This window comes from Bufo gargarizans, chromosome 1 (genome assembly GCF_014858855.1).
Source record: "Bufo gargarizans isolate SCDJY-AF-19 chromosome 1, ASM1485885v1, whole genome shotgun sequence".
In the NCBI taxonomy this organism is placed as follows: Eukaryota; Metazoa; Chordata; class Amphibia; order Anura; family Bufonidae; genus Bufo; species Bufo gargarizans.
In genome coordinates, this window is record NC_058080.1 from 722,669,240 (window position 1) to 722,741,328 (window position 72,089).

At 41.8% G+C, this 72,089-nt stretch overlaps 1 protein-coding gene across 1 annotated transcript; it reads right to left on the reverse strand.

Moving 5' to 3' along the window:
- Positions 1-2,780: 2,780 nt before the first annotated feature.
- Positions 2,781-38,181, reverse strand: ONECUT2 (one cut homeobox 2). Its single transcript, XM_044292660.1, has 2 exons — positions 37,065-38,181; positions 2,781-3,067 (listed from the first exon to the last, which is right to left on the reverse strand). The coding sequence occupies exons 1-2, from the start codon at positions 38,179-38,181 to the stop codon at positions 2,781-2,783; spliced, it is 1,404 nt and encodes a 467-aa protein (XP_044148595.1).
- Positions 38,182-72,089: the final 33,908 nt, after the last annotated feature.

The window sequence follows — 72,089 nt, forward strand, 5'->3', positions numbered from 1 at the left end:
AAGTTGAACTCATCTTGGCTGTGCCCATGATATTAACTGCCAGGCTTTGCATAAGATGCTGGGATACGTGCATGTCTAGAGGGTTCTCAGCTCATGGTTAAAGGAACGTTCCAGGAAAAATCAATATACTCTAATGCAGGGCCTAAAGGGGTGGAGCAAGGTTCTGTCTTTGGTGTTTTCTGATGGTCAGAGTAGTGCCCCGCCTCCTCAGGCCATGCACTAGGCATAACACAGCTTTTCCTGGAGTGTTCCTTAAAGCATTGGCAACTTATCTGGCAACTAAGCTGTGTTTTGTAAAACTGTGACATCTTGTTTTTTTCCAGCTGTGACATCCAATAGAAATATATTTGGTATGGGAAATAAATTTAAAAAAAAAAAAATCTATTATATTAATATAGAATATGGAAGAAATTTCAACCAACAAAAATATTTCTCTAGCTAAAAAATATGACCTATTCAGGTTAACATGTCAACGAGTCATAGTTTCCACCGGAGCTTTTGTAAATGATAAAACATGTTTGATTGATAAGACCCTTGCAAAATAATTTTGAAAGATAATTTTTGAAAATTTAGGATTAAAAAGCCTATCTGGTGTATGTCATTTTCTGTGCTGAAATCACAATATTGGGAATTGGTAAATCATGGGTCAGCCATTTTGTAGGCTAAACAGTCCTTGGCCAATAAAATGGTTAGAAAGTGGTGACCAGGTGGGCTTTACCCCAAGGATTGGTAAATGCATCATCAGTCTAGTCACAAAATGGCTGCCATCATTGTGGTTATAAAAGTTTTTTTGTTTTCCAGTCTTTAACAATTATCCCAACATCTTAGGCCCCAAAATGTGTGGTCATGAGTTATTCCAAGTTGAAACATACAGTGTATAGTGAGGAACAAACCATTTTCATTTCTTTGTTCAAGAAGACAAAATAACCACTAACAAAGCTTACTAGTGGCACCTGAAGCCATTTAGCCATGCAAGAAGGCAATTATGAACTGAAAACAAAAAGTTGTGAGAACTCATCTTTGGTATTGCAGCTGTTGAGGTTCATGTCGGTCAATTCCTTGTTCTTTGAGAAAACTGCATAGGCACAAAATAAAGACAATCTTCAACTTTAAGAGGACTAAGTTGTTAAATGAAGCAGCGAGCACATATTGTAGATTTTTTATCCGGTCGCATTTTTCCTTTCAACCCTTGTAAACCCTATTTCAAAGATCTGCTTCCTAAGGTGTGTAAGATGTCTATCCAAAACACAGTGTGTTGATACTTTTCCTGACGTGCTTCCTTTCTTTCATTGGAACAGTTTTGTTTCAGAAGAATTAGGTGCAGAAAAAAAGTTTCTTTGGTTTCGATTAAGTAGTACATTAAAAAAAACAGTCTCAAGTGTCTTTAAAGGAATATTATAGCCTTTGGCTTTTGCTTTGGAACACAGACTCGAGTTTTCAAGGAGAGGGCCATCCACTGGTAAAACGTCAACGCAAAACATTGACTTTGCATTTGGTTTTGAAGAATGTCTATCAAACAGCATGGGCTGCGTGTCCACAGAGATATTGTACATTTTTGGTTTTCTGTAAACTTCCAAAAAGAAAAAAAAAACTGACAAAAACATATACTGGAGGGTTGTAAGCTATCTGGTTTTCTGAAGTAATCACAGTAAGTTTAGGCTGTAAAACATTTTGTTTTACTTTTTCTTTGGTTAGTCATGTTTTTGGTTCTTTGGTGTGTGCGGTATCTTCTTCTCCAGATAGGATGAAATTAAATAGATACATTAAACACGGCATTGTTGACCTGACAAAATGTAAGTATTAAAAAAAAAAAAATAGAAATAGATATTTTTGTCAAATAACTATCCCCATGAAATAAACATAAACATAACTAAAATAAAATCCTAAAATTGTGGAAAGTAAAACTAAATAAAAAAGGATAATATTATTATTAATAATTGTAATATAAGAAATTTAAAAAATGTCTGTCAATCTGCTGTGCAGTTAAGATGTCTCCTGAGTAACTATTGTATCATAATATGAATGAATCATGTAAAGGATTATTTAAGATTATGTAGTTAGGAAATTAAACTAGAGCTGGCTATTATTTCTTGGATCTCTATAAAGGAATGTCCTTTTGTGCTTAACACTGTACTTTCACAATTGTACTTGTGTGGTTTGAGAGAACTGGCTGAAAGTAATATGGCTGTAAAATAGACCTTAATAAATAAAACCTAAGACCAAAACTTAAATAAAAAAACATGAAAGTAAAGAAAAAGCATAAAAATGAGTCTTTGGAATTTTGACATTGTGCTCAATTATGGCCTTTGTGTAAGAAGAGTTAGAGGAGATATTTTGTAGAACTCTTGTGCTATGGACAGACTTGGATGGAAGGCGATATTGTGTTTTGCTGGCTTACATGTTTAAACCCAGTGCCATGGTCTGATGAGCCTGTGACAAGTTGTAATGACTTGAGTGTTATTTGGGGTTTCCATTAAATGTCAAGATGTTAACTGCTTGGAAGATGTCAAGAATTAGTTTGCTGACCCGATGGACTGTCCTTACCACTTCCATAGTTCCCAATGGCAGATGAGGGTTGCTAATCACAACACAGAAATCCCATGTGAACTTTTAGTTTTTTTCCCGCTTGAGCCCAGTAGAATTTTTTTTATAAATACACAGATTGTCACCAGTGAATGGCCCCACCAATAACAACAAAAATATATTATATATATCCTTTTTTTCTCTCTTTTTTTTTTGGTTAGAGTTGAGTTGTGCCCACTAAGAAGCTATTATCCCCCTCATGCTTTGGTACAAGTGCTGGAGTTTGATGAACTTCCCCCTGTACTTAAATCGTCCTGCCATTTTTCCAGACTCCGCCTCCTGGCGTTCATGAAGAAGTTACTGACTGTAGTGAGTTCCAAGCCCAACTGCTGGGAAATAGTGATTTGCATTTCTTTGGACGGGCGCTTGTTTTCTTTAAAGATGGCAAAAAGTGTTCTTCGTTGGAGGTCTGTGAAAACTAGGCGGGATTTCTTCTGTGAGTTGTTTCTGTCTTTGTTCGGTTCTTGCTCTTTGCGTTTACATGCTTTGAGAATGAGAAAAAAAAAATCAAAGTATTAATCTTACATTAATAACTGGGTTGACTAAAGCTGCACTGTGGCAATAGCTACAGATTATTGGGAACTTAGAATAATAAGAATTTTTGGCAAAATTACTGATCCCCTGCCGGTCTATACATCTTGGTCCCTCTCGACACAAGACACAGGAAATGTAATCACTCAGCCAATAACTGGGGCGGGTCATTGAGCCCATTGATTGGCTGAGTGGTTACATTTCCTGTGTCGAGAGGGACCAGGAAGTACAGACCAGTGGGTTAGCCAAGAAACATTGAAATCAGAACACTGGGGGGTAAGTGAGGTGAGTATTATTTTTTTTTTATTTGTAAGCCACTTCAATCCTTAAAAATAAAAAAGCTGGACAACTCCATTTAGTAAAATTCTGGAGTATACCGAACTTGGGTTTATATAAATGAGCACACAAATTTGTAATCCACCCCAGGTCAAAATTTAGAGCTGTGATCTTGTAGAGCTAAAACCAATCCCAGAGCTCTCCACTCAAACAAGTGAAAAACAATACAGAATTGTTTCTGGAGCAATGACAATAATTAGTAGTCATAGGCTAGCCCACCATACCACCTTCCCTACTGGATCAAAGATGTGCATCTTGTCACAAAAAGTACATGCATAGATCTAATCATAAAAAGTTACCAATAAATCAAAATTTTGATCATGAGTATTTTTGGGTTTTTGTGCCTCAAATGATTGTTTTTGTTACCCCCTCCAAGGGTTCTTAGGATCTTAACTAAAACGATGTCCCCTACACCACATAAATGATGGTATCAGGGACTTCTATCATTGATATCAAGGTATATGGACAACAATCTACATATATTTCACTTGAATAACTCTAATCAAGCTAGCCCTTTGGAGTATTTTAATTGTGTTCTCCCTTTGCCTACAAAAAATAAAAGTTGTTTTCTCTTTATGTTTCACACAGCTTCATTGCACAGTGCATATATTATAACAAGCGCACACACCATACACGATATATCACCTTCTATGACACTACAAAAAATATGTTTTGTTTCGGAATGGGACAAATGCTCAGCAGTTAAGTAGATAAATGGCTTGCAACAGCTCACAAGACACAAGAGCTAACCAAACAACCACTAGGACAGCAGGACAAACAACATACCACTGGTTCACAAGGGACAATAATTTTGCACAATAGGCCATCGGTGGAGAAGTCGGAAGGCTCAAATGCCCACAAGTTCAATTCTTTCACCTCCCCATGGACTGGCCAACCATAAGCTACTACAGATGGACCACTGATCATATTCAGGGTATTTTGAAAGCCTAGTCATGGTGGGTCTTGTGAAAATTGTTTTTCTTTTCCTTTGGGAGCTTTGCAGGTATATATGATACTTGAATACGGACATAATGGAAGCAGATTATGCTGGACACCCCAGTATACGGTTTACTGGTGTGGTGACCATGATATATGTGGGATATAGGGTTGTTTAATGACAATTTTAGTATCAGATCTTGTTATCTTTCCTATATAAAGCCTTGATCCTCTTGATTCAAATCTCCTACTATGTTGTGTATACAGCTGCTATGCTGGCCTAGGTCTCAATGGTTACAGACTACAAACAAACCTGTAGTCATGCGTTACTCTCTTCCATCTGCCTTCTACTTTCTGTGACTTAGTAAGAAGTGGAAGCAGAGGCAGTGAAGTAACACATGACTGCAGGATCTGACTACACAGTGCTTGTTTGTAGTCTGTAACCATAGAGACTCATAGATATGCATAGGAGCTGTATACATGAAAGATTTTAAATTAAGCCTACTTGCAAAGTTGCTTCAATTTTTTTTAATTGCAGATCCATTGGTGCAATGAAAAATTGTCTGGAATGGTGACCAAAGCCATCCAAATTTAAAATTTTCAACACAACGCATATTGAAATAAGCAGACTGGCGCATAATCCTGCTTTTACTGCTTTGCTGGACTACACCAGTTTATTTTTATCAGGCATTTCAGTAATTCAGCTGGAATAGGGGGAAGGCAGAGCTTTCAGTCTCTTAGAAATGCTCTTTATGGCTGTTAGTGGATCTCTCATGCTAGAAGTATACATTATATAAAGCAGGCATATATATATAGACCAAAGAGATCCAATGACTAATGGACTCTTTTATGTCCTTAAAAGCTGAACTTTGTAGTAAAATGAGAATCTCTAACTGCCGACACTTACTGAGGATGACAATATGGCCACAATTTGGTATATAGCACAGTATATGTGGACAACTAAAGGACCTCTCCCCAACCCCACAAAAATTAAAAATTAAAAAGACCAAGAAATATAAACAATCCTAAGTTCCCCCTTTTTTCACCTTGGTCTCCTATATAAGTATTAGCTGCTGGGTGATGCCCCATAATTGCAGCCACTATAGGGACATAAACGATGTATTCACAAAAGACAGTATTACGGTGCGGCAGAGAATGTCACCATTGGACTGGTATCAAATATAAGTGTTTGGTGGAATTTTATGCACTTTTGAGTTTTTAGCTACGTTTTTTGCTCCAGCGTCTTTTAGCAGCATTTTATGTGCTAAGAACGCCAGCTCCAGAAGTGGGAAATATGAATCGCAGGGCACACAAGCGTTTTTTTTTTTTTGCTCCTGGCGTCTCTGCTCATTAGGTGGCTTTTTTGTTTTTCTTACTTCTTTTAACTCTGACGTTTTCCCAGGCATTTAGACATCACCTTTTCTTCAGGGGAAAAACGCCACAAAGACACACCGCTAGTAGTAAGACACACCGGGGGTCATTTGTCAGTCCCCTACGCCAGTTTTTTGGTTTACAAAAGTTGCAAACCTCCAGCTGTGACAGTCTCAGTTTGTCACCTTGCCCGAGCCTAGCGGTTAGGAGGCTACATCAGCGCTGATAGGCAGCTCATCTGCAAACGGAGCCACCACCAAACAACAGACCTGCAAGTTTGGAAAGGCAGAATAACGGCGGCCATGTCCAATACAAAACATAACACAAAAGCCTGGTAGTATAAGAACAAGGACTTACAGGATTTCATGAAACTGGAGAATTCTGGAGCTGCGCAGTAACATCAAGTATAAATATGGAAAGAAAAGAAATAGCATTAAAATGTGTATTGATGTGAATATATGACATAGTAATTGACATTCTAGATCAAGGCTTGTAGAAATCTGTAAATTCTGGGCGATAATCGTGTGAAATAAAAATTCAAAAAATGTTCGACTGGTTTCTTCTCCCACTATCTACGCTCCACTAAAACAAGTATGCATGCTCTGGAGGGGTATCTCTATCCTTACATTAAAGGGGTCGTCCAGCCTAGGATCCAACAACACCAATAGTCATAACCTGTGGCCAATAAAAAAAACTTACCCATCCACAGTCCCACCATTCCTGCCCCATTTCTGCCCGTTTCTGCTCCCTGAAAGTGGCTAGGTCCGGTTCCTGCTGAGGCCAGTGATTGGCCCCAGTGGTCATGGGATCAAGCCACTTCTGGTCCAGAAGCAGCCGACAAGGGGCAGCAGTGCAAAAGCGTCAGGACCACAAACAGGAAACCCCTTTATTAATATATTAATATGATAATAACAATATCTGTATACATACTTTGTATCAACTGCAAAATCTGAATCCAAATTGGAGGACAGTTTAAGTTCCTTCCAGGAATACCCCTCCCCAAAATGTCTGGAGATGCCCTTTAAGCCACACCTCTTTTGAATTGTGGTTCTCACCTGTTATCAGGTATATCTAAGGAATTTCTCACAAACACATTAGAATTACAAATACTTTACCAACAGTTTTGCTGAACAATCCTGCAAACTGGTCGGGGCTTATAAACCACTCCCAAAAGTGAGAGCTTCGGAGGTGTTCCTGGGCATTTTGGGGCGTTCCTGGACCTTGATTCCCTTGCCCCCCAATTTTGACTTGGTATATGGCACCCATAGAGTGTTATAGACCAATACTGTACCTCAATGTGTCCCCGATTTTAAACATGACATGCAGCACTATGATTTTACTGAGGTGTTCACCCTGGTGCCTCATGGAGGTACTATATAGTAGGGTGACCATATGTCCTCTTTTTCCAGTACAAGTCCTCTTTCTGCGACCCCAAAAAAAATTCTGGCTGGGAATTATGAATTACTAATAATTTCTGGCCAGGCAGACGCTATTACAAATGATCGTATCCTGCCCCAAGTGTCCTCCTTTTTGAAAACTAAAATCTGGTCACCTTACTATATAGTGAGACACTGAGTGCCTACTGGTCCGTAATACAGTCCCTATAGAATTAGTGTGTCATCGTTCAGGCTCCATGCCCATGTATTTGCCATGTGCATGACCACTTAGACTACCTGCAACCACCACTAGGGGGAGCTCACTGTATACCGTGTTATTATTGAGCTCAATGTATAGGCTGTACGAAGAAGACTTCTCAGCTGCACAACACACTGAAGAAAAGACGGAGGAAGGATCTTCTGCAGAAGGATCATGGACAGTATCGTAAGCAGCATAGGAAAAGTATTCCCCTGCTTTTGAACATACAAATATAGCAGTTTTGGGGGGTGGATCCTCGTCTTCATGGCTTTGCATATACTAAATCCTTACATGGTGATGTCCTAGTAGACTACCGTATATACTGTCTCAGGACTTTAGATAAAGTAGTGATTATGAGGGTTGACAATGTTTGTGACTTTCTATAGAAGACTTTTTGTTGAAATGGCTGATAACAGGGAGCAATAACTGCTCATTTACAATCAATATTTTTATTATTAAAAAAAAAAACGGATCCTGATGAGATTCCTTCGCCAGCATTGTCAGGCCAGGGCCTCGTCTGCCTTGATCTATCACCTCATTTGACTTGAGCTGAAGGATGGCGCGCACTCTACAGTTGACCAAATTGATTCATGGCTGTAAGATGACGGTTAAAGTACTGAGAGCGAGTGGGAAGGTCGCACCATGTTTGCTAACGGACATATATAAGGAAAGTCGTTAATAATTGTGTGCGGCTTCCAGGAAGAGCCCTCCCATGCATGCCCATTACTATTAATAAATCACTATGCGCTCTGTTGTGGTGCAAATGCTCTCAAGGCTGCAGGGGTCACTTTATTACATCTCTCTAAAATACTGTGAAAGCGTAGCATAGCTGTCATACCTGTGAGACGTGCACACATACTATGACTGCGCAAGGCCCCTGCGGGTCACCCATCCCTGCAGTAAAAGGATTTCTCACCGCTGATTTGGTAACCTTTGGGTATTTGCACAAAAACATGAAAATATTCAGGTTAATCCTGTAGTCCTCTTTTAAAAAAAAAAATACAAAATCCATCTAAAAAATACAAAAGGGTTACTTATATGAGGTTACAAAAAAATATGGCCGCTTCCTTCCAGAAACAGAGCCTCTCTTGTCCGTAGGCTGTGTTTGGGATTGCAGTTCAACCCCATTCACCTGAATACTGCAACTAACCCACACTAAGAACAGCCTGCCTCCAGCCCACACTGAGCCCAGCCTGCCTCCAGCCCACACTGAGCCCAGCCTGCCTCCAGCCCACACTGAGCCCAGCCTGCCTCCAGCCCACACTGAGCCCAGCCTGCCTCCAGCCCACACTGAGCCCAGCCTGCCTCCAGCCCACACTGAGCCCAGCCTGCCTCCAGCCCACACTGAGCCCAGCCTGCCTCCAGCCCACACTGAGCCCAGCCTGCCTCCAGCCCACACTGAGCCCAGCCTGCCTCCAGCCCACACTGAGCCCAGCCTGCCTCCAGCCCACACTGAGCCCAGCCTGCCTCCAGCCCACACTGAGCCCAGCCTGCCTCCAGCCCACACTGAGCCCAGCCTGCCTCCAGCCCACACTGAGCCCAGCCTGCCTCCAGGCCACACTGAGCCCAGCCTGCCTCCAGCCCACACTGAGCCCAGCCTGCCTCCAGCCCACACTGAGCCCAGCCTGCCTCCAGCCCACACTGAGCCCAGCCTGCCTCCAGGCCACACTGAGCCCAGCCTGCCTCCAGCCCACACTGAGCCCAGCCTGCCTCCAGCCCACACTGAGCCCAGCCTGCCTCCAGCCCACACTGAGCCCAGCCGTTCAGGTGTCCGCCTGCTGAGTGGAGCGTAGGACAAACGCTGCCAGACTGAGGCATTCTGAGCGGATCCGCATCCACTCAGAATGCATTAGGGCTGGACGGATCCGTTCGGGGCTGCTTGTGAGAGCCTTCAAACGCAGCTCACAAGCGGAGCCCCGAATGCTAGTGTGAAAGTAGCCTTAATCTTTAGTTCTGCCTCTATGGTGTGTCGCGCTGGAGGCATCCAGCGCGACACACCATAGAGGCAGAACTAAAGATTAAGACCGCTGAAGAAGGCCCTGACAGGCCGAAACGTCCGGTCATCAGTCTGATTTATACATACCTGTGAATTGCACTGGAACCTGATCATGTGATGATTCAAATTTAAATAAGTAAAGAGAAAAAATACTGTGTGCTGCAATTTTCTATCATTTGATTACGACTAAACAAGTCCTTGCTGGCACCAGTAAACCAACGGTGTGCGGTACTCCAAAATTTAACACATATTCAGCCTGAGCCAGCACAGCAGCCAACCCACACAGACAGTCCACTAGGAATTAGGCCCAAGTATTACTACTAGTTACCATCTGGCCTTGGTATCTTCTGTATATGATTATGTATATGAGCTGGTATAAGTTACCGTATACATTTGTCCTCTTCTGGTACCAGAAGATGTATAACTAATATCAGCTGTACATACACAATTATATACAGGACATGCCCAGGTTATACCAGCATGCTCCATAACACTATATACAAGAAGATAATAACTTATACCAGCTGTACATATATAATTATATACAGGAGATGCCCAGGTTATACCAGCACGGTCCATATCACTATATACAAGAAGACGTTATACCGTATAACATATTCTTGAATATAGTGATATGGACCATGCTGGTATAACCTGGGCATCTCCTGTATATAATGATATATGAACAGCTGGTATAAGTTATACATCTTCTTGTATACAGTGATATGGAGCATGCTGGTATAACCTGGGTATTTCCTGTATATTATTATATATGTACAGCTGGTATAAGTTATACATCTTCTTGTATACAGTGATATGGAGCATGCTGGTATAACCTGGGTATTTCCTGTATATTATTATATATGTACAGCTGGTATAAGTTATACATCTTCTTGTATACAGTGATATGGAGCATGCTGGTATAACCTGGGCATCTCCAGTATATAATTATATATGTACAGCTGGTATAAGTTATACATCTTTGTGTATACAGTGATATGGACCATGCTGGTATAACCTGGGCATCTCCAGTATATAATGATATATGTACAGCTGGTATAAGTTATACATCTTTGTGTATACAGTGATATGGAGCATGCTGGTAGAATGTTTACATTCTGTTCATAATAGTATCTGTATAATGTAGTATTGTGCACGCTGTAGTATTGAACTATTGTGTGCCACTGTCTCCGGTACGATGTCCTCCTTTTCTGGGTGTGATGTCTTCCTTTTTGGGGTTCTGCAAGTGGCCACCCTAAGTGGGGGTCCGACATCCCCTCTAATCAGCTGTTTTGGGCGGCCATTAGCACTGGAAACTTTACAGTGTAGGGAGCGTCTTGCTCCCACTGCTCCCGCTCTTTACACCGTACAGTTTCCAGCGCCGCAACAGCTCGAAACAGCTGATTAATGAGGGTGCCCGATGTCAGAGCCCCACAGATCTGATACTGGTGACCTATCCTGGCGATAGGTCACCAGTATCTGTAGCCCAGAAAGCCTAACTTTTCCATATATTATGCTATATTATATTATGTTATGCAGTACTACATAGTATTATGCTACACTATATTGCTATATCTAGTACTATGCTGTGTTATATTATATCATCCTATCCTATATTATATCATATATTATACCATGTTGTTCTATGCTATGATTTCTTACATTAGACTATGGTAGACTATAAATGGCCATGATACAGTATACTACATTATATTACATTATGCAGTACTTTATACTATATGATTCTATTCTATGGTATACTATATATAGTAGCCACATCGTATACTGCATTGTATTACATTATGAAATACTATGTTATATTATACTAAGCTATGATATATTATATATGGCCATGATATAGTATACTACATTATGCAATACGTTATACTATATTATATTATGCTATGGTACACTATATAATGTATATTGTATTACATAGTGTAATGCTGTACTATATTATGTCATATTGTATTATTTTACATTACGCTATGCAGCGCTATACCAGATTATATCATATTATGCTACAGTATCCTCCTTGATGCTATGATGTGCTATACTATATTATTTTATGCTATACTATATCATTAGAAATTTACACACTACAAAGATCCAAGAACCAGCAACACCCAGGTTATTTTATACGTCTTTCCATATACACGTATCCGGCAGATATCGCGTATTTGCCGATGCCAGCATTCCAATAATATCTCCTATGGATTATCTGCTTCCATCCGCCTCCTCTGGCAGGGGAGGGGGAACTGTAAATGCATGAATTCTGGAACAATCGTCAGTGAAGCATTTAGCTTGGTTACCGTAATGGGTAATTAATCAAAACGTCTTGAGCCTTTATAGACTGCAAGACGGAGGCTTCTTTGGTTTTCGTGTGAGTGATAACATAGCAATGTGCTTAGCGTGTGTACAAGAAAACACGTGACACCCCCTCCCCCAACCCGTGCAGAAAGTGCTGGGTCAGCAGCATTTTACACAATAGAGAAAGACATAGCCCTGCAATGGATACCGTGAGCGAGGGAACGATGGCGCGCCTTTCTGTGTGGTATCATTTCATTAGGGAAGCCATGTGGATTTGTATGTTGGTATGATCTGTAAAACTGGGCCTTAAACTCGATTTGATTACCTCTCTGAATTAAGTATGCATAACCCAGAGCAATTGAGATCAATATAAATCAGGTTAAGTAGTCCACTGTGTACAAAACCATTATGTAACAAGAAGCTATTTGACTGAGGATGCAAACAAACCCATTGTCATGGCTGGCTATGGCACGTGTATTGCTGCGGAGGCCTGCACACTGCGCCACACATCCCCACATAACCTCATGTTATTAGTGAGTCGTTCACACTTCGAACCTTACAGGGGTATTACCATCTGCACATCTATGACATCTCCACAGGATATCTGGGACTCGTCCCTATCTGAAGAACAGGGCCCCATCTTGCGCTGTAGTGAATGCGAAGGAGGCCATGCCTTTCTGTCACTGTGAATGTACATACATTACTTATCCTGTACAGATCCTGATATACATCTTGTATTATACTCCAGAGCTGCACTCACTATTCTGCTGGTGGAGTCACTGTGTACATACATTACATTACTTATCCTGTACTGATCCTGAGTTACATCCTGTATTATACTCCAGAGCTGCACTCACTATTCTGCTGGTGGAGTCATTGTGTACATACATTACATTACTTATCCTGTACCGATCCTGAGTTACATCCTGTATTATAGTCAGAGCTGCACTCACTATTCTGCTTTTGGAGTCACTGTGTACATACATTATATTACTTATCCTGTACTGATCCTGAGTTACATCCTGTATTATACTCTAGAGCTGCACTCACTATTCTGCTGGTGGAGTCACTGTGTACATACATTACTTATCCTGTACTGATCCTGAGTTACATCCTGTATTATACTCCAGAGCTGCACTCACTATTCTGCTGGTGGAGTCACTGTGCACATACATTACATTACTTATCCTGCACTGATCCTGAGTTACATCCTGTATTATACTCCAGAGCTGCACTCACTATTCTGCTGGTGGAGTCACTGTGTATATACATTACATTACATATCCAGTACTAAATTATATAATGTAATATACCCAGGAGCTGCACTCACTAGAATATTATTTAGGTTATAACTTGAATCATTACAACATAAGTAATGTAATGCACGTACACAGTGACTCCACCAGCAGAATAGTGAGTGCAGCTCTGGAGTATAATACAGGATGTAACTCAGGATCAGTACAGGATAAGTAATGTATGTACACAGTGACTCCACCAGCAGAATAGTGAGTGCAGCTCTGGAGTATAATACTGGATGTAACTCAGGATCAGTACAGGATAAGTAATGTAATGCATGTACACAGTGACTCCACCAGCAGAATAGTGAGTGCAGCTCTGGAGTATAATACAGGATGTAACTCAGGATCAGTACAGGATAAGTAATGTAATGCATGTACAGTGACTCCACCAGCAGAATAGTGAGTGCAGCTCTGGAGTATAATACAGGATGTAACTGAGATCAGTACAGGATAAATAATATAATACTTTCACTGTGATATTAGCTTATTGTAAATTTAATGCAGATTTATTTCTACATAAAAATTGCAAAATGGTGATCATATGCTTTACTTCTAGGACCCTGTACATACTAGTTTGTGTAATTTAGGTTGATTTTCCAATGGAAGAAAATACTAAAAGAACACTAAGCAAAGAGAATGCACAAAAATAAGAATTACACGGCATTTCCTCCCTTCATCTCCTCCTTTCCTTTGATGTTATTTTGCCTCATACTACATTAATAACTGAGAAATGTAGAAAGAAGATGTCCCAGGAGATCAGCCATGTCCCCTCTCCTCCTCCTCCTCACTTTTTTTGCGTCTGGTTGCAGCAGGAGCCTCCTCTCTCTCTGTCCTGTCTGCAATAGGACAAATAGATTGCTAAGCCTTCCCTTTAGCTAACCCTACCCTCTTCATGGCAAGCAGATAGGCAGGAAATTACTCCGGAGTTCTCCACAGAATTCCGACAACACTGCTCGTTTCAGGAAGACGTTGAGTAGGGTGTCGACCCATGGGGGCAAGATTACCTCTTGTCTATGTTTACTGTTCCTAATCCTAGAAACAAACAAAACAAACAAAAAAAAAAAGGCTGGAAAGAATTGGACAACTCATATTTCCTAGCACCTAATCCGTTTTATTTCTTGAGCAATTTACGCAAAACTGCCGCAGAAGCATGCAACAAAACCGACCCATCTACATATAGCCTGCAGGAATATTTCCATATATTTTTCAGCAGTTCACCAGATCAAAGCTTGAATACATCTGCAATATCTGCAGAGAGTTCTGCCTCGACCACAAAAAAATAGCTTTAACTGAATTGATTCCAGTGCAGGAATTACAATTAGATAGCCGCCATTGTGTAAAAGTGTGGAGTAATTAAGCTAATCTGATTGCTCAATTACAGCAATATTCTGCCGGCTGCAGAGGACGTGATGTGTGGGGGGGAGGGTATCTAAACCATGAGAGCCATCAGGATATTGAGCGGAACCATTCTTGTGGGCTAAAATAAAACATGCAAGCGTTTACATTATTGAGCAACCGTCACACAGAATGGGGGTGGGGTGGGCTATTACGCGGTTGATAGAACATGTGACAATTTATACCGTAATTGTGGGATTTCATGCACAACCAACCCAACAAGGACAATTAGATTTGGCAAAAAAACATACCTTCCTAATTCCTATCATACTTTCTATACATTAGGGCCTCAGGAAATTTGCCAGTTGACAACAGGATTTTTTTTCAACTGGTTCCTAGATTTTGCCCATTGGGGCTCAGTAACAAATCCCCATCATGAGCATCACATACGCTTTTTTACGGGAAGCCGGTTCCCCTTAATATATGTTTAGAGTGTAGAAGGTAAAGATGAGCGAATTTCCGCTTATGAAATTCGTTCACACTTCGTTTGTTGGTTAAAGGTGAATTGAGTTATGGATTCGGTTACCACGGACCATAACGCAATTCTATGAGGGAATGCCTTTAGAGGCATTCCGTTATTGATTCCGTCCTAATAGAAGTCTATGGGTTGCAAAACGGATCCGGACCGTTTCCGTTATGCAGGAGAGGACGCAATTCACCTTTTACCACCAAACGAACTGTGAACGAATTTCAAAATATGAAATCTCTAGTAGAAGGTATAAAAAAGACTAATGTGGGGGAAAGGGCCCAAAGCCAATATCATAGGGATCTCTTATGGGGCCCCACATTTTGAGACAGGGCAACAGTGCGATCTAATACGATCCTATCTGCTAACATTTTAGGACATTTTTAAGCCCATCTTGCTCCATCCCCGAGCATCCCAAACCCAATTTTACATATTTGCAATTTAAAAAAAATTATTATTTAGTAGAAAAAAAATGAAAAAGTCATCCTCGGGTCAAAAGAAAAATAATCCTTCCTAAGACAATATGAAAGTCCTTAGAAATCTCTGGATCAGTTACATAAATCTAAGCAATGTAATACACATAACTACTGAGATCATGTTTTCCAGAAACCTGACCACATCCAGAGAGATTTCCATAGTCCTGCAGCTCTCACAGTCTTTATCTGATCTTTACGGCTTACAGAACCAAGTAAAATTGCCAATCTCACAGGGAGTGATAACTACACTGTGAATGAAGCAGCTCTTTCTTCCCCTCTAACAGCGGAAGTCTCAGCACCATGTCAAGGGCCAATCACCAGATGAATTCTGCTAGGCCAACCAGCTCCTGCCTCTGTAAGGCTACTTTCACACTAGTGTTTTAGTTTTACGGTATTAAGATCCGTTATAGGGGCTCAATACCGGAAAAAAAAACGCTTCAGTTTTGTCCCCATTCGTTGTCAATGGGGACAAAACTGAACCGAACAGAACGGAATGCTCCAAAATGTATTCAGTTCCGTTTAGTTGCGTACATGTTGTAGTTTGCGTTCCGTCCTGGGATGAAGAGCAAGACGGATCCGGCAAGACCCCTAATGCAAGTCAATGGGGACGGTTCCTTTTCTCTGACACAATGAAAACGGATCCGTTTTCCGTTGACTTTCAATGGAGTGTATGACGGATCCGTCTTGGCAATGTTAAAGATAATATATCCGTTCATAACGGATGCAGATGGTTGGATTATCAGTAACGGACGCGTTTTTGCTGAACCCTGCCGGATCCAGCAAAAACGCTAGTGTGAAAGTAGCCTTAGGGTGGTCATACACATTAGATGAATGTTGGCTTAACGGACCAAACATTCGATTTCACTGCCTGTAGCAGATGTCAGGGGAAAGAAGGCCATGTTGGTTTCCCAGGAGATAAACCTTCACCAGAGGTTATGCACATGTACATGTGTATGGAGAGGACAAGAGGACGTTCTGGTGGAAGCAAAGAAAATCCAACAGTCACGATCCTTCTTTCTTCCGACATTTGCCCCTGGGGTTGGGAGTTGGGACATTAGTTATATGATGATCCCTCAGAAATCACAGGCTGAATTTCTGCTGAATTTCCTCGAATATATATAGTAACTTTTATATCACAATCAACCTTTCATGACAGATTAATCGCAGTCAGATCTTTTATGACAGATCTTGGCTGACGGAACCTTATTGATCCCAATAAAGAACCAGCACCAGCCCACAATGACAAGGTGGATGCCCAAGTAGGCTTTCATCTTACTAGATCCTTACAGTAAGGTAAATACTTAAAAGGGGCTTCTAGGATTTTAATATTGATGGCCGATCCTCAGGATACGCCATCAATATCTGATCGACAAGGGTCTGACACCCAGCTGATCAGCTTTTCCCATTAGCTCCAGCGCCGGAAGTCTGTGCAGGAACTACACATCTCCATCCATTGTCAAGAGGATGGAGCTGGTTATTCCAGTATTTGCTTCATTGCCGACTTCAGGTACCAGAGCTACACCGAAAAAACTGATCAGCTGGGTACGGGGAGTCAGACCCCCACCAATCTAATATCGATGGCCTATCTTGAGGACAGGCCGCCACAATAACAAAATCTTGGACAAGCCCTTTAAAGTGTAGCCTGAAGTTAAGTTATTATTGCAATTAAAAGGGGTTCTCTAACCCTATAGCAGACCTCACAGCAGTAAAGACGATACCTACCTGGTCCCCGACGCTGGATTTGGTCTCTATCCCTCCCCAGCTGGCTCTCACATGGCGCAAAGGGAGCAGGTTGCCACTGCAAACAGCAATTTGCCAAAGCGGTCACTTGCCGCCTCGTCAACCGGATGTTGATTTCAGCACAGCAGGGAGACGAAGAGCCAGCCAGGGAGAGACCGAGACCGGACCCAACAGCAGGAACCAGGCAAGTAAAATCTCCACCATGGGTCAGCCACTCTGTGAGGTCTGCTATAGTGCTGAAAAATCCCAAAGAAATTGGGGAAAAAAATGAAAATCACAGTTCTCTCTAAATTCACTAATGGTATAAGGGGAAATTGTAAAAGCTATGCAATTAAACAAAAAAAAATCCTCTTCTCTGATGATAGAGTATCATATATTTACTGTATAAATCACCCACTGACCCAGCACCAATGACCCTGACATGATGAATGGGTTCTTTTGTTTTATCATAGATGGTGGCTCCCCCCTCCCCCATAATGAATCATTATACTAAATGCTTCAATAAATAGTCAATGACCCAGACAGCACTTTACTCCCCGACGGCCTTTTCCCAATTCCAATTTGCACTATTGTACTATATACATTGAACCAGAGTGATTGATTAAATTACATTTCTAAAAAAAAGAGCCCAGTGCTACTATTCTGTCTTATAGGTGTGGGTCCCACCTCTGGGACCGGCACCGAGAAAGGAGCGGGGAAGATGGTGGGTCCGCCCACCACCAAGAGCTCTCCCCATAGAAGTGAATGGGAGTGTAGGAGCGGTCCGGCCACCGCTCCCATTCATTTCTATGGGGCTGACGGAAATAGGCGAGCCAGCACTCTGTATTTTCTGTTGCCCCATAGAAATGAATGGAGGGCAGCCGCGCATGCGCAGTGCGTCCTCCACAACTCTCTATTCTCGGTGTAGCGATATGACCCCATTGTCTGCGATGGGAAACCCCCTTTAGAGGGTTTTGATACTGATGGTCTATCCTCAGGATAGGTCATCGATATCAGATTGGTGGGAGTCTCTCCCGGCACCCCCACGATCAGGTGACTGAAGAGGTTGCGGAGCTCTGGTGAGAGCTTAGGACTCTTCCTAGGCAAGTGACGTCACCTTCATCAGTCACATGGCTTAGGTGCAACTCAGTCCCATTCAAGCTAATGGGACTGAGCTGCAATAACAAGCACAGTCGCTATCCAATGGATGGCCCTGTGCTTGGAAAGCTGTGAGAAGGCTACAGCCCTCACCTGATCGGCTGAATGGCAGGGGTGCCTGAAGTCGGACACCTATCGACCTGCTATTGGTGACCTATCATATCATGAGGATAGGTCCTCAATACTAAACACCCAGACAACCCTTTGAAGTGGTTATCTTTTTTCGAAAACCTATTTTAAATGCTCTATTAGGGTATGGTGAGTTAATATAGGAGTGACCCATGTAGGACTCTCACCTATTAACCAGGGGGCTACAAAGATCAGCACTCGATCTGGCAGAGATCCATGAATTAGACCAGGTGTAGGCAACCTCCGGCACTCCAGCTGTTGTAAAAACTACAACTCCCAGCATGAATGCTTGCTCTGCACTTCTCAGAACTCTCATACAAATGAATGGAGCATGCTGGGAATTGTACTTTCACAACAGTCGGAGTGACGAAGGTTGCTGACCCCTGTATTAGACAGACAACCCATTGATTTCAGTGAACACCATGCAATACCTCGCTTTACCTGCGGCGGTGCTGTAGCGAAACTGAATACTTGAAGCCAGGTTCTACCATAGATTACAGCTGATCGCCGGGATGTTCAGCAAAAGGACAATCTATTATCGATTTATTGTCAAGGGGGAGTGTGTAAACTAAAAGGAATTGTCCAAAGTGGACTAAAAAGGGGTTCTGGATGGAAAAAGCGGAGCCTATATGGTACCTATTTCGTTCTCTGTATTGCTCCCTATTCACTCGGTTTAATGAATGCTGCCTGTGGTCCATTATTAGCAGAATTACCCAAGCACTACTTAAATTTGCCGCAGATTCACACCAGTTCATCAAACACACTTCTATCCCAATCAATAAATTTGTGAACAAATAGCACCGGCTAAAAAAGAAAATCCTTCAGAAGCTCGATAATGTTCCAGCGAGCCAGTTCCGTTAATGACTTCATCGCCTTTCATTTGCTGCATAAATGAGCTTCAGCGCTGAGCTGAGACGGAATGAAGCGGCTATGTCACTCATTACCTCTCCTCCTTCTCCTCCTCCGCCAGCATCCCTCGAAACTAAATTAATGATGTGATAAAGTGAATGACAAATCTACATCTGCTGAGAGGGGCCGGGACTTTGGTATTTTGAATAATTTATTTCCAATCGGTCATCATGCCAACATTTATAACATATTGTATTACGGACTGGCAGAGGCAGAGAGCTTCGTGCTGGATGTGAATTATTAATCAGGTGCTGGACTATGAGACCCGACCTCAAATCGTAACCAACCCGCGTGATAAGTGCATCTTGCATTGAAAAAAAATAAAAATGAAAAACAGGAGAATTGAAAAATATATATTCAGGTCCCAGGCCGGGGGAGGTTATCAGCGGCAAACAGCAAATCTTCCTAAGCAGTGATAAACCATGGGCTACTTGCTATTCAGTAGCTTCGAAAAACGGGGTGACAACTCCTGTTGCATTCCCCTCAAAGATTTAGTCAACTCCTTTTCATATGTTCTATTAGGAGTAAGGACACCCGCTATGTGACCCTGCAGACGCAGATCTTCTTATTACATGTACCACCATTCAATGGAAAAGTCACATGCAATACTACATTTCCCCAGTAGTGGCCGCTGCAGTGAGCTTGAGCAGTCAACAGCAATTTCCTATGGCAAAGCTAATTTGGAGTCATAGGAGACAGATTGGTTGCTATGGACACACCGCATGACAACCCATTGAAAGGCTTTAATTGTTAGGATGTGTAACTATGGCAACCAGACTGGCACTGAGCTGAGACCAGGGACAAGGCAACCAGCTTGGCAGCAGCATTCCTCCACTCATTCTGCCTTAGTAAAAATCTGATTTCTTAAAGCAACCCTCAGGCCCTTCCATACCGAGACTTATTTACGCCTGATAATATGTCTTTTTTTCTCAACGGAGGCTTCGTTACTTGTATTTTATATGCCCTGGCTACCTGGTGAGCCCGTGGTGAGGGCTTGTGTTTCTACACAGCAACCAATCAGAGGAGACAGAGGGGGAGGGACCCAGAAGCAGCCTGGACCAATGAGACAGAGGGGGTGTGTTGCAGACCACCTCTGACTCCTTGTAGGCACCGTGGCTAAGCTGTAGTCACCGATCACAGCTTTAACCTCACAGAGCTCAGCTAAAAAGCAGCCGAGGAGCAGGTTCTGATGAAAATAAATAGCAGGTAATCATCCTTATATCATTCTTGAGCTCCTGGCTGGGCAATCGCTTTAAGTGGAGAATTCTTTTAAGATCGCAGGCAGAATTATTTTAATTTATTTGAAATACTTTACACTTCCAGATGAGAGATTTTACCATGCTACCTCTGAATGTAAATCAATGGGTATACAGTTTACATTGCACCAAGTGGATGTTACATTTCCTCAACCAAAGCTGGTCCTATTACACAAGAGATTAGTCCATGAATATAAAATAGATATAACCCAGGGTATGGTGGGAAGACGCTTATGGCAAATCCGAGGGTCTAATATACAGACATACATACATATATATACAGTCGCTCTCCATGGTCCTGAAAGACCTAGACCTGCTGGCCTCCTCTGGAGCTGGAGATCAGCTGCAACAAGCTCATCAACATTATAAATGGTTGCATGCATGGAGCATATATCAGATTCAGATGTAGCAGTGCTGATTTTGTGACTGAACCCACTTGGGCTGCGTCGTTTTCCTTGGAAAATATCGTAAGGGTAGAAAAAAAATCCTGTAGTTTATGTAAACGGCTTGGACTCCTGACTGATACATTGTTGCAAACTACTAAATACGTTGCATTTCGCCCACAGGACATTGTCTAGACTGGATACAACTACATCACATCTTAGGCGACTTTCACACTTGCGTTGTTAATTCCGGTAGTGAGATCAGGCAGAGGATCCATTTTGATTTTGCACATCGGGATGCATGCGTTCCGTTAGGATGCGGTTGTGTGAAATCAAAGCGGAAAAAAATCAGTGACTAAATACATTGTAAGTCAATGGGTGACGGATCCGTTTTTTATGCTCCTAAAAAATCTGTCACAATTGACTTACATTGTTTTCAGCGCCAGATCTTTTTTTTTTTTTCTTTTTTCTTTTTTTTGACCAGACACAAAACCACAGCTTCCAGCTGTTTTGTGTCCGGTCACAAAACGGAATGCTGCTGGAACGGAAGACGTCCTGATGCATCCTGAACGGATCTCTTTCCATTCAGAATGCAGGAGGACTAAATGGAAACGTTATTTTTTTCCAGTATTGAAATCCTCTGCCGGATCTCAATACCGGAAAACAACAACGCAAGTGTGAGAGCGGCCTTACTGAGGTCAGGACCGGCTATGGACAGAATTACTGCCTCTGCATGAGTGCTCTCATTCACTGACAGCAAGCAAACATGTTAAAATGGTGAGGAATTGATACACGAAGTATGCCAAACTTTTCAATTATTATACAATAAATCTGGAAACCAGCTTTAACTCAAAGAGTTATCAAAATGCCCAGGCAAAGTGAGTCAAAAGAGATCAAAGTCAGCTCTGCTACATCTGAAATGTTACACTCTTTCAAGGCTCAAGTCATTTGAACAACCTCCTCGCATGTCATAGTAAGGGCCTGTTCACATCTTGTTTTTGCTGTACGTCAAACTGATACGTTTAGGCTACTTTCACACTTGCGGCAGAGTGATCCGGCAAGCAGTTCTGTCGCCGGAACTGCATGCCGGATCCGGCAAAACGTATGCCAACTGATGGCATTTGTAAGACTGATCAGGATCCTGATCAGTCAGAAAAATGCATTGAAATGCCGGATCCGTCTTTCCGGTGTCATCCGGCAAAATGGATCCGGCATTTATTTTTTTCACCTTTTTTTCGGTCTGCGCATGCGCAGACGGGATAGACGGATCCAGCACTAATACATTCCTATGGAAAAAAATGACAGATCCGGCATTCCGGCAAGTCTTCCGTTTTTTGGGCCAGTCAAAAAGACTCAACTGAAGACATCCTGATCAGTTTTTTTCCGGTATTGAGCCCCTAGGACAGAACTCAATGCCGGAAAAGAATAACGCAAGTGTGAAAGTACCCTTAGACATACAGTAAAAAAAAAGGACACACACATATACAATGTTGTGGTTATCTATCCTTTTTTTTTTTATGCATACTTTTGACGGATGTGCATATGTTTCAATACAATTGAGTCTGTTTTTTAACAAAAAACATATGTTTTTGCAAAACCTTTCTTTTCCCAAATAAAGATTTGAAGTGTATCAAAGGAAGTAGGAAGTAAATGGATAAAAACGTGGATGGAAACGTATCGTCTTACATTTAAATCCGTCTCCCATTCGCCGCAAAGAAAAAAAAATAAGTTTCTATGCGTTTTTTATTTTAATTTTTGCAGGACAGAAAAGCGAGGTATGTTATGCTATTCTGTCCTGTAAAAAAAAAAACAGTGACAAACGGAGTCAAAAGTATGGACTTTTGAGCTACATTTGCTCAATTATAGTCTATGGATGTGTCTATACGTGTTTTATCTGCCTGACGTACAGCAGAAGGAAGATGTGAACAGCCCCGGACATGTCACTGGTTTTGATGATGGATGGGTGGGGGGGGGTCTAGGTGCTGATGTGTATGGACTCACAGAAAGTCCAAAGATATTCTATGAATCTGTAAGCCGAGGAGAGTGGAGCAGAACAGAGATGAAGGGACAGAAGGCACTTCTGCTTTTGTTATAAAGATCGTGGGGGTCTCGGCACCTGGACCCCCACCAATCAATACTTCTGACATGTCAGTGGTTTGTTCATGCTATAGGTCCTCCTGCATGGGTTGTGCCAAATGATGCACTGGGAGATTGCTTTGAGTCGGACCTTGCGCGCCTGTAATTCGCCCACTGGCTCCTGGTATTGCCCATACGGCCCAGGTAGGTTTAGCGTTAGGTGCCCGAGCTACTTGAGAAACCTTGGCGCGGTGCTGGTGCTCAGACATGTCCTCTAAGCAGGATATGTTGGCTAATTCTCAATTTCACACCAGTATGAGGGTTAGTAAGACCGCAGAGTGCACCTGTCTTTGTTTTTGTTATGTTCAAATGATGCACTTAGTCTCGTTGCATCTATACTTGTGCCTAAAAATAATAAGTAGATAGATAGATAGACAAAGAGAGTTGCACCATATTTTTTATATGACTTTATCATTTGTTGGTTTGCACTACGTCTGTTATATCATGCATTCCATATGTGTCTACAGATACAGATACAATAATCCTCCAAAAAATCACAAAGGACGTCGCTGCAATGCTGTATGTTGCCCTTAGGTGGAGCTGTTGACCAGGCACTGGTTTGGAGGCTTTGTGCTGTGGGAGCTGCAGGTACACTGTTCAGGCGCAGCTTGTTGTTTCCTCTCATGGACCAAGGCCTTAGTGCCAGTAAAGTGCCAGCCATGCCTGCAGCTGGCAATGTGTGAGCCTTTATGACCACAGGCATGTGTGGCGGTGTATGCTCTCTGCTTTGCCTTGCATGCCCTGGCAGGGATTGTGTTTCTGATCCTGCCCCCTCCTCCCCTGTGATTCAGCAATGTGGAAATATAAATAATTGATGCAATGTTTTTAGTGGACACAGCACAAAGTGTGTGATTAGGTGTAGTCGTGTCATCCCCCGCAGGTACTGCTGCTGCGCACTGCTGAGGATGACCCCTCGCTGACCGAAACCATCAGACACTGCCCGACCCAGCCTGCAAGCATAGTATAGCGGGTGGTCGTGATGTGTAGGTGGGCAATTTCACATAGGTAAAAATATACAAATCAATAGAAATAAAGATAGATACATAGGAAGTCACATGGGTATCAGATAGAAAGATCGAAGATAGATAGATAGATAGGAGATAGATAGATATGAGATAGATAGATAGATAGGAGATAGATAGATAGATAGATAGATATGAGATAGATAGACAGATAGATAGATAGATAGATAGATAGATATAAGATAGATAGATAGATAGATAGATAGATAGATAGATAGATAGATAGATTTAAACTTAAAAAAGATTCTAATAATAATAATAAACTAATATGATGAACATTTAGAGATTCATGTAGACAGACAAAGAGATATTAGGCTACTTTCACCGTCATCCGTCATAGGGTCTCAATACCGGAAAAAAAAACTATTCCGTTTTGTCCCCATTCATTCTTAATGGGGACAAAACGTAACTGAGCCGAACAGAGTGCACCAGAATGCATTCCGTTCTGTTCTCATACCGGAGAGCAAACCACAGCATGCTGCGGTTTTCTTTCCGTCCTGGGAAGCGGATCGTCCTCTGCCACCATCTGCCACAACAGAAAACAGATCCGTCCCCCATTCACTTTCAATAATGTTCATAACGGATGCAGACGGTTGTATTATCAGTAGCGGAAGCGTTTTTCCCTGAACCCTGCCAGATCCAGCAAAAGCGCTAGTGTGAAAGTAGCGATAGATAGATAGATAGATAGATAGATAGATAGATAGATAGGAGATGGATAGATAGATAATGGATAGATAGATAGATAGATAGATAGATAGATAGATAGATAGATAGATAGATAGATAGATAGGAGATAGAGAGATATGATATAGATAGATAGATAGATATGAGATAGATAGGAGATAGAGAGATATGATATAGATAGATAGATAGATAGGAGATAGATAGGAGATAGAGAGATAGATAGATAGATAGATAGATAGATAGATAGATAGATAGATAGGAGATAGGAGATAGATAGATAGATAGATAGATAGATAGATAGACAGATAGATAGATAGATAGATAGATAGATAGATAGGAGATAGATAGGAGATAGAGAGATAGATAGATAGATAGATAGATAGATAGATAGATATGAGATAGATAGATATGAGATAGATAGATAGATAGATAGGAGATAGATAGATAGATAGATAGATAGATAGATAGATAGATAGATAGGAGATAGATAGATAGATAGATAGATAGATATGAGATAGATAGATATGAGATAGATAGATAGATAGATAGATAGATAGATAGGAGATAGATAGATAGATAGATAGATAGATAGATAGATAGATAGATAGATAGGAGATAGATAGGAGATAGAGAGATAGATAGATAGATAGATAGATAGATAGATAGATAGATAGATAGGAGATAGGAGATAGATAGATAGATAGATAGATAGATAGATAGATAGGAGATAGATAGGAGATAGAGAGATAGATAGATAGATAGATAGGAGATAGGAGATAGATATGAGAGAGATAGATAGATAGATAGATAGATAGAAGATAGATAGATAGATAGATAGATAGATAGATAGATAGATAGGAGATAGAGAGATAGGAGATATATAGATAGATAGATAGATAGATAGATAGAGAGATAGATAGATATTAGATAGACAAACTGCTAAATTAATAAATAGGAAAGATGCTAATAATTATATTATATTGATACTGTATAAATGCAAATATGACAGACACAAGTGAGATATGTAGTAGATAAGAGATACATATAGATACATAGATAAATTGTTTGATCGTGATTCGTTAGAAAAGATGCTAATAGTAATACCAAATCAATATGAGAGAGATCTACAGATAGGTATGAGAGACATATTCATATTAGGCTACTTCCACACTGGCGTTTTGGCTTTCCATTTGTGAGATCCGCCATGGGCTCTCACAAGCGGTCCAAAACGGATCCTGCATTCTGAATGGAAAAGGATCCGCTCAGAATGCATCAGTTCGGTCACCCTTCCGCTCTGGAGGCGGACACCAAAAAGCTGCCTGCAGCGTTTTGCTGTCCGTCTGACGAAGCGGAGCCAAACTGATCCGTCCTGGCACACAATGTAAGTCAATGGGGACGTTTTCTCTGTCACAATAGAAAACATATCTGTCCCCCGTTGACTTTCAGTGGAGTTCATGACGGATCCGTCATGGCTATAGAAGACATAATACAACCGGATTCATGAGGGATGCATGCATCAGCTGTGCCTGGTCGCTGGTTCTATGCTGGAGCCGGACACCGCTGATATATGTGTACAGCAGTACGTGCACAGAACTGATAGCGCCAGACAGGAAAGCGTAGCATGCCGCGCTATTTAACATCAATGACGTGCCAGATGAATATGAACAATCCCTTAGAAAACTATGGGATCAGTTCTGCCTTCAGTTCCCTCCGGCCTTGTGCAGAAAATGCTGATGGTTGGATAAGGGCCCATTCACACAACCATATTTTCTAGTAGTTTGGATCCCCAATAATCAGCACAGAACATTGCCTTAGGGGAAATAAACCAATGCACGCCGTGCCCACAGGCCTCTATCTGCACCGAGCACTAGTCAAAAAAATATACAGTATATGAAATCTGTGACGGAGCCTCTGACGCAGATATGACCTACAGTAAAGTGCACTGAGGGCGAATGGCTGGAAATAACAATATACAGTCAGTCATTATGTCCGCACCGCATGAACTCCGCTCTTTGGTCTCTGTCACTTCACTCCCTTCCCTATCTATATAGTAGCTAACAGGCTAATGACTCCTGCAGATAGCTCTGGTCGTAAATGGAGGACGTTGAGTCATTTCCATCAATGGAACCTGCTACACAAATAGATGTCCGGATATTGCCCTAATAATACAGAGAAATTCCTTTAATCTGGCATCCAATAATCTGGCACCAGAAGATTGATACAAGACAGACAGAAAGAGATAGAAAAATAGATATTAGATATATAGATAATAGATAGAGAGATAGATATTAAATAGATGGATAGATAATAGATAGAAGCTGGCAGTATACCAGGGCCTGCAGAGGGAGTACAGACTGGCCCCATATCTGGAGAAACTCCCCAATCCAAGAGACAGACAGATCCTGAGCCGGTACAGACTGAGCGCCCACAGCCTGCTCATTGAATCCGGGCGTCACCAACAGAGGTACATGCCCAGGGAGAGCAGACTGTGCCAGCAGTGCGACCAGGAGACCGTGGAGGATGAGGCTCATTTCCTGCTGCGGTGCCCCAAATACTCAGCAGTGAGGGAGACTCACTTCAGGAGACTGTCTGATCTCTGCCCAGACTTCATCTCCATGGAGGAGGAGAAGAGACTCTCCATACTGCTGGGGGAAGAGGAGGAGGCAGCGGCCACAGCAGCACAATATATTACTGCCTGCCATAGACTGAGAGGAGCCTGATATACCATGGACTCCTATACCCCCACCCTGGGCATGTCCCCATCCCCCAACCCTACCCAATTATTTCCCACTTGCTTTGGCAATGCTAAAATGTATTTAGTCCTGCCAATAAAGCTGATTTGATTTGATTTGATAGAGAGATAGATAGATAGATAGATATGAGATAGATAGATAAATAATAGATAGATAGATAGATAGATATATAGATACCAGATAGATATGAGATAGATATGAGATAGATATATAGATAATAGATAGATAGATATGTCAGTGATTAATAGAAAGATAGATGAGAGAATGAGAGGAGCCTGATATACCATGGACTCCTATACCCCCACCCTGTATATGTCCCCATCCCCCAACCCTACCCAATTATTTCTCACTTGCTTTGGCAATGCTAGTATTTATTTAGTCCTGCCAATAAAGCTTATTTGAATTTAGATAGATAATAAATAGATAACCGAGAGATAATCAATAGATAATAGATAGATAGACATGAGAATGAAGAAAGAAAGAATAATCCGTCTACAGCAAGTGTATGATAGAACATCAGCATCTCTTTGGGTAGGATTTGGACTTGTTTTTCAGAGATAAGCGGCACCAGATAATTTTATAGTCTTTTTCCAGGTAATTCCCATTTATCAGCACCTGTATGGGGTTCTTCAGGTCCCACACACCTTTATGGCCGCTTGGTCTGACGGCTCTTCTCCCCCGGACACATGCATGCTCGGGCATATTGAGCGTGAAATCAAAGGAGTACGGGGAGCTTCTGACAAATGATGTCAGGTGAGAGGAGTCGGGGGGGGGGGGGGGGTGTTCGGAGTCAAATATCTGGATGGTTCCTGAGTGTTATCTCACCCTGTCCTGTCAATACAGAATAGATAAGGCCTAGTCTACATGGTTCAGGCTCCACTACAACCCTCATCATTCACCGTGTTCTCCTACAGATGTACAATATTACTAAAAGTGGGCAAATAGTCCACAAAACCCTGTAATAGCCATAATCGGCCTCTTGTATGAAGACTATTAGAGACAGGAAGTGGACGTGTTGTCCATAGCAGCCAATCAGATTACTGCTTTCATCCAAGTCATCTGATTGGTTGCCAATAGCTGTCTGCTATCTGGATGTCCGATCGATGGCAGGCTGACTACCGGGACCGGGGGCGCCAAGCCCTCCCCCACTGGCAGAAGAGTCGCTCCACATGTATAATCACTCCCATAGACATTAGGAATTACATATTTGCAGTACTTTCCTTAAAGGGAGTGGGTGTGTTAGGACCCCCGGTAAACAGAATCGGCCCCTAAGTACAAAACCCCTTTAAGAAGCAGTAATCTATTCCATGATGCGGCTACGGAGAGAGCGCCGGGGTCTGTAACTATGTGGTTTGGTATCAGATCAATATAATCAATAGGGGAGGCTTCCCTCTCCCCACATCGCATTGATTTGCATTGGAGGATGGCGGCTCTCCATCCACCAATGCAAATCAAATGACAAGGCCTGACCACAACCACCAGAGGTCATCTCCATATCTCCAACCCTTGCCCCAAGCGCTGACAATCTACCCGCTACTTATTCCAATTGCTTTCATATTAGCAATACCTTTCCCATGCGTGACTGCCTACAATACCACTGCCCCCATACGTTCTACTCCCAGGACTGGCTCCAAGAGCTGACAATCTACTTTTTAACAGATCCATCATTCCAGATGAATAAAGTCGTCACGTCAAGTCCTTGCTACGTTCTCACATTTACAGCGGGGATATGACTGGAACACGGTAATGAGGAGGCAGGGGAAGGGTTAATGGACGGGGTTGGGAGCCCACTCTATACTCAGCGGTGTTATCGCAAGGCGTTATTATTAGTCTCCTATTAACCCCCAGGAAAGATTAGAGAAGACAAAGTCCACGTCCTGATGACATTATCTGGTGACTTCCTTGTTTATGACCCATACAAAGACTAGTCTGTGTTCTCCCACTACTGGCCCATGATCCACCGCCCAGCAACACACGCCAACATACCGTATATATCATGTGTAGCCTACGTAACACAACATGCGGTATATATCATATGTAGTATACATAATACAATATACGGTATATATCATATGTAGTCTACGTAATACAATATACGGTATATATCATATGTAGTCTACATAATACAATATATGGTATATATCATATGTAGTCTACATAATACAACATACCGTATATATCATATGTAGTCTACGTAATACAATATATGGTATATATCATATGTAGTCTACGTAATACAATATACGGTATATATCATATGTAGTCTACATAATACAATATATGGTATATATCATATGTAGTCTACATAATACAACATACCGTATATATCATATGTAGTCTACGTAATACAATATACGGTATATATCATATGTAGTCTACATAATACAACATACCGTATATATCATATGTAGTCTACGTAATACAATATATGGTATATATCATATGTAGTCTACATAATACAACATACCGTATATATCATATGTAGTCTACGTAATACAATATACGGTATATATCATATGTAGTCTACATAATACAACATACCGTATATATCATATGTAGTCTACATAATACAACATACCGTATATATCATATGTAGTCTACATAACACAACATACCGTATATATTATATGTAGTCTATGTAATACAATATACGGTATATATAATATGTAGCCTACGTAACACAATGTATGGTATATATCATGTAGTCTACATAATACAATATACCGTATATATCATATGTAGTCTACGTAATACAATATACGGTATATATCATATGTAGTCTACATAATACAATATATGGTATATATCATATGTAGTCTACGTAATATAACACAGTATATATCATGTAGTCTATATAATATAACACAGTATATTTTATATGTAGTCTACATAATACAATGTACGGTATATATCATATGTAGTCTACGTAATACAATATACGGTATATATCATATGTAGTCTACATAATACAATGTACGGTATATATCATATGTAGTCTACATAATACAACATACGGTATATATACTATGTAGCCCACACTAATACACACTACCATCTATACATACCTGCTGCTGTACAATATATATTTATGTACACAAGCACCCAATACAACTACATATATACAATCAACAATATATACTGTGTGCATTTCCACACGTCATGTATCTAGGGGGCACTGGTTGCACACAGTGTAGATCACAGCCTTGGGGAGAAGACCTGAGCTCACTGGCTTAGAAAGATTGAGAAAAGCTGCCATATATAATATACAACACATACATGCTATATACGATCCATATATAATCATAAAATAAATCTAAAAATATTATATACAAGATTTACTCCATATATTATACAATATACAGTATTATTTATACTTTATATTATATATATATATATATATATATCTCTTAGGTGTTTAAAATATGCACATAGTGTAATATAAATATATATCATCTACAATAGCTATATACACAATATAGTATTAAAACTCTACCTACTGCAGAGTACTTACACTATATACTTTACAATAGATACAGTACATATCCATTATAGTATACTCCATATACACCATGCTATACATATACGTCCTATATATAATATGCATGCTATAGGATATATAATAACCTATCCTAAGATATAAAAATAGCTAAATTAAACTTAAATTTGGGATACAGTGAAATTACTTAGGTGTCCTTCCCGTCTTACAGATGAATGTGGGGGGTTTCTCTGTATTGGGGGAGGGCTATGTCCTGGGGGGAGGGGTTCTGGGAATTCCTTTTTGTCTCTTTACTGGAAACAAGACAGATGACTTATGGATCAATGACTTGTGGATGCACCGGTTGTGTGCTACGTGCGACTACTAATAACTGCCTTTTCCATATATCCCAGCAGTCCGTGACGATACGAAGGTGAAAATGTGGTATACTGTGGAACGACTAAACCATTTCTAGGAGTTGGGGGGCGGCGGAGGCCTCCTATAATGCTGGTTCACACAATTGCCCACAAGAATGACTCTTTACACAGATTTAGGCCCAGAAACCTTCTCTTACAACCCAATCTTCAAAGTGTTAAAATATCTGGTACTACAGTTATATATTTTCTCCTGCGTATGAAAGAAAATGGAATATTCATAACTGGAAAACTAATTATATTATTAAAACGATTATTATTTATCAGCATTATTATTATTATTATTACAGTATATTGTAATTGTATTAATTTTATTAGAATGGTTATTATTCTTCCAGTAACAATTAAAGATTTACAATTAGTTCAATTACTATAAATGTAACATCTTTAATTAATTTTAAAAAATGGGACTGTCTAAATAAAAATCTAATTATTATCTATATTTCCTAATTATTAATGATAATACTAACAATAGTAATAGAAGTAATAATATGATCACCACCATAAATCTAACGTTATTTTGTGGGGACATCATGAACACTTTTAATAAAAATAAAAAGAAATATACGAGATGTGATAATGTTAGTTCTGGAAACTGCCAAGTTGGGTAAGGTCAAGACAAAAATCATTTGTTTCATTGATAATCAGAATTTAAAAAAAATCTAAAATAGGTTATAGTCAAGATCAATAGTTTCATTTTCTAAAAAAAACAGAAGGATCTATTTTTCTTTAATACTGAAGAAAAAAAATTTAAATATACAAAAATATAATTTGCTAAATTTAAAAAATTCTTAATATTTAAAAAGAGAATTATGAATTAAATTAAAACAAGCTGAAAATAAAAATAAAAACAATTATAGTCAGGTATGGAGGTTCCTATAGGCCTCCTGTATTATTATATGACTATAATAAGTCGCAATTGAAAAATAAAAAAACAATATTGTATATAAATCATCATAAATGACACAATAATGACATATGGTGGAAATAATTGAATTAATATTATTATTATTATTATTTTTTTTTTAAAGACGATACTCACTGTTGAAAACTCCCCCAACTTATATATATTTTAGATTTTTTTTGCTTGCCCAAGTTTCAGGGGTGGGCCTGAGGGTCTGCCAGGAGGAGACTCATGCAAAATCAATATCCGCAGAGTTGGGTCGGATCGAATCTTCTTAAGTGCACTGGGATAATCATGGGAATGTATTGAGAAAGGAACATGAAAACAAACAGGGCCCATCGCTATATCACAACAGTAACAAGCCCGCTCCATACCGAATAAATATTAACACCTCGTTCCGCAAGCCACGGAAAAATCAATCGTAGCACGCCCGTGGCGGCCCAGCGGCCACGTAGAAGAAGCCGCCTACTGTATATATGTCTATGCGTTTTCTTAATTTTTTTTTTTTAGCAAGGATCTTCTCGATGATAAAGGAGCTGAACAAAGGAGATTTATCACCACAGCTCAATGCAAAGGGCAATTCTAGCTCCTTCACCTTGAATAGAAGCTTGGGGGAAGGGGGGGTATAGGACAAGAGCGTCTGATCTACAAGACCCCAGACTCCAAGATTTTTGCCTGTTTAACCCAAAGCAAATGACCCCTGTTGCTTCCTCTACAGAGCTGAGATTTCTATCAATAATTCATGGAAATGGCTTGTGTTCACCCTCTGGCTCTTCATTCGCACAATACCCTAAATCCAATGATACAGCCGTACAATAGCCTGACAAGCAGCACCGAGCACTGTGATCACAGCAAACGGTTAAGCAGTGCAGTGGGTATTGTATCAGCTGTATAGAGACGGTATTGTAAGGTGCACCGGAGGATAAATGTACCGCTTCACTCTGACTATCGGACGCGAGAAAATTGCGCACGTATTTTAGTCTTCTAGACAATTTCTAGGAATCTATGTGCAGAAGACACATGAATATACAGGAGAATGGAAAAGCTTACACCTAACACACATATATCTACATAAAGGGGATATTCCACATATCGGGGATACCTCCCTGTAATGGGGAAGCCTCACTGGGGGACTTTTATGCACTGGGAAAATTCAAAATGCAGGCACTTTACTGTAGATACTGCCACATATTCTACAAGCCTACTAGGGACGCCTCATGTATTTGTGGTACCTCTATATAAAGAGCAGGGGATAGGTCTGTCTACATAACAGACATATGGCAGTACGTTCATACGTACTGTCATATAGTTGAGACAAGCACTTATAGGTCTACTTTCTTATGCTAGGTATCACTGGCCGTACATAGAGAAGTAAGGGCCCCATAGCAAGGATCAAACCAGGCCCCCACACAGGACAGAAGGGTTTCTGCCTAAACCCCTTTCAATAACCCTTCGGCCATTTTTCCACGGCCTCATTTGCTAAAAGTTGTTCCATTACAAGGTAGAGTCCTGACCAAGTTTTCACCTCCAGTAGAAGAGGAGATGATCCCAACTGGACCCCCTCTTGCCCTGGGCCCCATAGCAGTCGCATGGTCTGCCGCTATGGTAGTTACACCCCTGCTAGGTATATCTCATAGTATTATTACCAGGAAAACTGGAGATTTCTTCTTGGTCCTCAGGCAGCACATACATAAGCTCCCTCTGTGCTGCCTGAGGACTCCAGGAAAGTAAAATGACAGGTAAGACACATTGTCTCTATTTCCATTTACTAGTAATACCTGTATGAATTGAATATACTTATAATTTTCTACAGTTTACTTTATGTGCTAGAGCTACTGCCACCTACTAGAAATACCTCTATTACTGGAGGATACTTCTATTTCCTAGTAATACCTTCATGTACTGGTGTACTAATAATACTTCTATGAGCTTATATTTGTGAGTAATTCATTTAAATACTAGATTTGGTTGCACCTACTAATAATAAATACCTCTGTGAATGAGCGATTCTTCCTGATACAGTTATTAGTAATTCTTACTAATACTGGCTATATGTACTAATATGTAATGGGGTTAATTTCATACATTGAGTATACTTCTATTTGCTAATTACACCTCCATATATTGTGGATACTTGTGTTTACTAGTAATATCTACATGTACTGTGGATATTTACTACTAATTTCCTCAAGTATCGAGGACCCACACCTTCATTATACTAATACTTAATAATACCACCTGTATATACTCAGGATATTTACTGGGTACACATTGATATATAGTACTTACATGTACTGGGGATATTTCAATGTATTCGTAATATCTCCATGCGCTGGGGATACTTATATTTACTGGTAATATCTCAATGCACTGGGAATATGTCTGTGCACTGGGGATATATTAATTTGCTAGTAATATCTCCATGTACTGGGGATTCTTCTATTTACCAGTAATATCTCCATGTACTGGGGATTCTTCTATTTACCAGTAATATCTCAATTTTCTGGGGATATTTCCATTCACTAGTAATATCTTCATGTATTGGGGATCGTTCCATGTACTGGTAATATCTCCATGTACTGGGGGTACTTCCATTCACTGGCAATATCTGCATGCACTGCGGATACTTCCATTCACTGGTAATATCTCCATGCTCTGGGGATACTTCCATTCACTAGTAATATCTTCATGTATTGGGGATACTTCCATGTACTGGTAATATCTCCATGCACTGCAGATACTTCCATGAATTGGGGACATTTCCATTTACTAGTAATATCTGCATGCACTGTGGATACTTCCATGTACTGTGGATACTTTCATGTACTGGGGACACTTCCATTTACTAGTAATATCTGCATGCACTGCGGATACTTTCATGTACTGGGGACACTTCCATTTACTAGTTATATCTGCATGCACTGCGGATACTTCCATGTACTGGGGCCACTTCCATTTACTAGTAATATCTGCATGCACTGCGGATACTTCCATGTACTGCGGATACGTCCATGTACTGGGGACACTTCTATTTACTAGTAATATCTACATGCACTGCGGATACTTCCATGTACTGCGGATACTTCCATGTACTGGGGACACTTCCATTTACTAGTTATATCTGCATGCACTGCGGATACTTCCATGATTTGGGGATACTTCCATTGACTAGTAATACCTCCATGTACTGCAAATACATCCATGTACAGTGGATACTTCCATTTACTAGTAATACCTCCATGTACTGCAGATACCTCCATGTACAGTGGATACTTCCATGAGCTGGAGACGCCTCTGCATACTGGGGATACTTCTATAAACAGGGGCTTTATTAGCAGTCATTTTATTATCAGCGACAATTTGCAGCCAATGCTTGATATCGGTGGCAGATAACAAGCCCCTCTAGTGAGGTGGCTCCCTACGTGACCTGCATGTAGCCAGGGCTCTTCTCCTTGTCTAGCAGAGGCCTCGTTTTTTACAGGCTTGTAATTAAGTGGAAAAGGACAAACACTGGGAGTTTAATTGTCAAGTGCAGGAGTAGAGAATGCCAGCCAGCAGTACATTACAGAGAAGAGGAGGCAGCGAGCCCTGCATGTTATAGCCTTGTATAAAGGTCATGATTACAGCAGGACTGTGACATACAGGCTGCATCTATGAATTACTGTATTTGTAGTGTCTGGAGCCAACGGCGGCTAAAAATATCCCATTGATCCGGTGTATTTTTATTCAATCAATAACCAATGATTATCATTATACAGGAGGCAGACAGCTTGGAGGAATGCACGAGGACCTGGTGGTGAGAGTTTATATGGATACTATGCTGCAGTCTTATTTATGAGGTTATGACATTGCCTATGGATGTGCATTGTTCTGCAGCCACCGTGCATTGTTCTATACTGCCCTTTTGTTCCCCCACGAAAGCCGTACAGGCTGAACAACCACACGCTATCATTCCACGCTATCATTTTCCCTTATGGAGGCACAAACAGAACAATTTGAGAGCGTCTAGGTAATATATGCAGATTGGCCGGTCCATAGCCATGCATGTTTACAGCAGGAGCAGAAATATTTCGACCTGCAGCGCAATATTTGTAAAATATCATCTCTCATAACAGCACAATTCATAATAAACTGATTCGCTTGGTTTAGATATTTTCATTTTTCTGCCACAACAGTCCAGAAGCAACAACCCCCAGAACAATAGGCGGGTGCAGTTCACCCACGGATCACTAGAGGGCGCAGGTAAACTCACATGAACAATGTTAAGGGGGGAGTCTAAAATCAATGGAAAGCCTTGAAATTATTTTTTTGCTTTTTCTAGGTGTCTTCAACGCTCTAGCAACAGTGAAACAAGCAAATCGTGTGCGGAATGATTGGATTATAAAGATACGACATTAAACTATTGCTCCTTCATCTCTGTACATTATAAACCTATAATAAACCTGCAAAAATAGGGAGACCAAATGGCGCTTTCCTTACTGTCGCTGGGTGGCTTAGGTAGCCTGTTGTTCTCGACGTTAAATACGCTACAGCACGCTGTGCTACAGGAGCATGATATAGCATATACAACCAACCAGGACTAGATCCCTCTTCCTAGATCAAGTGATGCATGGAAACAATTGTGCCTACTTGCTGATGGGCTCCCAGTTGCATTTTTTTTTGGGGGGGGAAAGCCACCCTTGCCACAAGAAGCCAGGGTGCAGACTCAGAGCGTGCACTGGGCACGGTGTGGCGGTAAGGGTTAGGGGCACTGCATCTTTCCAACTCACCTGCAAGCCTGAGAGCTGACATCCTCTGGAACTCAGGCTCCTGCAGCCATTTCCACATTCTTCTAAAAGTCTCCCTCCCAGATTTCAGTTTACTCCAAGGTTTAGGGTTCCTTAGCAGGTCTGATAGGGTACCCTGTGACCGACACAGAACCCTCTGGGCAAAGATAGCCTGGGGGATGCTGTACCTTTTCAGCTCCGCAGTGATTCTTTGGGCCACTTCTTTGGTATTAATTTCTTCTAACTGTCCAGAGTTACTGAGTTGGGATCCAGAGGAGGAGGGTGGCCTGTCACGGCTGGAAGTCAACACGGGCCCGTGAGATTGAGCATGGCCCGCGTGGTGCATCCCATTGATGTGGGACATCATGGCAGATGGTGGAGTGCCCAGACCCCTAGAGAGGTGCTGCTCCCCTCTTGTCAACATGGCAGTGTGGGCATCAAAGTTTGGACTGAGCATCTTCTCATGGCCAGGCGGTCCATAGTTATGGAGGCTCTGTTGAGTATTGTGAATGGAACCCAAACCATTGCCCAAGGGGGTACCCGTCAGGGGGGATAAGCTTTGCCCCATGCCGGTCATGTCCTTGTAAGGGCTGTACAGGTTGTTCATGGCGGGGATCCCTCTGTCATCCCTCATGAGGGTGAAGCTACCACTGACATTGCCGGACAGCCTCTGGTGGTGGTGGTGGTGGTGGTGATGGTGGGGATGGTGATGAGGGTGATGGAATTTGTCAGACACCGTAGAGATGGGTGGCAGAGGCTGGAGCGGAGTTAAAGTGGTGTAGGTGCTGCTCATGCCCATCCCAGGGGGTGAAGTGTCACAGGGCATACTCATGGCATGGTGCAGAGGGATGGACAGTTCTGAGCGGTAGTCCCCAGCCCCATCCAGAATGGAAGCCATGCTGGAGACCATTGCTGACCTGGAGGATGGAATGGTGAGGTCCTGGTGGATCCTGCGGTGGTGGTGGTGGTGGTGGTGAGGGCTGTGGCTGCTCATCAGATCCTGCTCATGGCTGTTTCCACCATGCAAACTACCAATACTGTCCATTGTCATCTCTGGGTTCATGGTGCAAGCATCCAGATCTTTGGTTAGGCATCTAAAGGCGTGATAGGCGGTCTTCATTCAGTCCATGGGTGGGTGCGGGTCAGTTTTAAGGCCTCTAGGTTTCTTAGAGGGTGAGTGGGTGTCAGGGTGAGTGGGTGTCAGAGTGCAGTGCTGAGTGCGGGTTAGGGGCAGGGGGGTAGAGTGTGAGTGTGTGTGCGCTGCTCAGCGAGCTCTATCAGACGGGCCGGTGCTGCTCCTGGCCATGTCCTAGCCCTCTCCTCCTCTTACGTCTTCTGTTTAGGCAGCCGGAGCTGTCCAGAATGGGTTTGCTGAAAGCGCAACCTACCCCAACCGAGGACGGCCCGCGGCGCCTTGACGGACAGGCCTCTCGACCAATCGGCGATCCCGCTGACGCTCTCAGGGCCAATCCGCGCAGGGAGAGGCGGGCTCCCGTTTCAAGGCCGGTTGAGAGGTCTCTTCACATTGCTCCAGTCTAAGGGAGGACTGCTTAAAGAGGCAGCGTCCCTTTTATTTTTTAAATGGAAGGGCAAGTGATTTAAAGTGCACTTATCTGCGGTCCTCAGGTCACAGCTTAACCATGGGGTCCTTAGTGCACTCTTTGCCCAAGTGATATTTGGGGGCTGGCGGAGTCATGTATGATAAATGGTATTGATTATAGGATCGCTGTATGGAAATATTTAAAGGGCATGAATGGAAATTGTAATAATGTGCACATATCACAGCCATACAGCCACAATGCAATGCATTTCATCTTGCCAGGTCATTATAATGCATGGTTCTACCAGGAAGTCATACCCTTGTGTGTATAGGGAGCTGCATCATATTATGACCTCTATCATATTATATTATATGATGTGCTCTGTTATAATTACTATTCCAGCGCCCACCTTCTCTGCGCCCATTGTCCTGAGGACCACAGATTCCAGCGAGTCTATATACAGGATATCTGCAGTAGACAATATGGTAGAAAATGACCTCATTCACATGGTAAAGCTCTCAGTATGGAGCACAACACAGGAGCAATTGGGTGCATTGAGCAGGAGAAAGGGGGGACAATAGGACCTGCTCTGCAGTGACAGGGGCTTCACGAGCAGGTTGGTGTCCCCCATTCTGGAGATTTGGGCTGGCTGAGGTTGCGCAGATGTTGCCTTTGTTTAAAGGCACAGTAATTAAGCAAAGGGTGGACAGAAGTTTGAAAAGCGTGACCTATTTTCTTTTGATCAGCTGTCAAAGGAAGAGCAGGGGGTCTCCTGAAGACAGCCCCCTCCCACCACTTCCAGCTGTTCTAGAAAACTTGGACAAGAAAATAAGGAAACTGCTAAATCTCCAAACCACTGTCAGCTCCTACAATCCATTGTGAGCAAGTGTGAGGGACAAATAGCAGAATCCGCATCTAGTGTGCACAGGGTGTAATGTAACCAGCAACATCCTATACTATGTGTCTGTCTATCTATCTCATATCTATCGATCTATCTACCCATCCACTCTTTCTTTTTCTTTCTTTCTTTCTTATCATATAGCCATTTATCCATGCATTCACCTACCTATCTTACAATGTTCTTACAATCTATCTATCTATCTATCTATCTATCTATCTATCTCATATATGTCTATCTATCTATCTATCTCATATCTATCTATCTCATATCTATCTATCTCATATATGTCTATCTATCTATCTATCTCATATCTATCTATCTATCTCATATCTATCTATCTATCTGTCTATCTATCCCCTATCTATCTAGCTATCTATCTCTCTAATATCTGTCTGCCTGTCTATCTATCTCATATCTATCTATCTATCTATTATCTAATATCTATCTATCTATCTATCTCATATCTATCTATTTCTCTATCTATCTCATATCTATCTTTCTATCTATCCCACATCTATCTATCTATCTATCTATCTATCTATCTCATATCTATCTATCTATCTATCTATCTATCTATCTATCTTCTATGCATCCATATACCCATATCTTATGAATCTATATATATATGTCTAAATTATTTACCTGCCATTCATGTATATATGTATTCAAGCGTCCATCTACTTCTCTATTTTATAACTATGTATCTGTCTATCTGTTTCTCTGTCCATCCATTTCATATCTATATGTCTTATCCTCACATACGTACAATGATGTATATACAATGCTGAATGCAGCCATGTACAGTATTATGTGCATACCATAAGGTAGCTATTACCCATGCCAACAATGCCAATAAATGATATATAGTTTTATAGAAAATTGTGGAACAAATGGTTCTGGTGCAGCAATAAATCAAGGCTTCATGTGCTTCAATTCACTAAAATACTGAGCAATGAAACCTAGTTAGTATTGCAGGCTATATATATATATATATATATATATATATATACCACCTACATGTATGCCTCTGATCCAATGGAAAGACTGTCCAAGATCTCACCATCAAGAAATGAAGGAGGGAATATATATGTGTATATGTATATATGTATAATGTACTTTTTCATATATTTATAATATATTTATATATATTCACCATTCAGCTTCATCCTTTTCCATGTCCTATTTAATATTATTTACCTTTTTGCAGTTCCTCTTTGCTCCTCCACACATCATCCCTCTTCCACTACTTTATATTACAGGAGCCTAATTAAAAAGCTGTGTGCTCTTAGAAACGCTCTAAATAATTAAATACACAGTTAGGTGCAATAGTAAATCCATACAACAGAAAGCCAGGGAGTCTTTACAGACCTGTAATATTTTATGGTGTGAAATAAACCCGACTTATGTATGTGCTGATTATATATATATATATATATATATATATATATATATGTATATGAGTCATTTGCAGTGGCCGGGTCCCTAGCACCAATAACCCTTATTGATTCATCTACTTAATATGTAGCCAATGGCCATTCAATGAGCTTCTCTTGCAGCAGAACAGACACAATGGCGATTGCAGGATTGTTATTCGTCATGATTTACACAATGCAAGTAAAAATAAATAAATAAATAATTGAAATGAAAAAAATAAAAAAATCCTAGACAAAATAACAATTCTGCAAATTAAAATGATTATTCTGTAAATACATGACTGAAGTACACAGAGAACAAGGAATACAATTACAGAAAAAAAAAAAAGAAACCCAGTGGAAACTATTTTGATATTCTTTGTATTTGTAATAAATTGAAGCCATTCTTATTACCATTTTCTTCCACTGTCTGATTTTTTTTTTTTTTTGTAGATTGTCTTTTATGAAATCGGGGAGGGCTGAGGGCTCAGTCCAACCCAATAAAGTTTATACTGAAAGTAAATGCTGGAGACAAAGTAGTTTTAAGCTTCTACTATTTTATTTCTGTATCCCCCAAAACCATCTGGCCTGTGAGTAGAAGCTATTGATCAGCAGCAGAGTGTGTGCAGTGCAGACCCCATGCTAATCTATAGCGTTGCTGACAATCAGCAGAGGCGGTGGGCTACATCTGTCTGTGCATCCTCCAGGCGGCTCATCAGACACAGAATACAGGTCACCTTCCTCTCCTGGTAAGTCCTCTCCACCTTGGCCACTATCAGAAGGACATAGGATGCAGCAGAGCTGGAAATGCTGTGTATTCTGTAGGTAAATGAGGCGGCCGCCTTGTGTATGGTCATATGTGGAAGGCCTCAGACGCAGGTACCATCCGCCTCTGTGTGTATGGGGAGCAATACTGCAAGGTATACACTGTGTGTGAGACTGGGACTATAACAGAGAGATGTGCTAAACTACAATAGATAGTATAGATAGGAAGAGGATTGATTAGATAGATAGACATAGATAGGAAACAGATGGATAGATATGAGATGGATGGATAAATACTGTAGATAAGAGATAGATTGTAGATGGAAGGGTAGATGATAGATTGACAGATAGATAAACAGATAGATTAGAAAATTGAATAGAAATATATAGAGGGATGGATAGATAGATAGATAGATAGATAAACAGATAGGAGATAGATAGATAGATAAACAGATAGGAGATGGATAGAATAGATTCGATATGTGAATAGAAAGATATAGACGGATGGATAAACAGTTAAATAGATATGAGATAGATAGACAGACAGATACATTGCAGAAGGAAGGCAGAAAAGACATAGACAGATGGATAGATGATAATAGACAGACAAATATAGATAAATAAATAGATAGATAGATAGATGCTATGTTGAACATAATCCCCAGGGAATCAAATCCAGTCCTAGATCTTTTCCTCCATATTCCAGTCTTCTGTATTAGTGGATTGTACAGGGATCTGAGAACATTGCAGGATTTAAGGTGTTTTTGTCCTATTTTCTGGCAGGAGGAGAGGACACTTATCTATTCTGCCTGTACCCTCAGTGCCTCCCCTGATTCTACCCTCTGTGCCTCCCCTGCCTGTGCCCTCTGTGCCTCCCCTGCCTGTGCCCTCTGTGCCTCCCCTGCTTCTGCCCTCTGTGCCCTCTGTGCCTCCCCTACCTGTGCTCTCTGTGCCTCCCCTGCCTGTGCCTTCTGTTCCTTGCCTGCCTGTGCCCTCTGTGCCTCCCCTGCCTGTATCCTCTGTGCCTCCTCTGCCTGTGCCCTCTGTGCCTCCCCTGCCTGTGCCCTCTGTGCCTAACCTGCCTGTGCCCTATGTGCCTCCCCTGCCTGTACCCTCTGTGCCTCCCCTGCCTGTACCCTCTGTGCCTCCCCTGCCTGTGCCGCCTGTGCCCTCTGTTCCTCCCCTGCCTGTACCCTGTGCCTCCCCTGCCTGTACCCTCTGTGCCTCTCCTGCCTGTACCCTCTGTGCCTCCACTGCCTGTACCCTCTGTGCCTCCCCTGCCTGTGTCCTCTGTGCCTCCCCTGCCTGTACCCTCTGTGCCTCCCCTGCCTGTACCCTCTGTGCCTCCCCTGCCTGTGCCCTCTGTGCCTCTCCTGCCTCAGCCTCTGTGCCTCCCCTGCCTGTGCCCTCTGTGCCACCCCTGCCTGTACCCTCTGTGCCTCCCCTGCCTGTACCATCTGTGGCTCCCCTGCCTGTGCCCTCTGTGCCTCTCCTGCCTCAGACTCTGTGCCTCCCCTGCCTGTGCCCTCTGTGCCTCCCCTGCCTGTACCCTCTGTGCCTCCCCTGCCTGTACCATCTGTGCCTCCCCTGCCTGTGCCCTCTGTGCCTCCCCTGCCTGTACCCTCTGTGCCTCCCCTGCCTGTGCCCTCTGTGCCTCCCCTGCCTGTACCATCTGTGCCTCCCCTGCCTGTGCCCTCTGTGCCTCCCCTGCCTGTACCATCTGTGCCTCCCCTGCCTGTGCCTTCTGTGCCTCCCCTGCCTGTACCTCCTGCCCCAGCCTGTGTTCTATCTTGTCAGGTCTCAGTATCCATGTTCGGTCCAGTGGCAGATGCTGGGTGTCCTTATAGCAGTCACTGGCCGGGCCACCACCTCTCCTACATCTCCTGTTAGGGTAACTCTGTACATTTTACAGCCTCCCCCTTTGGGATGTCATGGCACAGTGACTCCATCCCACTTCTATTTGCAATGTGTCTCCCCAAACGTGTGTGTTTTTGGGGTGTTCTAGCTCCTACTTGAAGGGAGATTATTACTGACTCCAATACTGGGGTATCAGAGCGTCAAATGTTGGGGCATCATAGTGCCCCCATACACAGTCATGGAATATCATAGGAAGTACATTTGAGGGACTGTTGGGTGTAGCTGTGTCAGTACTATAGCTCCTCCTGGCATCTACGTCTAGGTTTCTAGTAATTTCTCCCTGTGCGTTGTTTAAGCAGAGCTTCTCTCCAGCTTGCGGTTTTTTAAGCAGAGCTTGTCTACAGCTTGCGGTTTTATTTGTAGAGCTCTAATACTTGGCTCTTTCAGTGTAGATTTCCTAGGATGTCGCAGTACAGAGTCACCCAGCCTCAACCAAAGACTGACTTCACCAGTCACATTTGCAAACAGAAACTATATTATAAATACTAATATATATATATCTGTTATATGTTATATTAAAATGCAATAATAAGCATCTTCACACCTTCACTTCCGTCTATTTGCAGGAACTTTGCCTCTTCTCAAATATTTTTTACTCCCCTCCAAACTTTCAGTTTCTCCCCGGAGGGACATCAGCAACAAAGACTAGAAAACCGCATCCTATTTCTATCTTGTGTCAGAGGAAAAGGCAACTTCTTATCTATCTATTATCTATCTATCTATCTATCTATCTATCTATTATCTATCTATCTATCTATCTATTATCTATCTATCTATCTATCTATCTATCTATCATCTATCTCATATCTATCTATCTATCTATCTCATATCTATCTGTCTATCTATCTCATATCTATCTATCTCATATCTATCTATCTGTCTATCTATCTATCTATCTATCTATCTCATATCTATCTATCTATCTAATCTATCTCATATCTATCTATCTATCTATCTCATATCTATCTATCTATCCATTTATCTATCTATCCATCTATCTATCTCATATCTATCTATCTGTCTATCTATCTCCTATCTCTCTATCTCATATCTATCTATCTCATATCTATCTATCTGTCTATCTATCTATCTATCTATCTGCTTTTTTTAAGAAGCTGCGACTTCTGCAAACCTCAAAATTGTCCTGAAAAAAAAAATATCTACTCCACCTATTTGTACTCCGGTCCAGGGTGAGCTTAGATTTAAAATAAAAAATAAAAAATGGTTTCCTATATTTGGGTAACTGCAGTCAGGACAGGAGGAACAACCCGGCCAGAGGTGTCTTGTGTATTCTTTGTTCGGCTTAAGTTAAGCGTGAAATGTTCTTGTGACTAAAGACAGAACAAAGTTACAGCTGAAGGAAGAAAAGGCGCTGAAAGGGCGCAGATTGAGAAGATTTTACAAGATCATCCCTGACTATATCCTTTCAGACCTGCTGCTCCCTACTGCTCCATATCTCTCTATCTATCTTCTATCTATCTATCTATCTATCTATCTATCTATCTATCTATCTATCTCCTATCTATCTATCTATCTATCTATCTCATATCTATCTATCTATCTATCTATCTATCTATCTATCTCATATCTATCTATCTATCTATCTATCTATCTATCTATCTATCTCATATCTATCTATCTATCTATCTATCTATCTATCTATCTATCTCATATCTATCTCATATCTATCTATCTATCTATCCCATATCTATCTATCTATCTATCTATCTCATATCTATCTATCTACACGCATATACACAGTTACTTTTCCCAGGAGGTAGATCTTAGTATTACTATATTATACAGTATTATTATTATATATATGCAATATTACTATATATACATATATATATATATATACACACAGTATTAATACAAATATACAATATTACTATATACAGTATTATTATATATACAGTATTATTATTTATATATACAGTATTAATACAAATATACAGTATTATTATATATAGTATTACTATATATACAGTATTATTATATATACAAATTATATATATACAGTATTAATACAAATATACAGTATTATTATATATAGTATTACTATACATACAGTATTATTATATATACAGTATTATTATATATACAGATTATATAACAGTATTACTACATATATACAGTATTACTGTATATACACAGTATTATTATATATATACAGTATTACTATATATACACAGTATTATATATACAGATTTTATATACAGTATTACTATATGTACAGTATTATTATATATACAGTATTATTATATAAATATACAGTATTATATATATATATACAGTATTATTATATATATACACAGTATTACTATATCCCTGTTGCACAGTCCCGGCTCCTGTACGTGGCTCTGTCTGCAGATAAGACGCTGCTTCTAGATATGAAAGTGAAATTGTCTGGAAGTTTCGGCAGTGGGGGGGGGGGGGGGGGGGGGCATCTCATTCACAGGGAGTGTGTCCTGTATAATTATAATTGTCTGGACAGACACTTCCTATATACATATTAGGATTTATTGTTTTATGAATAAAAGTATTAAGCTCAGTAGAATTTTCTATTCGAAATTATGAGGAGATGGAGGAGGCGGAATTTCTGTGCTTTCTCTTTTGCTTCTTCTGGTTCTGAAATCATTTCATAACTAAAAATGGAAATCCTGTAATATTCCAGGTGGATCCAGCGGCGCCGGTTCTGATCCGTCTGCTGCTGAGGATCCTGAGTCAGTTATGTATGGATTTTTATTTATTTATTTCATATATCAATTATAAAAAAATAGTTCGAAAACTAAACTAAATAAATTTATATACATATATATATATATATATACACACACACACACACACACACATATATATATATATATATATATATATATATACACACGCACACACACACACATATATATATAAATACTTAGGACATAACTATGAATATAGGTACATAGCATAGTTATATTTATTTTTTTCTTTTTGCTGATCGGATATAATTAGTCACTGATAAATTAGGCAGCTGCAATTGTGAAAATTCAGCAAATCAGTATCGATTTTTAACCCTTTGGCTGCTGCACTGCAGGGTAATGATTAACCTCGGGTTGCTGCGCCTCCTGTGCTCGCCTTGTCCTCCCCAGTACATGCAGGAGGGGCCCCTATTCTTCTCTGGATCCACACTGGACTCTTCACCAGACCTGAGCCCCCCCCCCCCCCAACACCGGCCTCAGGTACTGGGGGAGTAAGGACACTGACGAGGCCGCTCTGTGCTAGTAAATATAGATGGGAAATCGAAATATATTGTAAAAGATTGTTTTCTAAACGCTATTTTCATTACTGTGTCTATATTTGTATTATTAGATAATTCATGTTATTTATACATGGTTAAGGGATTTGGAATTGTATTATTATAAGAATATTTTATGGTTTTCTTTGTACTTCATTATTATAGCTCTGTTTATTCATATATATATTATAAGTATTTCTAATATTTATGTGTACTATTGCTGTTAATAAGGCTAATATATGCGCGATGCTAATACTATTTGGTAATTATAATAGAAATAGATAGAAATAGAGAGTTACTAGCTTGTGTTTGTGTATTTATATCCCTGTGTATATTGTATATAGGATTACTAATAAAGAAACACAATAAATGGAGACTGTATAATTCACATTATTCAGGAATAGATTTTATAGTTGATAACTACGAGGGACAATAAAATATGAAAGGAAATCTGCAATGTATCAATGACTAATTATATGTGTATATATATATGTCTAAATATATATCTATATCTACAGTTACTGTCTGTAGGGATTTGTCATCGATACATTGTTGCCAAATCTATTGTGGTTGGGATGTGTCCCAATAACTATAATAATAATAAGGCTTTCCTGACTCCTCCCTAATAGATGTATTTGGTAAATTGCCCCCCTCCCCCACCCTGAGGCAGAACTAGATAGGAGCAGATTGATTCCCTGACAGGTTTAGGAGAAGGAGGCAGTGAATGGTGAGGTGATAACACTGAGGCTCAGGGCACTAATGTCACTTCATAAAACCCAAAGACTCATTAATGGCTTCCTTCATCACACTTTTTTTTAATTTTTATTTGGTGTCAATTTTACTAGATTCATGTGAAGTGAGTGCACATTAGGCTAGGTCTACACCACGACATTTGTCGCACCAATGTCGCGCGCCAATTTTTATAATGGTAGTCTATGGTGTTGCACTGCAGATGGATTTTTCTGCGACTGTCGCGTCGCATGTCGCAGTGCAACACCATAGACTATTTTTATAAAAATTGTCGTGCAACACATGTTGCAGTGTAGACCTAGCCTGAGATATATGGATATGACATAGATATTGTAAGGATATATAATAGAGTTAATAAATGATAGATTTGATATAGATAGATAATAAATGAAAGATGATTTATATATATATATGTCTATCCATTGGTATTTCTATCTCATATCTATCTAGATTTATTTTTTATTTTTCTTCTCATATATTTGTGTTATATATATATATATATATATATATATATATATATGTATATATATTATTATTTTTTTATATTTCCCATGTATTTTACAGTGCTGACTGTACATTTTATTTTATTCTTTGCACATATATAAACATAAATGAGTGGTTATGTGTGGTTAGGTATTATCAGAATTATTATTAGTAGTAGTTCCACTGTTACTGCTTCTTTTTACATGGCTCAAGACTATATGATAACAAAATAATAACAGTAATTCTCCATTCAACCTCTCCCCCTTCATCATCATTCTTCTGGACCTGATCCATCATCAAATATCCAGTCCCCATACACTGAGAAGCACTGCACATATGGGCTGGTGACGGCTCATGCAGCTATACATCTACTCCCCTATAGCCGGACCATTGCCGTCTGTGTCACCCCTATCTGCTCATAGATTGTAAGCTCTTGTGAGCAGCAGGGCTCTCATTCCTCTTGTTGTAATTATTGACCTGTTTGCTGCTATGTTATTTTATGACTCTGTTTATACATGAACCCCCTGATTGTAAAGCGCTGCGGAATATGTTGGCGCTATATAAATAAAGATAATAATAATAATATCCGTCTATTTTTCTTCATTACTCTCTCCTCTACATGGTAACAGACATCAGATCCATCTGCACTTGTCGAACATTGTGCAGAGTCACAGAGTCATATGTCTGCATAGGTTTGGGTAGATAGATATGAGGTAGATCGTTAGACAGACAGCTAAAAAGATATAGGGTGCGACCACGCGGCATGGTCATGTAGAGCTTGCAATGTACCGGCCACAGTGGGCTTAGATTAAACAAATGATACCGCGCTGTTCAGTGGGTCTGTATTGTTAGTGGCCGCCTGGTATTGATGGTGCTGTACGGACATTACCAATACAGACTGGCTGCGGTCTTAGGCCTCCTGCACACGACCGTATGGCTTTTTCAGTGTTTTGCGGTCCGTTTTTCACGGATCCGTTGTTCCGTTTTTTGTTTCCGTTGTGTTTCCGTTTCTGTTCCGTTTTTCCGTATGGCATATACAGTATACAGTAATTACATAGATAAAATTGGGCTGGGCATAACATTTTCAATAGATGGTTCCGCAAAAAAACGGAACGGAAACAGAAGACATAAGGATGCATTTCCGTATGTGTTCCTTTTTTTTTGCGGACCCATTGACTTGAATGGAGCCACGGAACGTGATTTGCGGGCAATAATAGGACAGGTTCTATCTTTAAACGGAACGTAAAAAAACGGAAATACGGAGACGGAATGCATACGGAGTACATTCTGTTTTTTTTTGCAGAACCATTGAAATGAATGGTTCTGTATACGAAACACAAAAAACGGCCAGTAAATGGGAAAAAAAAACCTGTTGTGTGCAGGAGGCCTTATTAGTTTAACAAACCACTGCAACCTATATACAGCATGGCCACGTCTCAAGCGCCACGTGCCCATATTGATAGATACGGACTCCTATACACCGACCTCGGGTGAGTCCCTTTTTTTCAACCCTCTATTTCCCACATGCTTTTGCAATACTAATGTATAATTTAGACCTGTCAATAAAGCTTTTTTGATTGATTGATTGATTGATTGATACAATAGATAGGTAGATACATAGATGATAGATAGATAGATAGATAGATAGATAGGAGATAGATAGATACAAGATAGATAGATAGATAGATAGATATGAGATAGATAGATAGATAGATAGATAGATAGGAGATAGATAGATACAAGATAGATAGATAGATAGGAGATAGATAGATAGATAGATAGATAGATAGATATGAGATAGATAGATATGAGATAGATAGATAGATAGATAGATATGAGATAGATAGGTGATAGATAGATATGAGATAGATAGATAGATATGAGATAGATAGATATGAGATAGATAGATAGATAATAGATAGATAGATAGATAGATATGAGATAGATAGATAGATATGAGATAGATAGATAGATAGATAGATATGAGATAGATACTAGATAGATAGATAGATAGATATGAGATAGATAGAGAGATAGATAGTTAGGAGATAGATACATATATATGTGATTGATAAATAGATAGGAAGATAAATAGATAGATAATAAATACATAGATAGAGGGATGACAGGTATGAAATAATCACGCTGGCTCAGTGGTGCCTTCAGCGCTGGGGTCCTGGGTTCTGATCCGACCGTGGACATCATCTGCATGGAGTTTGTATGTTCTCCCCGTGTCTGTGTGCGTTTCCTCCGGTTTCCCCCCACAATCCACAGACAGACTGATGGGGACCTCAGATTGGGAGCTCCATTGGGGATAGCCTGATGCTAATGTCTGTAAAGCGCTGCGGAATATGTCAGCGCTATATAAGGGAGTATAATAAATAAATAGTAGATATTAGATAGATAGATATGACACAGATTAGATACATGATAGGTAGTTAGATACGAGTTCGATCCATGAATAGATAGGACCCAGGTTGTGCACTAGTATTGCTAAGTTCACATCTTCTTTGCTCAGATGCATCCTCTCCCCTCAGGACAGACACCAGGGACAGTTTCATCAATTGATCAGTATTAATGGGGGAGGCAGCAATCATTTACCACTAAGACAAAGCTGTGCAGGATCCATATGGCGGCACACAGAGCTCCCATGTTACAGACCCACAGAAGAGATGCTGGATGCCACACATTGTGTTCTAGTTGAATCTATAAGAAAAGCTTTTCTGTCCGGGTGCCATATCAGGGATCTGTAAATCCTAGATACATAATGCAGCCGTCTGCATGATCCCGAAGTGCAGGGCTCCGCGTCAACAAACCGCATGCAGCGCTGCATCACGGCGGTCGCGCGACATTGTGGCAGTTTTGGATCTAATATGTTCCTAAGCAGAAACATTAAATTCCATGTGATTTCTTTCTATGATAGGGTTACATTATATTTGCATATGGATTTTGTGATCAATGCATTTTCTTTTTAGAGGAATCCTCAACTAAATAATAAAAATAAAAAAATCACGTGTAACATGCAACACATGGCATAAGATAAAGAGCCGTGGAGCCCCAGACTAAGGGCTCATGCACACAAACGTATTTTCATTCCATGTCATTCCGTGTTTTTTTGCGGACCGTATGCGGACCCATTCATTTCAATAGGTCCGCCCAAAGAAAAATGGAAGTTACTCCGTGTGCATTCCGTTTTCATATGTACGTTCCGCAAAAAAAAGTAGAACTTGTCCGCATTATGGACAAGGATAGTACTGTTCTTTTAGAGGCCAGCTGTTCCGTTCCGCAAATTACGGAATGAGTGCGGACGTCATCCGTATTTTTTGCGGACCGCAAAATACATTCGGTCGTGTGCATGAGCCCTAAGGCTGGTTACATAAGGCCTTAATATGGTTGCATTTTAGGGTTCTGTGGTCATGGATGTTGGGTTCAGTAGAATCACATATTAATGCGTAAATAGGTCCTAGGTGAAACAGGTCTAAGGGGCGTCACAAGCAACCATGGTGGTCTACTCTAGAGGAAGAGCTCACCCGGTGCCTGTTCCCCCCTCCCTTCATCTCCATTGATCTGCATTCAGTAATCTATGGGGTCTCTGCTCCTACTCCTGCACTTTTATGACACTGATCATTAACAGCACCCTACATCTCAGTGGCCGTGGACCCCCATAGCTTTGGGGCCCCACAGCAAGTGCCAGTCGTTACAGTCTTTCTTCTAGTTCAAGCCGCCAGACATGAAGAAGATGTGCTGCAAACTTCTCACAATCCTGTTGCAGGGACAAAGGCTCGTACAGACAGACAACATTATACATACATGACCCCCAAGAGGGAACATAAAACACAGTGGAAGACATGTATGAAAGCGTCGTCCTGCGGGGGCGGTCGGGGGTTGCTAGGTAACAGGCTGTCAGAACACTCTGCATTTAATGTACGAGTTCTTGCATTCTCTACTTGTGGGATTTGGTATATGGCGCAGGCAGTCCAGGGTCTGGCGGCCATACAGGTGTGGACGCACACAGCAGAGGGGCCCTGTGTACGGGCCCCTTGTTCTACAACGTCTAGGCAGAGCAGCTAGATGTGTGATTGTGAGCTGGGATTTCACTGACGGCAGGTTATAGAGCGGGAGGAGCGGAGCAGACTGCAGGTTATAGAGCGGGAGGAGCGGAGCAGACTGCAGGTTATAGAGCGGGAGGAGCGGAGCAGACTGCAGGTTATAGAGCAGGAGGAGCGGAGCAGACTGCAGGTTATAGAGCAGGAGGAGCAGAGCAGACTGCAGGTTATAGAGCAGGAGGAGCGGAGCAGACTGCAGGTTATAGAGCAGGAGGAGCGGAGCAGACTGCAGGTTATAGAGCGGAGGAGCGGAGCAGACTGCAGGTTATAGAGCAGGAGGAGCAGAGCAGACTGCAGGTTATAGAGCAGGAGGAGCGGAGCAGACTGCAGGTTATAGAGCGGAAGGAGCAGAGCAGACTGCAGTTATAGAGCGGGAGGAGCGGAGCAGACTGCATTTATAGAGCGGGAGGAGCGGAGCAGACTGCAGGTTATAGAGCAGGAGGAGCGGAGCAGACTGCAGGTTATAGAGCAGGAGGAGCGGAGCAGACTGCAGGTTATAGAGCGGGAGGAGCGGAGCAGACTGCAGGTTATAGAGCAGGAGGAGCGGAGCAGACTGCAGGTTATAGAGCGGAAGGAGCAGAGCAGACTGCAGTTATAGAGCGGGAGGAGCGGAGCAGACTGCAGGTTATAGAGCGGGAGGAGCGGAGCAGACTGCAGGTTATAGAGCAGGAGGAGCGGAGCAGACTGCAGGTTATAGAGCAGGAGGAGCGGAGCAGACTGCAGGTTATAGAGCGGGAGGAGCGGAGCAGACTGCAGGTTATAGAGCAGGAGGAGCGGAGCAGACTGCAGGTTATAGAGCGGGAGGAGCGGAGCAGACTGCAGGTTATAGAGCGGGAGGAGTGGAGCAGACTGCAGTTATAGAGCAGGAGGAACGGAGCAGACTGCAGGTTATAGAGCGGGAGGAGCGGAGCAGACTGCAGGTTATAGAGCGGGAGGAGCGGAGCAGATTGCAGGTTATAGAGCGGGAGGAGCGGAGCAGACTGCAGGTTATAGAGCAGGAGGAGCGGAGCAGACTGCAGGTTATAGAGCGGGAGGAGCGGAGCAGACTGCAGGTTATAGAGCAGGAGGAGCGGAGCAGACTGCAGGTTATAGAGCGGGAGGAGCGGAGCAGACTGCAGGTTATAGAGCGGGAGGAGTGGAGCAGACTGCAGTTATAGAGCAGGAGGAACGGAGCAGACTGCAGGTTATAGAGCGGGAGGAGCGGAGCAGACTGCAGGTTATAGAGCGGGAGGAGCGGAGCAGACTGATGTCTATTCTGTGGGAAAAAAGTCTGTAAAACCTGTGATTTATACATTTATATCTCTGCTATTTCTAATGTAAGACCACCAGTACGGACAGCTCTCAGTACATGGGGGGTGTTATCAGTGACTGACAGATATGTATCTGTACACCCTCATACAGAGAACACTATCAGTCACTGAGAACCCCCCCTGTACTGAGAGCTGTTCACACTGGCGGTCTTACACTAGAAAATGCAAAGATATGAATGAATAAAATACAAGTTTTATAAAATCCTTTCCCATAAAACTATACATCAATCTGCTCAGCTCCTCCTGCTCTATAACCTGCCGCCTGCAGAGTGCACTGGATTTTAAGGTGATACCTACTGGGCCTCTGGGCAGTCACAGGGGTTGCACTCATGGTATGTCTGCCCCTGAAATGATTTTTATATATTTTATTTTTAAGATTCTGCTTAATCTGGATACAAAGAAATGAGATAGATAGATGATAGATATGAGATGGATAGAAGATTTCTTGCTTCTGTAGATTTAGAACATTTTCTAGGCAGCCTGGTCCCTTCTCCACCGACGCCATGTCACCTTTTTTAGACCTGGCATTAGAGGGGAAAAGTCGCAGATTGTGGTACAAATAAACTTTGTGCCGCAATCTGCTACAGAAATACGCCAGAAAATTTGCATATGTCAGTAAATGACCCCTATAGATAAAAAACAAAAAAACCTTAAGAATATTCTCACTGCATTTTTTTTATTTTTTATTATTGGATGTTGAGTCACATCTTTATCCACTGGCACTCCTTACACCTGATAATCTACAGTGCTGCTTGCATTTTGGACTGATAGATAGATAGATAGATAGATAGATAGATGATAGATAGATAGATAGATAGATAGATAGATAGATAGATAGATAGATGATAGATAGATAGATAGATATGAGATAGATAGAGAGATAGATAGATATGAGATAGATAGGAGATAGATAGAGTCCTGTCATGATATGCCACAGACTCCTATACACAAACCCCGGGTGTGTCCCCATTTCTCAGCCCCCTATTTCCCGCATGCTTTGGCAATACTAATGTATAATTTTAGACCTGACAATAAAGCTTTATTAATTGATATATAGATAGATAGATAGATAGATAGACTGATAAATAGATGATATTAGATATGTAAATGATCATACGTATCAATACTGTAGTTTGTAAAGTCAAAGTATGTAAACCCCATCCCTGGCAACACCCCAAAACCCAACCAGGGCATACATAGGAAAGATAGACAGATACAAATAGATAGATAGATAGATAGATATGAGATAGATAGATAGATAGATAGATAGATATGAGATAGATAGATAGATAGATAGATAGATAGATAGATAGATAGATAGATAGTCAAGCTTTAGATGGACATCTACACTATCAGACTTGCTTCTCTTGGACCTAGGTGTTCAAAATAAACTAAGTAGGATCCAGCAAATGCAATATCTTTCTATCTCATATCTATCTATCATTTATTTATTTATCTATTATCTATCTAATATCTATCTATTATCTATCTTCTATCTATTATCTATCATCTATCTATCTAGCTATCTATCTATCTCCTATCTATCTATCTATCTATCTCATATCTATCTATCTATTATCTATCATCTATCTATCTATTATCTATCTATCTATCTATTATCTATCTATCTATCTATCTTATATCTATCTATTATCTATCTATCTATCTAGCTATCTATCTTTATCTTAGAACTATCTATGGAGAACATATATTTACTATTATAACCATTGTATCTTCTATTGTTAGCCATAAGACCTCCTCCAGGATTTCTTTCTATCCATATTTCATTTTCACCTCCTGTTTTCGCCCATTAGTCGTCTTGTGTGATGTTCCTGCCCTGGGAGGTGTTGGGGCATAATGAGGTCAGTGGATACATGCCCGGCCGCAGTCCTCCCAGCAGGTCAGAAATAAGCAAAGGTCATCACCTCTGGGTGAATGATATGTGTTTTTCATATATACATGGCCGGATGACTGTACATACAGCTTTATTGGCAATCATCTGCTACCTGCAGAGTATTGCTCCATCTACATGAGCCCAGGGATTTTGTTTTTTTCTGTGCCGGGCGTAATTATTGTAGTGTTTGGCTGCTGAATAAACATTAAGTGCAGGACAAGATGGATGTCTCTATTTCACAATCCTTTTACAGATCCTAATTGATGGTCCCAGTTTGAACCCTTGTAGATCTCTCATATGCTTTATGTGCTTCAGTGGAAGGATAGGAGCTGATCCTGTACGCTTGCACAGTAATGGTCGGGTATTTACTGTATATAGCACCATTAATCCTTAATCATCGCCCCCTTAACAAGTTTACGGCGCATTTCCACCTTAAACTGACCCTAAAGAGAAGACATCCTCTCTATGATCCTCATAGCTCCCACAAGGGAGGTCACCCAGCTTTTCCACATTCCTGAGTGGCTTATCTTCCTTATTATGGAGCGACGTATTGCCTGATCTCATGTCTCTGGATTGTTATGGTGGCCATATTGGTCATCAGAATTCAAGAACCAAAGGTGGTCATATATATTAGATACTTTTTTGCCAAACCCACCAATTTTGGCAGGACCAGACAACCATCCAATTTACCTTGTAATTATATTTTAATGGATATTAAATAAAATTAATGAATAAAAAATTATTTTTTGTTGTATTTTTTCCCCACTTTTTTTGTTTCTTGTTTTTAATTAGTTTTAACTTTTTGTTTTTATGAGTTCTTTCCAGGAGTACAGCTTTGATGACCTATCCTCAGCCATGAATATTGGATGGATGGAGGTTCCACGCTGATCATTTTTTTTGAAATCTCACAGCAAACCAAGCCATAGTCTGGGCCCATTCACTTGAATGGGACTGTGATTCGCCTAGGCCATGTAATCAATGAACGAGACGTCACTGGCCTAGGAGGAGGCCTCGGAGTCCAGTGGAGCACTGCGGCTTCTACAAACAGCTGATCGGTGGGAATTTGATATTGAAGACCTATCCTGAGGATATTTGATATTCATCAGTATTTTATTCACAGAAAACCTCTTTAATCCCAGAGGATTTTTTTTTTCAAGTATAATGTACTAGCATATATCTACACTGGTGCTGGAAAGTTTGCTTATCCTTCAGAATTTTCTATATTTCTGCATAAATTCATTCTAAAGCCACATCAGATGTGCAAAAAATTCCAAAAACTAGATAAAGATAACCAAATCTGACAAATGAGTCAAAAATATTAGACTTGGTCATTTAGTTATTGAGGAAAATTATCCAATATCAGTCTGACTGTGAATGAAGTATGAAGCTTTAGGATTGGCAGATAATTTGAAAGTGAAAATTGGAGTCAGGTATTTTCAATCATTGGGATGACAAGCAGGGGTGAGGGGTATATCAAAGTCTGATCTTCACAACACATGTTTGGGGAAGTGCATCATGGCGTGAACAAAGAAGATTTCTGGGTACCTAAGGAGAAGAGTTGTTGATGCTCATCAGGCTGGAAAATTTAATAAAACCATCTCTAAAGAGTTTGGAATCCACCAATCTACAGTCAGACAGGTTGTGTACAAATGGAGGAAGTGCAAGGCCATTATTACTGTCTCCAGGAGTGATGACCAACAAAAATCACAACAAGAGCAAGACATGTAATAGTCCACAAGGTCACAAAGGATCCCAAGATAACCTTTAGTCAACTAACGGCCTTTCTCACATTAGCTAATGTTAATGTTCACGAGTCCACCATCAGGAGGAAACTGAACAACACTGGTGTTCCTCACAGGATTTCAAGGATAAAGCCACTGCTCTCCGAAAAGAACATTGCTGCACGTCTGCACTTTGTCAAAGACCACCTGGACAAGCCAAAGGGCTATTGAAACAATGTTTTGTGGTTGAATGAGACAGAAATAGACTCCTTCTTGACAGAACCAGTTTTCACCCTCCTGACACAGCCTAATTTTATAAATCTGACATGTGCCACTTTATGTGGTAATAACTGAAATGCTTTTACTTATCTAAGTGATTGTGAGAAAGGAGTTTTGTGAAACCTTGTACTTTATGTTATTGGTAAATTTAGGTCAATATGTTGTATGTGTAATATATTTATAAAAAAAAAAAAATTCAAATTTTGAAAATGTTTTGTAATTTTCTCATTTTGAATTTCTCTGCTTTTAATACAAATAGTGATACCTTATAAAATGTATTTGTTATCACCATATGTCTACTTTATGTTGGAATCATTTTGTAAATGTCATTTTATTTTTTTAGGATGTTAGGATGTTTAGAATTTTAGAAGCAATTTTTCAAGAAAGTTTCCAAAATCGACTTTTTTATGGATCAATTCAATTCTGAAATTACTTTGTTGGGATTATATAATAGAAACCACCTATAAATGACCCCATTTTAGAAACTACACCCCTCTAATTATGCAAAACTGATTTTAGAAACTTTGTTAACCCTTTAGGTGTTCCACAGGAATTCAGGCAAAATGGAGGTGAAATTTGAAAATGTAACTTTTTGCACATTTTGCATTTTAATCAAATTTCTTCCTATAACACAGCAAGGGTTAACAGCAAACCAAACCTCAATATTTATTACTCTGATTCTGCAGTTTATAGAAACAGATACATATGTGCTTCTGTTTTAGGCATCATGTCACATTTAAAAAGAACCTCTATAGTGTAAACCCCCAAAAAGTTACCCCATTTTCGAAACTACATCCCTCTAAGAATTTAAGGGGTATAGTGATTGCTTTGAAACCCACAAGAGTTTTTTTTAGAATTTAGAAACAATTACATTTACATTTTTTCCAATAAAATGTTGCTTTAACCCCACATTGTTCATTTTACAAGGGTTATTTTTGTTGTGCATTTTTCTTTAAATATGACAACATCCCATATGTGGTATGGGCACACGACAGGCATCAGAAGAGGAGGAGCACAATTCGGCTTTTGGAGGGCAGATATTCTTGGACTGGTTTTCGGGTGTCAGGTACCAGAACAGTGTTAAACCCAAAAAGTTACCCAATTTTTGAATTCAAGGAATTCACCTAGGGGTATGGTGATTGGCTTGACTTGAAGTGGTAACAGGACAAAAAGCACCCCAAATTTTGTGGGTGTGATTTTTCCAGAATAAGACAAAACCTCATATGTGGTCTTAAAGGGAACGTGTCATCAGAAAATGACCTATTGTTTATATTATATTTTTAGATTTAACGTATCTTTAAAGAATTTTTGATGATTTTTTTTAATTTTCCTTGTTATTTAAACAAAAAGTATAAATTCCTTCAGTTTTCACTCTGGCCACTAAACCTAATAATCGGCGCCACTTATTTGCCTATCCAGTTCACTTTACTGTTGTTATCTGCTTATCTGTCATTCTAATCCTGCCTGTAATGATATCACCTCTGTGTATAGATAAGATAGGATCCACCATTCATACTAGGTGATTGGCAAAGCTTCTATTTTCCTTCCTTGTGCAATGACCTCTGCACAGGTCACAGAGCATACCTACAAAACTCTCCCATAGAAGTCAATAGGGTTCCTTCCTGACCATTGTGTCTATGGACCATGAGGCTGCCATGAAGCAATTTTCTTAAGGCTTTCTAAATGCTGTTAAGAACAGCTCATTCAAGAAGGCAGCCCCCGTAATCATGTTCAGGAAATAGAATAAAAAAAATCTGTAATCAGAACATAAAATCAGATCAGAAAAAAAGGAGATGTATCGCTATCTGGTTTTAACTGGCAGATAACATTTTTGGTGACAAATTCCCTGTAAACTGCTGTGTGGGCACACTGCAGGGTTCAGAAGAGAAAGAGCACCATGCGCATTTGAGGCCTAGTTTGGTGATTTATACCTTACTGGCTGACCAAAGCAGAGGCTCTAAGGTGAAATAATAAAAAGAAATCCCCCAAGAAGTGACCCACACCTCTCACAGAATTTACCAAGGGGTGCATAGCTGCCAATTGTCCCAAATTTGCCAGGACTGTCCCTGATTTCAGAGAGAGTCCTGGCAAATTTGCGCGGTCCCAGGCCAAACGTGGGTGTTTCTGGGTGGGTTTTTGGGGGAGTTCCCGGGGCAGGGCTTTTATGCCCCGATTTTATCAACTCGACTGTTGGTAAGTATGCATCTTCTATGGAAGCCATCACTTCTCGTGGCGTTTGTAGAAGCGCTGCTCCTAGCTGGCAGATTACAGGGTAAGAGCAGTGCTTCTACAAACGCTGCGAGATGCGATGTGATGGCTTCTGTAGCGCTGCTCCTACCCAGCCGTCTGCCAGCTATACGCTGGTAATTCCGCGAGATGTGATGATAGAAGTCATCACATCACTTTTTGTGGTGTTTGTAGAAGCACTGCTCCTCCCCACCGATATCCTGCAGAACAGTCTGCTAAGAAAGGGACAAAGGCAGGGAGAGTGGAAGCTGGGTGAACCCCTCTCTGGATTCCTCTGGGATCGGCTTGGCTAATAATAATGCCAAATAAAGAACTAAATATATATAATGCAGGAACCATTTTGTGCTGGAAGAATATAGCGCTCAGGATTTTTTTTTAAATTGAAGCGCAATTTCTGTCTCTTAGTGCCAAACCAGTTTGGTGAATCATAAACATATAAAAATGCTATGTGTCCTGAAAGTAGCTACGCAAATTTATTCATTGGAGTGTAAAAGCGCATTAACAGTCTGTTATCCCTGAGAATATAGCACGCTGGAATTTTGTATGGCCCGCGAACGATGTTACAAATATGCAAATGGCCCTCGGCAGGAGAAAGGTTCCCCACCCCTGCTCTAGACGCAGAGGATCTCCCCTCATCACAGTCTTGTGACTATCCAGAACGGTGAACTGTTCATCATTTTTTTGTCTCATTAGTGACTTTTTTTTTTTTTTTTCTTATAACTCTTTGCATTAAAGTGTCTTATTGCCTGCATGTAATATGCCTTAACAAGGGTTCTCTCCGAACAGGCCCATCGGACCTTTGTGGATTCCCTCAATTGCTGCCGACACGGTCCTGGAAAGTATTAAAGTGGTTGGCTCATTAACAATATTGTGGGATCACTGTGGGTCTAACCGCTAGGTCCCTCACCACCAGTCATGGGAATGGGGATCCTAGAGTCCCCTGTGTAGATGTTGTGGCAGTGCTCCTCCAGCAGTCCCATAGAAGTGAATGGAGTGGTGGTCGTGACTGCGCACAGGGAGTTCTCGTGTCTAAAAAGTGATCATTTACTGTATGATCTATTCTGAGAGGTCAAGAAGGATCTTTATGTCCTGCAGCTTATGTGGTGTCAACAAGAGCCATCATCATCAGTCCCTGACCCCAGGAGCTTATACTGGTGATAACCTCCTAAACCAGTCTCCTTACCAGTACGTTTATAGAATGTGGAGGGTAAGCCACAGAAACCCTGGGAGAAGGTACAAACTCCAGCTGTAGCCCAGTGGGGCCAGTCATTAGTTTTGACCATTGAGCCATTGTAAAATGCTCAAAATTGAGCTAATTAAAAATACTTCTATATGACATTTCCATCTCTACTGTATCCCTATCTAAGCAGCATCTATAAGTAACCATAGGACAATTGCAGTACATACAGGACAGCTATAGGCTGGGCTCCCAGTAGGACTGCCATCATCTACAGTTGAGTGCATTGCAAGCATCCATCATCCACATGACACATCCAAGTGTCACATCAATCCTGACTGGTCAAGTGTTTCATTGGCGTCCATATGCTACTGGATGACTCCTGCGGAAGAAGTGCGATTTGATGCATTTCTGTGGTTACTGATTACATTGTGGTGTGACACATGGGCAATCTGTGTGCCACCAAAGATCAATTAAAATTCAAGGAGAATATCACAGGTGGTTCCCCTCAAATATATCGGGGGAGCCCAGGGTCCTCCTGCAGTGACCCAAAAGCCAATGCTAATATTATGATTTTGCTAACTTTGGGGGAGATTTATCAAAACTGTTGTAAAGGGAGACTTGCTGTGTTGCCCATAGATGCCACCTTTCATTTTCCAAAGGTGCACTGAGAAATAAAAGGTGGTATCAGATTGGTTGCTATGTGAAACTAGTTAATACATTCCCCCCTTATATTTTATATATTTATCCTGTGCTTGTCTTGTTCCTGTTGGTAATGAAATAGTCAGCAGATGTGAGCATCAATAGTCAGATTTTGGGGCCCAGAGAGTAATCCTGCCCTGCAGTACCTCAGAGCAGGATTACTGGAAAAGGGAAATTGCTATGATGTTATATTGTTAAGGTAAATGTTCTGATTCATTGTATTTTTATACCTAGTAGCATTGTATGGACAGTTTAGGGTTAACCCTTTGGCTCATCTTCATAGGTTGCCAAGAGATATACCTGGATCCACCTCCTGTTTAGAGGGAGAAAGTCTAGTTCTGCCTGAAGACCTACATGTGCATGCTCCTCAGAGCTAGGCCCACGCTCAGAGAACCTTTATCTATGGGACTTCTACAGCCAAGGAAGTAACTTTACCAACAAAGTGTTCCTGACGAAGGAAATTAGAAGGTCCAGAGGCCGTGCACTGGAGCCAGTCAGCAAGGCATTGTGCACATTTATGGCTAATAGAAACTTTGCTGCTGTGAGAGGAAACATTGCTAATGCACCCTTCCAAGCTTTGAGACAGTTTCGCCAACCATATGTTAAACCCTCAGCCCAGAAATTACAGAACATCTACTAAGAACCTCATTGCCGCCCATGATTCTGTCTGAGACTTTAGAGAGAGAGAGAGAGAGAGAGAGGCAGAGAGTAGGGAGAGTAGGAGTAATGCAACCTCCATCATTGTTGCTGTCCATACATTGCCATTGGGGAGGAATTGCACTGTGATCTGGGAGTAAAACAGTAAGTTTTGGAACTGTGTCTTGTTACTATCTGACGTACTACTACTCTTATTCTGCCTTGAAACACGAAGAAAAAGAGAAGTCCGAAACATGTCAACCTAGCGGTGGAGGGAGAAGCTGTCCATGTATGTGAATTGTGACCTTTATGAATAAAGAAAACATCTAGGTTTTATCCTGAATGCTGGAACTTCTCTTTTTCTTCGTGTTTCAAGTGAGGACTGGTCCGGTCTGTTCCGTGCATGGAAAAGATATGGTGAGCTGGAAAAACGTGTTTGTATATGCTTACTCTTATTCTGCACTTGAGTTAAGACTTATTTATTTACACCAACTGGCCTGAGTACTGACTCCATCATTCACCGACCAAAGTACCTGCTCTCCTGCCTTGCACCCAGACTAATATTTAACACCAAAGGCACCCCAACTACCGCCAGTCAGGAGCCCCAATAACAGGGTGTGCCCTGAAGGAAGAAAGGGTGTGCCCTCCTGTCACCATACAATCATAAACACAGTGATTTCACCGTACAGGGATAATAAACACAGTGATGTCACCGTACAGGGATAATAAACACAGTGATGTCACAGTACAGGGATAATAAACACAGCGATGTCACAGTACAGGGATAATAAACACAGTGATGTCACAGTACAGGGATGATAAACGCAGTAATGTCACAGTACAGGGATAATAAACACAGTGATGTCACAGTACAGGGATAATAAACACAGTGATGTCACAGTACTGGGATAATACATACAGTGATGTCACAGTACAGGGATAATAAACACAGTGATGTCACAGTACAGGGATAATAAACAGTGATGTCACAGTACAGGGATAATAATACAGTGATGTCACAGTATATGGATAATAAACACAGTGGTGCCACATGTAAGAAGGTACAAGTAATCATCGTGGATCATAGGTACGTGTCACCGAGGTTCCTGGCCTCGGTGGAGTAACAGCAGTTGCTGTTTGACACCTCAATACTTACTATGGCTGTATAGCTGATCCGGGACGGCACTTACTGGGAGTAGTCAAAGTGCTGGGTGGGTGACTACTCCCCATGTTCCAGGCTGGGTTTTGCCAGGCCTAAAAACCAGCCAGCACTGCCAGGTGAGGAGGATTACCTCAGTCTGACAGTGGAGCTCAGGAGGTGTGTGTGCTGGCATCTGAGGCTTGTGCCATGCTGGAGGGCCCCCTAAAAGCCTGCTATGGACTGCTGGAGGCAGAACTGCCAACAAGGTGATTTTTGCTATGTGAACTTTCTATTGTGTGTGAACTAACACCAAGACTGCAAAGTGATGTTTTGTTTTTGCTTTATGTGTGAATAAACACGGAAGTTTGATTTCAGAACTGATAATTTGCCTCTGTACTGCGTCCACACCCCCTGTCTACCAGAGTGAATCCCCACAATTGGTGGAGAATGCGGGCAATAGCAGTGAGGCTGGCGTGAACGCCAATATTTTTGGGTTCTGTATTTTTTCAGGCACGGTTGTATGTCGTACATTAAACCAGCTGTATTACAACCAGTGCCCCACGACAGAATGGAGGCTGTTGTGAAGGCCCTCATGTAGGCTAATCTGCAGCAGTGAGAGACAAACCTGCACCAACGCGAGGCTAATAAGCAGCAGCAGGAGACCAACCAGTTGCTGCTACAACATGTGATGGCTTTGCACACAGCAGGAACAACCCCAAACGTCCACGATGCCCGGAAAGCAGTCCGTGCCGCGATTCCTAAGATGACCCCCGCAGGCGACATCGAAACCTACCTGGCGATGTACGAGAAAGTAGCCATCAGGGAGAAGCTACCCCGAGACCAGTTGGCTGAGGTCGTCGCTCCGTTCCTGGCATCCGATTCCCAGCATGTGTATTTTGACTTGCCGGACGATCAAGCATCCGACTACCAAAAAGTAAAGGGTGAGATTTTGGCAAGACTGGAGGTGAATGTGTTGGTCCGGGCCCAGCGGGTACATCAGTGGCGGTTTAAGCAGTGAGACCCCAGTATTATGACTTATTCCACCTCTTGCAAAAGTGCCTACAGCCTGATGTGCTGAGTCCCACGGCTATGCTGGATAGACTATTGGCTGATATGTTCTGGAGGGCTCTGCCACCCCCTCTCCAGCACTGAATCGGCCAGGTGTCTTCTGGCAATGCTCTGGAAATGGTGGACCTGGTGGAGCGCTAGGGGCTACTAAGAATCTTACAGGGGGTTCTATTGGGAGGGGGCAGTCAAACTCCGTAAATCTCCATCCCAGACCCGGCGACTTGTACCAACCAAACCCGCCCAGGATGTACCCCCTACGAACCTGGCTCCGATAGGCTGCTTGTAGTGTCAGGAACCTGGCCATGTAAGAGCTGACTGTCCACATCAGGTGGAACCCATGGATACTAACTATGGCTACCGTCATTCGTTATATGCCAGGAATATGTGTGCAGCAGGTACCCCAGAAACTCGAAACCACTTGTGCTGGGTGGAAGTGGCAGACACTCGAGCGGAGGCTTTGCTGGACTCAGGGAGTCTGGTGCCCCTAGTAAGGGCTCCCCTGGTACGGTCCACGGAGTATACTGGCCGGAAAGTCAGGGTCATGTGCATCCATAGAGACTTAAAAGACTATCCCACCGCCCTGGTGTCTCTAACCACAGGGGCCGGCAGATGGACTCACAAAGTGGCAGTTGCCGCAAATGTAGTGTCCCACTAGGTAAATGTGGGCACTACACAAGGGTCAATTGGGCCACGTGGTACTCCTACTCCTGAGGGACAGTGGCAGCGTATTTAACAGTCCATTTTAATGTATTTCCATATGCTTTTATGTGTATTCTTTCCTGTGATGTGTGTAGCAGGCCTATTGGGGTACAGCTCATCATCCTAGACACTAGAGGGAGATAGGGAGCCCCTAGTATATATATTCAGGCCCAGACAGGGAGGGGGAAGTCTGTGTAGTCAGGAGTCTGTGGAGAGACAGAAGTGAGAGGGTATCTTAGCCAGAGAGAAGCTGAGGGCCTCCTCCTGACATGCAGCTACACAGCCCAGGCTTCTAGTTGCCACCAGGAGGCCAGTGGATACAGTTCCAGCCTGCCTGAGGATATTGAGCCTGAGTTAGCTCAGAAGATTGGGAACCCGAGGCCGAAGGGCCAGCGGTAGGTGTGACCGCCACTTGGGTGGAAGAGGGGGGGGGGGGGACATCCCCACTGAATGTAATGGTGGGAGATGTAGAGGACTTGCAACCGGGGCCTGAGCTGGCAGACCTTAATGTCTCTGGGGATAATTTTGGTACTGCATTAACATCGAGACCCAACCCTATCCCGAGATTGGGGAAATGTATTAATAGTAGATGGTGAACCACAACAACCAGGGGCAGGGTTGCTGTTTCCCCGTTTTGTGGTTCATCAGGATATGTTGTATTGTATCAGGTAAACCAGCTGTGGGGTTAACATATTGAACAGTTAGTAGTGCCCCATGCTTATCGCAAGCTCGTGTTAGAGTTAGCCCACCAACATGTTCTCAGGGGCATCTGGGAATGCAGAAAACACAGGACCGGATACTACAATGGTTTTACTGGCCCAGTGTGTTTAGAGAGGTGGATGAATTCTGTAAGTCTTGCCCGACCTGCCAGGCAACTAGCCCCCAGCACCTTTTCCGCAGTCCCTTGGTACCTCTCCCGATCATCGAGGTACCGTTTGAGCGAATCGCGATGTACCTTTATAGGCCCAGTACCGAAGTCCGCTAGAGGACACCAACACATCCTGGTCGTCCTAGATTACGCCACTCGATACCCGGAGGCAGTGCCAATGCGACATACATCGGCTAAACTGGTAGCTAAGGAGCTAATGAAAATGTTCTCCCGAGTGGGGCTACCTAAAGAGGTTCTGACTGACCAGGGGACCCCTTTTATGTCTAAGGTCATGAGGGAGCTCTGTAAGTTGCTGCATATCAAACAGTTACGGATGTCCGTTTACCATCCGTAAACGGACGGTCTGGTTGAAAGGTTTAAAAAAACATTAAAAACTATGTTAAAAGGGTGGTGTCTAAAGATGCGAAGGACTGGGACCTTCTTCTGCCCTATCTCATGTTCGCTGTGCCAGAGGTGCCCCAGGCCTCTACTGGGTTCTCAGGTCCAGATCTTTAACCCAGGTAATCAGGTTTTGGTTTTGGTGCCGACCGTGGACAGTAAGTTCCTGGCCAGGTGGCCAAGTGATGGTTCACTGGAATGACCAGGCAAGAGAGGCTTTCTCCGCTTTGAAGTCGGCCCTGTGTGAGTCCCCGGTTTTGGTGACGCCTGACTTCAAGCGGGAATTCATAGTACAGACGCCTCCGAAGTAGGCCTCGGTGCGGTACTGTCTCAGGAAGTCAACGGGGAGGAGCATCCCGTTGTCTTCCTAAGCCGCAAGCTCACCCAAGCTGAGACCAGGTACAGTATAGTGGAGAGAGAGTGCCTGGCTATCAAGTGGGCACTCGATTCTCTCCACTATTATTTGTTGGGGAGAACATTCTGCCTGATGACTGACCACTCCCCTCTCAAGTGGATGAGCCAGGCCAAAGAGAGAAATGCCCGAGTCACCAGGTGGTTCCTGTCCTTGCAAAACTTTAAGTTCTCCGTAGAACACAGGGCAGGCCGGTTGCAGGGAAACACGGATGCCCTGTCCCGAGTATACTGTATAGCATGTGTTCAGACCCTCAGGGTTGAACAAAGGGGGGAGGTACGTAAGAAGGTACAAGGAATTATCGTGGATGATAGGTACGTGTCACTGAGGTTCCTGGCCTCGGTGGAGTAAAAGCTGTTTTTTATGTGTCAGCAGCAGTTTCTGTTTGACACCTTAATACTTAATATGGCTGTAAACCTGATATGGGATGGCTCTTACTGGGAGTACTCAGTGCTGGGTGGGTGACTACTACCCATGTTCCAGGCCGGGTTTTGCCAGGCTTAAATACCAGCCAGCACTGCCAGGTGAGGAGGATTACCTCAGTCTGACAGTGGAGCTCAGGAGGTGTGTGTGCTGGGATCTGAGACTTGTGCTGTGCTGGAGGGCAGAGACCCGTCTGCAAAGGAAAGGGCCCCCTAGAAGCCTGCAATGGACTGCTGGAGGCAGAACTGCCAAGGTGATTTTTGCTATGTGGACTTTCCATTGTGTGTAAACTAACACCAAGACTGCAAAGTGACGTTTTATTATTTCTTTATGTATGAATAAACATGGAAGTTTGATTTTAGAACTGGTAATTTGCCTCTGTACTGCGTCCACACACCCTGTCTACCAGAGCGAATCCCCACACACAGTACAGGGATAATAAACACAGTACAGAGATAGTAAACACAGTGATGTCACAGCGCAAAGATAGTAAACACAGTGATGTCACAGTACAGGGAAAATAAAAACTGTGATGTCACAGTACAGGGATCATAAACACAGTGATGTCACAGTACAGGAATAAGACACTCAATAATGTCACAGTACAGGGATACTAACTAAAGTGATGTCACAGTACAGGGATAATAAACACAGTGATGTCACAGTATAGACATAATAAACACAGTGATGTCACAGTATAGGGATCATAAACACAGTGATGTCACAGTACGGGAATAATAAACACAGTGATGTCATAGTACAGGGATCATAAACATAGTGATGTCACAGTACAGGGACAATAAACACAGTGATGTCACAGTACAGGGATAATAAACACAGTGATGTCACAGTACAGGGATAATGAGCACAGTGATGTCACAGTACAGAGATAATAAACACAGTGATGTCACAGTACAGGGATAATAAACACAGTGATGTCACAGTACAGGGACAATAAACACAGTGATGTCACAGTACAGGGACAATAAACACAGTGATGTCATAGTACAGGAATAATAAACACAGTGATGTCACAGTACAGACATAATAAACACAGTGATGTCACAGTACAGGGATAATAAACACAGTGATGTCACAGTACAGGGATAATAAACACAGTGATGTCACAGTACAGACATAATAAACACAGTGATGTCACAGTACAGGGAAAAGGCACTCAATGATGTCACAGCATCTACTTATTGATCTTACAACAAAACAATGATACAACCCAGGAAGTCTCTATAGAAAGATAAAGAACACTGTGATAGCACAAGAATAATGTACCAAACAGGTAACCATATACACTGTTACATTACAGCATACGAATAAAAAACATTGAATGATGTCACACGTAGGCATTCAGATGCTTCAGCACAAGAATAATGCAAAAAGTAATGGTGTATAGAAGTGATGGTGCACACAGAGGGGTAACCATACAGCTCCAGAGAAACATTTAGGATGCGACTGCATTCAATCTATCATACTCCTGTATGTCATCACTGACAGAAGATCAGGCCCCTTTAGTTGTTGGGCCAAATAGGATCTCCTAAAGAAGGAGATGGACCGCCTCCGAAATGAAGCACCCCCTCCCCACATTCACTTGTTTAATTGTATTCTACTTGATTTTTATTTGTTTATTGTATGTTCTTAATAAAACTATTTTACGTGACCAGCGCCCCACAAAACCAATTTATTGTTCCTGTGTTGCCTCAAAAAAATCTTCTCAGTATCTCAAAAATATTTGCCCGCTGTAATGCAGTAAATTAAAGATGTGGAGGAGGAGGGGGATGCAGCTGCAGGTTCAGTCAAAGAGAATGAAGGGGGATGGAGCAGATATATAATTGGCTCAGAGCTCACTGCACAGCTATGACATCACACCAAGAAGATAACTACTAAAAAAACTTTAAGAGAGAACAGCTGATCTACCTACCTAATAAAATGTTTTAACCTTTCGCACATCACTATTTACGAGGCATGTGGGCCCCCGTTTAAAGGGCATCTGTCAGCAGTTTTGTCCCTATGACACTGGCTGACCTGTTAGATGTGCACTTGGCAGCTGAAGGCATCTGTGTTGCTCTCATGTTTATATGTGCTCGCAATGCTGAGAAAAATGAAGTTTTTATATATGCAAATAAGTCTTTTGGAGCAACGGGGGCGTTGCCGTTACACCTAGAGGCTACACTTTTTTTGCCACTGTCGCACCCTCTGCACTTTGATTGACATGCCCAGGTCTGATGATGTTTTCACTGCCTGGCCCTGTCAATCAAAGTGCAGAGAGCTCGGCAGTTGCGGAGAGGGCTGAGCCTCTAGGTGTAACGGCAACGCCCCTGTTGCTCCTAAAGGCTTATTTGCTTATATTAAAATTTCATTTTTCTTAGCAGTACGGACACATATGACCATGGGACCAACACAGACGCCTTCAGCTGCCAAGTGCACATGTAACAGGTCAGCCGGTGTCATAGGTACAAAACTGATGACAGATGCCCTTTAAGTCTACGCCACTTTTTGCTTGGCCCTGAGTTTACTATTTAGTGTGTCATCTGCATGTGCAGCAATGCAAACATACAATATCGGGTGGAAATATTGGATCCGGCCGGCTGGACGGTAACTTGCGTACGGCAGGACTTTAGCTGTTTTTTCATTTTCCATAGAATTAGAGGACATGTAGATGCACTTTACTATGTATGGATGGAATTGTCCCGGTGTCCTTTCGTGTTATTTGACTTTTTCAGTCCTCGTGTTATCAATCATTTTGCTTAGCACTACATCAAACACCCAGACAAGGATATTAACCCCCCAGGTCACAGCGCCTTAATGGATTACCATATTCTCTGGTATGTAGAACATGATATTCTGCTTGTAGCTATGTCCATATACCGATGCCATACCACTAATGTGTGAGCACACACCCAGGTCCTCCTGTCAACATTTACACTGCATCTGCATAGTGCTGAGATCCTCGGTGTCACAGGGTCATTTACACAGTGATGAATGCATATCACATGGAGCAGAGAAGCAAATGAGTACAGTCCCAAGGCTACGGAGCGGAAATCATCTAGAGGTCTTTAGAACACAGCTCTAGATGGGCATTTGACCCATAATAATTTATATTAGGGAATTGTAGGATAAGCGATTCCCTCCTATGATGTCATTGCACTCACTGTCTTTACGAGCTGTAGCAATTCCAATAAAGAGGTGACGAAAAATCGCGGTAGGTCCTCTGAGAGCACCATACACATAAATGGTGCCTATATCGGGGAATCGCCTTTCCTCAAAGGACTATGGGTACAGTCGGAGACTAACTAGTTTGGAAACTTCAGTTTCAAACTCTTAGGATTTTCTGAGTTAATTACCTGGAGTAAAAAGCAGCTACATAGAGCTTCTCTGTCTGGAGGACCCATCATGTCCATACAGTCCACTGATGTTAATAGACACCATGTAATACCTTATTTCCCCTGTGGTGGTGCTGCAGGAGGATTTAACACTTGTTACCAGACGCCCACATAGATTTCAATCGATCGCTGGGGATCACAGCAGTTTAACATCCTGTGATCAGCTTGGTTTTGGGTGTCCCTAACAAAAAAGTATTACCCAAAGGGGACAACTCCATTAAAGAGGATCTGTAACCTCTCTTTAAAAAGGAGCTGTCACCTCTCCTGACATGTCTGCTTTAGCAACTACTTGCATCCCCCTTATTGTCTATTCTTAGGATTCTATAGTGTGCCATTCCTTTATTATTCCTTCTAGAATTTATGAATGAATTGCCAACAGTCTGAAATAAAGGTCCAGCTGGGTGTTACCAGATAGGGGTGACGGTGTGCCCCTGCACAGTCTGACTCTATCCAATCAGTGTTGTCAGTGTAACGCCAATCCTGACCTTCATCGCAGACTGCTAGAAATTCATTCAGGACTTCTAGAAGGAATAGTAAAGGAATGGCACCACTTGGGTCATAAGAATAGATGCTTCAGAATTGTTATTACACGGGGAATGCAAGTAGTTGCTAAAACAGACACGTCAAAAGAGGGCTTAGCTCCTATTTCAAGGAAATGTATTGGCGTTCTATCATTAAAGACAACCAGCATGGCGCATTGCCCAAGATCCCGCTTCTGGCACCTCTGCAAATGACTGAGTTTGCCAGGGCAAAAGTATCTGTCCTGCTGTAGAGGATATGTAGTATTACATGGCAGCCATTCAGATGAATGACCATCCATGTAATAGAAGGACAGCTCAAGTCCTGCAGAATAGGAGCAACTCGGAGGCATTGGCTATTTGTTGTGGGTCATAGACTGAGATCCCAAGCAGGGGACCTCCTCTATGATGTCCACCTGCCATAAAAGAACATACAAAAATTGGTCGTCTTCATGTAATAATCTCTTTAAGGGGAAGTAGTAAGATTCCCATAAAGTATTAGGGCTTTTGTATATTGTTCAGAGCATGACACAAGGACGGAAAGGACAGTTAGTCCCTCAGGTCCTGCATAAGGCAGTGCATCAGTTTTGCCTGGAGTGTTTCTTTTGAGGAGCAGCTGTCAAAAGGCACAGTTGGTTCCACAACCCCTTTAAGTATATTGACTCACTAGCAGAAGGACTCGGCTTCGCACGGGTAGTTTTCATCTATTTCATTTAATGTTTGTGTGTGTCGTTAAAAGATATCCACAGCCTCCCCCATAACTGTGACCTCTACAGCACCCCACCCCATTAACAGTGAACTCCACAGTCCCCCCCACCCCTTAACACTGACCCGCCCCCCACAGTGCACCGCCACTTTAAAATGGGACCTCCACAGCAGCCCATTCCCTTAAATTTGACCTTCACAGCAGCCCGCCCCTTTAACAGTGAGTTTCACAGCACCCCACTCCCTTGACAGTGACCTCCTCAGGGGCCCGTCCCCTTA

Bases quoted from the DNA above. Each gene is read 5' to 3' on its own strand.
- ONECUT2 (XM_044292660.1), bottom strand. From the start codon at position 38,181: ATGAAGACCGCCTATCACGCCTTTAGATGCCTAACCAAAGATCTGGAT. The intron at 3,068-37,064 runs GTGAGTTGGAAA...TCATTCTCAAAG, and splicing joins GTCAGCTCTCAGGCTTGCAG to CATGTAAACGCAAAGAGCAA.